Here is a 72089-nt window from a genome sequence, read left to right on the forward strand (position 1 = left end):
GGTAATAGTATTCATTTTCATTATTTATTCATATCTATCTAATATTGAAGTACACTGAAATATAGACTACATAGCCAACGATCTTTAACAATACCCGTTAGAATGTGATACGTGTGATGGGGTATCAATACATGGATTTGTCCATTCATCTGTTCCTATCTCCTACAAAAGCAGTGAACGGGTTTGCATGAGTATAGACAACAACCAAATAGAGGCCGGCATCCCTACTACACAACCCTGAAAACAGCAAAAAGATTGCAAAATATCAGCCCACATTTTGTAACTTAAGATAGTGAGGGGTTCCTTAATAATTCTAAAATTAAATATAAATGTTTTTTCATATTTATTCATATAAAGAAAAAATGTTTTTCGATTAAAATACTTCTTCGCAGTTTCCCCATAATAACCATGTATTTTAATCTTTACGAGACTCTTTATTACCTAATTATTGATGATGTCATTGAGCAGCCCCCCCCCCCCCTTTTTAAGCAGAATGATTAGTTTTCCAAGCATGAAAGATGGATTCTCCATTTTACCAAATGAAGGTAAGCATCTTATCTGCATCGCTATGCGGAAACTAATGTCTTTGGTCAAAACGATTTGGGTTTTCCCATTGATTTTCCTATTATTGTAATAGGGATAGGCATCCATCTCTGCAGATCCTGTTAACTCGCTCAATAAATTTACACTAACCCCACAGTCCTCAGAAACCTTAGTGTACAATCCCCTTATTTTTATATTTCAAATATATTAATTGAATTTCATTTTGGTGGTTTTCATCATGTAAAAACATGGACAAATTATCATAAAAATAGAGAAAAATATAAAAAGACCATGCACGTATATTATTTCATATTTTCGAGCGTGTATGTATTTTGTATTTGTCTTTCTGAATATTATTTTAATTGTATGTGCATCGCAAAGGAATGTACTCTTAATATTATTTATTTTTTTCTCAATACTACTATGGCATCCATATATAAATGAAGAGTTTTTTGGTGACCTTGGTATGGTCCTTAAAATATCGAAAGACTGTTAGAAGTAATCTGTGTCTGTCCTAAGCCTAGTACAAAGTATTTAATGTGGTTAGGACACCTTGTACCTATTTCAAAAATAGTCATTTCTCTACTTTCAAATGTTAAAAATTGTGATATATCCCTGGTAGATCTAAACCATTCGATTTCACAAAAAATACTAAGTAATAATCAGCTTTATATTTTGGACAGGGTTCAGTTTTCTCTACTTTTGTTGCAAAACTGTTCTCTAAGAATTTAGCGGTATTTTTTTAACTGGGTGTAATTCTTTTAAATGCAGATCGAAGCCATGTAAACAAAACAGAGTAAAAATATTGCTGGAAAAAATAAGTTTACATTCCTAATGTGATATGTTCTAATGCATATAATCTTGTAATAGCGTGACCATGAAGATTTTAAATTGCAATATATTATGTTATACTATACTGTTGACTCTTATCAACTCTGTTACAATACAATATTATTTTTTTTAACTAAATAATCTGAATATTTCACGATGTGTATCCATATGTTGTTCTATTTTTGTATTTCCAAGTGTTATCAATTATGTACTGTCTAATGAAGTGTCAGTAAAAATGTAGGCTATACTTTTTGTATTCTGTATAATAAGTATTTAGTAATTTTTTTTAGGTGAGCGAGTGTACAAATAAAAATTCGACTAGATACTCCATGTCGGTTTGGTTGTCACGTGAACGCTATAAGATTTATGGGTAATTGCCAGCGGTGATAAATAGAGGAAGTACATGTATCTAAAAACTTCCTTCACCTCTGATACCTTTTTCATGTGTATGTCAGACTTTAATTTATAGTAATATAAGAAAATTACTTATTTTTAATAGTTCAGAATTGTAACGGGTGAATATATATCTAGAGTATATATCGATGGATTTAAATAAGAAAAATTATAAACAGAGTTATTTAACATTTCAGTTTTTGTTTCCTTGTAGTAAAAAAATAGTTTTGATGTAGATAATTCTAAAAAAAAAATAAACACTACTTAAAAATATAAAAATCCATATACTTCTAGAATATTAATTAAAATGAACTACGGTAAAAGTGTATTATAGTAAAAGTTGTATACATTCATTCGACTTATTCTCATGGTGAATTCACAACCCGTTTAATTAAATTCTTCTGTGTTTGGCGTTTTTGGTCATAAATATCATGAGATAAACAATAAATATGCTCCATCAAATATGACATCAATTATAATTTCATTTTTTTTTATTTTGCAATTTATAATTCATATCAAAACATTTCATATAATTTAATATTTTATTTATCTATGGCATCTTATATATCACTGTCATAATCAGTCGCTTTAAAAACTTGTATAAAAAGGACTGATGAACTTGATTGATAGTTTAATTCAACAATATAAATTACATTAGTCATCGGATGTGTATTCTGTTTAGCCTCCCAATACACACAAGAGGTGATGTGTTGTAAATTGTAAATAATCTGTCAATCTGATCCATTAAATATTCATGTTGTGTCATGGAAAAAACATTAACACAGCAAACGAAATTGAGATAGGATTTTTTTTTCACATAAGTTATTTGATCTGCTTTTATACACATCTAAGATTTCTCTAATCTGATTTCATAAATATCTAAAATTTCTTGAACATTTCATAATAAAATCCTAATATTGTCAACAGTTTGATGGGTACAGACTGTTTATACATAAATATCACCACTACAAGTCGTAATACAATTATCACATTGAAAAAAAGAACAGCACTATGTTTATAATTTTGACTTTAAATCTGTTTTATGGCACAGCAGCTGCGCCTATCCTCTGTCCATATAGGGAGTATGGAGACAAATATGGCCCTACTTGTGGAAGGGGCTGATTGCTAGGCAATGCCGCCGATGGATTCATGAGCGATTTGTATGGGTGATATCTACCCGATCCCATCAAAGAACTAAGTGGACTTAAACTAGTCGGATAACTTCTTCTCAAAGAGTTTGGACTCAATGAGCCGGATTGTAGTGTATGTCCATGTAATCCAGATAGAGAATGAATACCCGGAGGAGGAAGGCCATAACGTTCGTAAGCCGCTGCTAACGACATGTGATCGGAAGATGTCGTATGAGTTCTTAAATGTTGTAATAGTTCCTCTGAAGAACTGAAACGCTTTCCACAATGTTCATTGCCAGACGACACCCAATTACAAACTAAAGGTAGTCCTGAATGAGCAGGTGACGTTAGATGACCCGGTAGGTACAATGATGACAAGGGATATCCACTTAAATTCGATTGTCCTGCTAATAAGCTCGATGAAGAATATGGATTAAACGAAGATCCTTGCAGTCCTAAGCTAAGATTATGGAGTGACTTTTCATGCGCACATTGAGCACATCCTACCGCTGTACAAGTAGCGGACAAGTGAGAGTTCTGAACAGTAAGCTGACAGTGATTACAATAAGGATCCCTGCACACCGGAACTAGAGTTGTGGCACCTGATGGAGTACGCACCCTTGCATAAGATACAAAAGGAGATAAACTTGATGCCATTGCTGCTGATTTTAGAGCAGAAGATTGTGCTGCGTACGCAGCAGATTGAGCTGCAAGTGCCGCTGCAGCTGCAGAAGATGATCCAAACATACTACTATGTGCCGGAAGTGGAAGTGGAAATCCTGGCAGTCCAGATACACTATCATGAGTTAATCCAGAAGCATGTGAATATGATAAAAATGAATTTGATATTGAAGGATAAGCAGAATAACTTGGGTAACTTGAAGGTTTATGTTCATCTTGTTCACGACTTGTACGAGATTCGTATCTAGGTGAAGCTGATGAAACTTGACGTTTTTCGTCCTCGTTATGAGGAGAGTGATGTTGACCAGGACTCTTTGATACGTTAGATCTTGAAAAATGGTGATCTGCGTGAGAGGAAAGAGCACTCGACACTGTTGAAGTAAGTTCTTTTGATCTCGGTAAAGTTTTTAATGATAGAGGAGAGGTCGGTTTTTCTTCTTTTGGTTTTGAAGTAGGAATAAGTGGAGGCATATCCTTATGAGACACCGTACGAAACCCAGGTTTCTCCAAACTATCAATGTCTTTCTCTTTGATCTCATTTAGTTTTGATTTGTCTATATTCACTTTTTCAGAATGTTTTTCGGTATTTGTTTCTTTCTTTAACGGCGGAATAATAGGTTTTGAAGATGTGGCCGTGTCTTTCCCGATACTGCTACATGTCTGTGCAAGAAGAGCAAGAGGGCTTTTCTTGGCATCCAACTGAAAATCAAAAGTGAAATGTTTATTTTTTCAGGTGTGTGATATATACAATTACATAAAGACATTCGTTTCTTACAAAAACAATCAATAAACTGTTGTGAAGTAAGTCGATTTTATACTTAAAGGGCTTCCTGTGTTATAGTAGTAATCCGATAGAGGTTTTAATCTTTAACATGAATTATATAAACCTTAGGAATTAAAAAAATAAGAAAACAATTCTGAATACAAAATCAAATCAAACGACTTACCGTTGTTGGAAGAGGTTGTAAATAATCCGGATGAATGAATTGTGATGATACTGAGGACGTCAACATTGTCAATGTATAAAGTCAACAAACTTTTGTTGTAACAAAAATTATAAATAAATACTATATATCATAAATCCAGAGAAAAAGTATTTTACTTTTTGGTTATAAAAAACACAACTGTTTCAGAGACTAGCCATGGTCTTGTGGACAAGTATGACGTTTCTGTCATTAACATGGACGAGCTAAGCTGACATAACCGCCCATCAAGCAAGATCCTTCTCAACACCTTAGGACTGACTCATTAGATAAAGGGTTTACACCGCCCTTCGGTTGCTCCATACATCACACAAAGTTCTTGTCATTCATAACATGTGGGATTACCCATCTGTCAAGTCCCGTCAAACAACGCGTGATAAATGTCTTTCTATGGCCAATCAGCAATGCGCTAACAAACGATTATCGGTAGAAGTGTATACAAGCAATATGTTCTGTAATCAATCATGTTAATAGTGTGCCTGTCAATCAATTCGCCATTTGTAGGCTCATGTACTTTGTACAAATTAAATAAGCAAATTGCACTTCAAAGAGAATCTGTTTGAGATGATAATGGTGGATCGTTTATTTGACCACCCTCATCAATATTGGCTGAAGAATCTGTCATTGGTCGACATTGATTGTAAAATAATATAAAACACTAATATTAAAGTGGAAAGGAAAAACAAATTTTCTGTGAAACGGTAAAAATAAAATCAAATAGAAGGCAAATGTCAGAAACTTCAAGGTCCAAGTTTTGTCGGTCTTGGTTAATAGCAATGTTTGGTAAAAGGCATAGGAACAAAGCTTTATTTGAAAATATTGTTTTATTTAAAGGGGTTGTAGTTGAAAGTGGTATCTGATGGATATGACTACCGCTCTAAGTGTTGCGATTATTTTATTGTATTATCGGCGGACTAACCACAAACATTACCAAAGATATAATAAACAAGCCACGACAAAAATATAAATTGATGTCTTTAATGTGTAGGTACTTAAAACGAGGGTGTAACACATTCATTGTAATGTCAACATTTATTGTCGCTTTATGAAAAGAAAATTAATGTTTTGAAGGACTACAAACAAGAAAACCATTAATTTTCATAAAGTGACATTTAAACAACTTGACCTCTAATGATTTGCATAAATGATAAATATTTAAGCATAGACAAAGCAACATTAATAACATGGTCCATGAAAACATTCTTTGCATCTTGCCTTTCTTCTTTTAAAAGATAAGTGAGTGATAGCCTATAAAACAACTTTATTTCTGTAATTTATCTTTACGATGTACAATTTAAATTTTCATGCCGTTTTCTTTGTAAAGAGAAGACAAATCACGGCAGGAAAGGGGAAGGTTGTTAGGTGATGACATATAACATTAATTTTACTGACATAATGACGTTTAACAGATGGATTTCTCATGCCTCAATGCCTTTCTTATTTAATGGTCTTCGTTTCTATCTTTTAAACAAGAATCATTGCACACTAATTGTAAAAAAGAATATATACCTTTGCACTTGCATATATCTGTCAATCTGTTGTATTAGCTTGCAAATTTTCGATAAATACATTGTTCTTAGTTAGCGTTAATGCAACGCATCATGCAAAATACATAGGAATGCTCATTGTACTTATACAATAAACTTGTCAAAAATCGTGATTACTATTTTACCACAGTTTGTGGGTGCATTATATCTTCCAGTAAATTCAGTGTTATATTGAAATTTTTCATTACTATATTATTGTTGTTGCTGGGGGAATTATATCGGACCAGTGCAGGGTAATATGAGTAGATAAAGTAGATATATTTACATTAAAATGTATAATGTACCATCTATGTTTTTCAAATTAATATTTCAGATTAAAATATCTGTTGGTATTTTTGGATACACGTTGAAAACAAAGGTTACATAAGCTTTAGCACTCAAAATACAAATCTGGACATTCTTCTTTACTTGTAAATTCTTCCGCTACTGTTTCTTTATAACAGATTAAAATCTGATGAAAAATCAAAGCTTCTTATCAATATGAGTGTGGAAAAAAGTTATTTTCATACAGAATTTATGTGGAATAGTTTCCTCAAAGTCAGTTACAACTTTGATGACATATCAAGGAATAGTTAGTTACACATTTTACGGAATAATTTATAAAATTCAGAATATATTGGTTCTCTTGTATATCCGAGGTCGCGTTAGCGACCGATAATAGATATGAGAAGCAATATATATCCGAGAAAAATTAAATTATCAAGTTACTGTTGTCCTTTATTATAAAATGTTTTTAAAGACCACATCAAATCAAACCTATTTCACTTTCTGTCAATGTTTTTGATCATGTATTAAGAAAGAGTTTTACACTGTCAACACTGGTTATACTTTATCGAAGCTCATTGAATTGTGTCATCAGTGTGATTCAGTTGCAAAATGAAACCCTTTTTTTATTGTAATAAATTAAGTTGACAAACTTGCTATGAAAAACCTGAACTTTTTTGCCTTTCAATATTAAAAAGACACATACAAATCCTTTAGATATTAAATATTATTTACCACAGATTGTATATCTGTAGTGTCGAAGCCTGGTGTCTTTCGGTACATATTTTTTCCTTTATGTTTAGTCGGAAATGTATCATCTATCACCACCATACACCATCATTATCTGCTTGACAGTTGATGGATTCCAACCGTCAAATGTCAAAAGTAAAGTTTTTAAAATAAATCAAATGAAACTAATCCTCTTCCATTTTATGACGGAATTATTTGCACATCATTTTAAAATATTAAATACAAATTAAATGTATCTATTTAATCCGGTTGGATCGGCTAATCAATTTTCTTTTCAATATATCAGCTTCTCGGTGTGAAACGAATTATGATTGACGGGCACCTGTTATGAAGTCATTTTGGAAGCTGTGAAATTCAATAGGTTTTGTGTGTTGTGCGAGTGTCATATCGTGATAAGTATATCAGAATTAAAGTCCCGTCTACTAAGTCCCCACACACGATAGCGCAATGTCTGACAAGTTCAGTGTCGAAAACGAAAATATGGAAGTAACTGCCAGGGATAAAATCCACAAATAGTATTCTTATTTGAAACGCACTCCTTTCAAATAGGGATATTTTTTTACACCTTTCATGCAATTGCAATATCAAAACTGTTTAAATATATTTGCAGGGTGTTAACAAAGTACAAAAGGACCTGCCAACGGCATCGTCTGAATATTTGTAAATATTTAAAAGATGCAAATTTTGTATTGTCATGGTGGTTTATAATACGACTCATAAATAATTTAATGGCTAAATTTATTTAGAATCGAAAAATGGTTACATACACAGTTATAAATGAACATATAAATAGTAACCCTGGAATATGAACTATTCGCCCAACTATGCTGGATTTGTGGTATCATTGAATGCTAATTACAGTAAGCTAACAAATTGTATACTATTACTTTATTGTTAAAAACTCTGAACAAAATCTAACGTTAAATGGATGGCATATTTCTATACTTCATTTTATTGATTCATGAGACTTTGTGAAAATGTGTATCCAATAAAACAATCTATAAATAAAATGTAATAACAGAGTGATTTATCAAATTCTGTTTAGATATCTTCTGATATATAGCTTCTCCAAGGTAACAGTCATGCGTGTTGCGTGGGGCACGAACTTAGAAAGACTTGTATGACATATTGAGACATTTACATGTACAGTTTTACACAGTTTAGTTCCCGTTGGCTTTGATGTCTCGACCGTTGTTATTTTATCCCAACACCTGACAAGAAAGTATTCATTTATCTACCCACAAATCATGACAAAATATAAAGTCATTCACTTGTTAAATTCAAAGGAAAAATTTTTTTTGTACAGGGCTGATATAATCAGGTGTTTGCATTCTGTCAGTGTAGGTTATCTTATTCAAATAATGAAATACATGAAAAACATAGAAGACTTTTGCAACTTTTATATTGTATCGTGTATTAGGGTTAAAGACTTTACATTTACCGACATTTGGAAATGTCTTGGGGATAGACAAGAGTTCGTGTGTTGCCTTATCACCGTATGTAACATATCAACGAATTTTGAACAAGATTAATGCGACGGGGAGCAGAAACTACTGAACCTTCCTGAGCATCTCAGTTCAATCCATTGGGAGAGAGGTGAAGCTCAATTTTTAGTTTTCTATGTAATGTAGAATTCATACTGCTTGTATTCTTTAGGGTTTTCTTTAGGTCATGGTTTTTGTCTTTCTTCGACTCAAGTTTTTTTTTATTACCAAATTGGTATTTTACATTTTACACACACAGGAAACTAGCAAAACACATTTCAGTCATTGCATTTATTTGCGTTTTTACAATTCAATTTAGAATTGATGAGGTATCCTTGCATAATGTGTTTTCTGAGAGCACATTGACTTATTATAAACGGGTTACTTTTTAATATTAGAATATGAAAATTATTCTGCTATATGGTTCGTTATTTCTTGTGTTCCTAATGCTTAGTAATCTATAGCATATACACATTACAAAGTATATGATTAGGATAATCTTCCATTAAAATCTCATTCTTTTTTTATGAAACTGAATTTTTATTTTAGTTGAAATTTGGCATACAATTGCTAATAGTTTTTATTATGCCTGCCGCTCAAGATGCAGTGTAACGAATTTTATGACAAGCCTATCAACTCTGTGTCGTATAAATATGATTTGCATTTCAAATTTTAAAATGATACCATATCATATTGAGATATAAATTGAGATTAGAAGATTTGGTATCAAAGGTTATCATAAACCTAACACAATCCCGCCCATCATGTGCAGGTGTGTCAATGTTTTTGACAAGTTCTCAGTACTGACCAGCATGAAATATGCCACACAGATATTATCAAAACCACAGGATCACTAATGGAAGGAAAACAGATCATCAACAGTCGCTGTTATTTTAAGAACCTCTAAACAAGCTTTCAATACATTTATTTTTAAAATGTTATACTGAAAATCTCGTAGAATGATATTTTTCTAAGCATTTTTATTTCTTTCAAACATTTTTCTGTCCTGAGCAACGAAGTAGTGCATGCATGCAGTTTTTGTTTTTGTTTTGTAAACGTATATATTTATCTGGTACATGGACATGTGTACTTTATTTACTCTGCCAAAAAAGAATGGCATAATGTTGGTTTTTTTTCAAAATTTTATTCTGTATACTTCAAATAGATTTTTTACAGCAGCGCTTTGTTTTACTGAACAAAGAAGTGAAAATGAGTGACATACGTCGATACGATAAATTCGGTCAATTTCCCGTGACGTTCAAGTCAGTATCTATATCTATTGTGACCACCATGCGCAGCTAACACTGTTCTGCATCTCCTCGGCATGGGTCGAATTAAATTTGTGCATTAGGACCTGTGCATTCCTCCGCCATTCATGTTACGACGCTTGACTGAGTTGGTGCAATGGTTAAGGTGGGGTTAAGCATTGGCGGACGCGTCTATCAAGTTCGTCTAAAAGATGCTGTATGGGGTTGAAATCTGGCCATACCGAGGGCCGTGGCATTTCATAAATATTGTTCTGAGTAAGGAAATTCGTGGTAACACTTGTCCCGCTGAAACACTCCCCTCTTACGGTCAATAACATTTAGCATATGTGGCTTTAAACTATCGTCTCTATAAAGTTGAGCCGTTAATTCCCTTGGACACGCACTTGGTTTGTTCTGTGGTTCTAGGACATTGTTGCCTATATCAATTTATGACACTTCAACCGCCAAGTTTGCGAATTTCCTGAACGCGGGCATTTTGTTTTTTTAAATCCATTTTTAATAACTCATTGCTTTAAAATTTAATTATTTCAAATTCATTTATCTATTGTCAATTTTAATTTAAAAAAATAATCGGACCAATGCTTTTCCTTTTTTTTTTTGTAGAGTATAACTCTCCATTTGATACGATTTTCCAGAGCGTGCGTTTTCTATAAGAATGTTCTTGATTGAGAATCGCTGCTTGCTAATTACAAGAAAACTTTGAACCAATAATTCTTAATTTAAAGTTGGAGTCATATCCGCCATCAGGGTTTGGTGACCGTTAGGTAGAGTGTACCACTGATGACAACGAATATGGTTCATTTAAATTTTTTTTCGTAATGTTAATCCCAATCCCCCCCTTTTTTCCTCGTTCGTGACTATTACAGTATGTTACTTATCACTTGATATTCGCTTGTCATGAGCAATATATGTGTCTGCCTTTTCCATTTTAATCAGTAATGTGTTCAATAAAAAGGGAATTCAACATTTTTTTTATTATACAATTTGGTTGTTTATCTGTTTAAAAAAATCGAACTATGAGAAGGAAATCATAAATGTATTAACTATAAAGGTTTTATTTGAAAAAGTACTAATTCCAAAATGTTTTATCTCAATTTGTTAATTATTGCATTGTTCAATTAAAACTTTATTTCTCGGTTAATTTGATAGAAAATATTGCTTATAAAAATTGCTTTAAAATCTAGAAATTTCTTGCATGAAAATTTACACAGACTTTAATTATCAATCTTGAAGGCAATTAAAGTATATGTTTCATGTTCGGCGTGATCAAAATGATAGAGAAATCTCCCAAAAGAACAATCTTTATCACCGAACAGCATATGCGTATGCACGATATATATGTCACACAAATTACAGCAATGCCAAAGACAAAATTTGTTGTAAAACCCAGAAAAAAATGGAAAACTTGATGATATGCATAAACACTATGGACTGCAAAATATAGGAGTATGAAATTATATTTGTACATCCCTTTCAGTTATGTATATTTCAAATTATTGTACATGAGCAAGATACCAAAAGGTTTTTAATCACCTAACACTCAAGGCATGAGTTATTGGATTGAAGTAATCACCTGCTTCCAAATTAAGTATTTGTCTAAAGCCAAACCAAAGTAAAATCCGATGCCATCATAAATCTTTTCTGGTAATAGCAATTTTATGCAAACTTTATGTATCTTTATTTCAAGTGATAAACTTTATATCTTCGTTTGTCAAATAATTAATTATGTTCTGTCAACATCTCGTTTACAGCGTGTCCTTCCTGAAACAATTTTGCATGGTATGTTATTGAAAAATCAATGCCGGTTGATAGATGAAGTGCCAGAATTACGGAAACTAATGAAGTCAAATGATAAATTATAGATGATGATTACACACAACATATGCGTTCATGGAAGTGTGGACACTTTCTGCATCAATCATGATAATGGGCCCTCAAAGGTATCACAACCCTGTCATTATAGTACCCTGAAAGCCCATAAATCACTCCAAATGGTTTCTTTTGCCTGATACACAATGATAAATGCTCTGTCGCTTGCCATGACAGGAGTTATCTTTTCTTTACTCTCTAGATGTGCATCCGGCACGGAATTTACGACATCCTTTCATTTTAGAAAAGTTGTTTTTATGAGGTTACAAAAGCTCGTTTATATTACTCGGATAATGCAGTATCTTGTATAATTACGACGGCTGATAAGCAAGAAGGAATTGGCAGCTCACGATACCATCTTTTCTATCATTAGTGAGATTTGTTTGGAAGATTTATCTTCTGAGGTATATATATTGCTGCATGTCATCCAGATTTATGATTGTCGATTCAAAACACATGGGAGCAATGCAGGGAATGTGTACTGCACTAAATAATCTGTAATGCTGCAAGTTAAATACCACAGGAAAATAGATACGAATGTATATGCATATTTGTCTGTCCATTGGATTTGCGTTTTGATTTATGTTTTTGTTTTTTAATTATTAAAATTCTTAAAATGTACCAAGTCTCGTTAATGGCACATATGCTGCGAGTCATTTTTTAACAACAGCAACGCCAATATATTGTTGTCTATTCCAACCATGTTCTAGCAAATATAAAGAATGCAATACGTCCCATGATACAAATGTCTGTTAAGAATTGCCTCTCCAGAATATTGGTAATACTCAAAAGTGAATCGTATTTCAGTAATATAAGATACATTATACAAAGGATAGTAATGTTCAATTCTCTCGCCTTTACTAGTATGTCCATTTAAAACCAAAGAGTGATATCCATATAATTAATTGGTTCTAGATTATTGCCGATTTCTGCACATTTATGATTGAAATTGTCATAAATAATTACTTTTAACTTGCTAGTCTTTTGCGTAAGCTTTGGAATTGTCTATTAGCAGTGCTAACTCCTACTGTACATTTAACATTGATATAAAAGATATAAAAAATTAGCCTCGCCCAATTTCATACACAGCATGTTCCTGATACAACTAATAGCGATTTTGGCAGTGTTGTGTACAAAATATTGTTTACAAGTGTGTGTGTGTGTGTTACTTGATTCAGATGGTTTTACGATTCACAACATGCTTCTTATCAACTTCACTTTAAGCATTCTCTTTGCAGTCAAAAATCGTTAGTTTACTAACTTTTCATTTGTAGTTGAAATTAATGTTTCGCCGATGGCGTGCGGTGAGTTGAACAAAAGCGACATTAATGGCCTCCGTTCTGCCAGTCCATTCATTTATCTGTCTAAGAAAAGTTATACTTTCAAAAATGATTTGGACAGCCAGCAGATAGATAAAACGAAAGGAGCATCATATCTGACAATATGAGAAGTAGTAAATGCAGTAATCTTAATTAAACTTGTCATATGTGGACTTTTAAAAGCAATAATCTTCATCATTTTCCCTGACAAACTTCTAGTAAACACGCTAATGTTACTGTTCCCATGAACACAATAAATTCTTTGGCGCAGAAAAATGGCGTCATCTTTAGAACTTTGAAGTATCGAAAACCGGTTTTTGTCACAAAAGCTTAAGTTTCATAACTTAAATGTTGCATGACAAAAGAATATTTTTATCCGAAATGGAGTTTTTCAATGAAATGAAACAATAAAAAAAACTTTTAATTTAAAGTGACTGGAAAAACAACTCAACTTTTGGGTTCTGAGTCATTCTAAGCATCGCACGTCATCGGAAAAGTATAAGGTAGAATCTTTAATTCGAGGATTTACAAATGATAGAAATCCCTAGACGTGTGTTATCAGGAATGTAAACTTGTCAATCATCCACAAGGAGTTATCATAGATGAAACTTCATCTCATCATATCAAATAATTTGTACAGTAGTCCCGATAATGAGTGATCAACACGCCATAAGCAAACATAAACATTATCTGCAACAAGGCTCAGTGATGGCATGTACTAAAAGGTGGAGTGGAGTGGAGTGGAGTGGTGGAGTGGAGTGGAGTGGTGGAGTGGAGTGGAGTGGAGTGGTGGAGTGTTGGAGTGGAGTCATGGAGTGAAATACTTAACATATCCAACAATCAATATTTGATTTTTCATCAAAGTTGGACAATATTTTGGGTAGCATTTTATGGCAGCTTAGTTGGAGGTGGGATTATAATGTCTATCGTGTAATTTTCTGTACTGTCCTGAATTGTGGTGTATTTTTAATAAGAAGGGGGAAGCAAAGGCCCAGTAACCTATGCAGTTAAAATTGATTTTGGACGAGCTCACAAAACTTCTATTAAAGTACACATAGTGCTTATGTTAATTTCCAAATTGTGGTAGGTTTAGTTCCTAGTTAAAAAATGTATGTCTTATTCCCGGAAAAATATGTTAGAATCAAACAGAGGCTAAAAAATCATCTTGTGATAAAAATATTAAAATTATTAATATTTTTATTAACAATGGACTATGATATTATAAAATTAAATTGTCAATCAACATTTTCACTTAGATTTTATCTTACATGTTAATTTAATGACTGTACTATTTAAAATAGTTTGTTTCTTCCAATTAAAAATAGATAAGGAAAATGTATCTAGCCATCATCGCCTGTCCATAGAACCCATAAAACTGTCATTACTATAACCTCAGAAACTAAATAACTTAAATAGATGAGAAATGTTGTTGTTTTTGAGTAATTTGATAAAATAAACAGATGTTAAATCAGTACAAACCACACACTATATAGGTTCTGCATATTATGAAAACAAGACTGAAAAGCATAAATAAATTGATATATACTTGTATATATATTTAGATATACCGTAAGATATAAGTATATAAAGAAAACATTTTCAACAAATTTTATTGTAAAATTAAAAATCTATTGTCCTGAACATTTAACGTTGAATTCCTAGCGATTCTAGTAAAAGCAAATGCCCATCTGATAAACTTTGCTTTATTTCGTTATGGATTAAAACATCTTTGAATTCAAACTGAGGATCCTTTTTTCTTGCACAGTCAACATTTAAATGAAAATATGTGTTTTGTAGAGAAACAGATTGTTTCAAGATTTTAGATCTTGGACTTAAATACATTCTATGATCATATCTTTTTAACACTAGATCATTTGGAACATTTCTATGCTTATCTGAAAATGATTGTCCACAGCCGTAACATTTTCTTATTATTCCAGCTATGAAAGTAAGATGGAATGGTTGTTTATTTAAATCAGGTCTTTGAACTTCAGTGTCTTGTCTATACTCATTCACCTCTAATGACTGTTTGTTAGCAGAGCCCTTCCTTTTTTGTGTCGCACTTGATGCCTTTTTTCCTCTTGTTTTAGACAAACCAAAGTTAGATATTTTCGTAACCGTAACCCTGTTCTTTTTTAATTTATATTTTGCTAAGTAGTCCCTCAGGCCGCCACGACTTTCGGCCAAAGCAAGTGTGTGCTCACAAATGGAATATGCATTAAATCTGAAACACACTTTTTCACATTTGATATTCCAACTTTTGAAATTAACTGCCACCTCCTTAGCTTTTTTCGATTTATTATCAGCCACATAGAAAATGTCTGTACAACCAGGGGATTGGATTATGTTGCCTTTTTTTGTTGAAATTTGTGAGGCATCATTAAAAATATCCACGAGAATTCGGTATGGTATATTGTCTATATTACTATCAGATGCTGACATTGACAGTATGTTTTCCTTCTCCCTGGTATCATCCCCGGATACTCTTGAGGTTAATGGAGCCTGTAGCAGTCTGAAAGATATAAATAGGAGAATATTTAAGAATCAAAAGATATCTAAAATTGATAATAAACATTGAAAATTGAAAACAGTTATATCTTTAGTAATAATGCATTCATGGAGTTATTCCTGGACATCTTTAACAATTTTTACATCAAAATTATTTTAAATTTCACATCTTATCTGATATCAGCAGTAGTTTTAGACAGCTGTATAACAAAATAAAATAAACCTACATATTCATTTCATAGAAACCAGCTTTCTGTTTCATTTGTGTAACCAATTGATAAACACGTGAACCTATATTGTTTTTGTTGACTTCTTTCTATATTGTGTCTGCATCTTATAGGTATCCCAGTTATATAACACATATGAAATATTCTCTGAGCTTGAATTTTACTTTACATAATTATGAAGTCTTAATTGTAATTATGGATTCCCCCATTATCAATTGTTTCTTTTTTTACATATTGGATTCTTTGGGGTTTTCATAGCAAAACAAGGAGTTTGAAAGAGGACAGATATCCTTTTGTGTAAAAATTCAAACAAATCAAATATTGGTTGATGATATTTTGCTTTCAGTTAATTTATTTAGGAATCAATTGCAAAATATTACTCACTTTTTAAAAACTGCTTCTCTCTGTGTTGACGTTTTTCTCCAATAAAGATTTTCCTCTATTTTTAAGTGACTGTATTCCGGTTTCAAGGTATATTCCCCCTTACCAATCAGTGCAAGTTTTATTTCATTTTCTTGCTGCTTCACTTTTACTTCCATTTTCTTGGCAAAATCAAATGCATCACATTTCGACGTTAAATCTTCCTTTATTACTTTATTTATACATTCGTTTGGATTCTGTGTGTATGTTTTTGGGGGGAAACCTAGACCACATATACTTCTCAGTTCTGGACTCATGCTGTTTCGTATTGTATCAGCTTTGTATTCAACAAAATATTCCAAAAAATCATTTCCTTTTGTGTGTCTTTCTTTCCAATTTCCAGATAAATTGTTTAAATTGGAAGTGAATTCTTCTGCCGACAATGAGTCAACTAAACCTGGAATTTTAATATCTTCTTCTACATAACCGAATATATCATTAATATATTCTTTCTTTAGTTTCCCGGATATCCCTAATTTCACAAGTTTTCGTTCAATGTTATCAAACATGTGAATGTCACATAATAGATGTTTACTGTTGGGAAAACAAGCCTGAAATGCACTGGATAAGTTTACATCTCCGTCAGTTCCAAACACTTTGAGGTCAATAAGTTTTGGAGACTCTTGTAAAAGAGTAGATGGTAATTTGAAATAACTGTCAAATGTTTTGCGCTGATGAATCAACATAGGACCTATCATTACTGGTTCAGTGTCAAACCTATTCAGTAACATTTGATGTCTGTAAACTGAAACCGTCACGTAATAATTTCCTATATTAAAAGTTGTATCTACTCCTAATACACAAAAATTTTTATTTTGTGTACAAAATTTTCCAATTTCAGTAAGTTGTCTGTCGGATCCCAAAAACATACTAAATTCGGGTGCCGTTCTGACGTCTCTCACAAACTGTGACATATTTTTTTCTTGTTCTTTAGCAAGGTCTGTACATTCTACCACAGGGTCAATGAATTTACAATTGTTATTGTTCACATTATATATTTGTTTTCTATTTCTTGGGATCGAGGAGGACCCTTTCACATGCTCAAGTCCACCTTGTTCGGAAATGATGTTATTGAATATTTCTTTGGGTTTGGTTTTATTCTCTCTAAATTCCTTGATCTTCGCAAAAGTTGAATGAGATGTTCTTTGATATGGATTTTTAGCTTTTGTTGAGTTACCGTGTGGCTCTATCTTAGTGGGCCCTGTAAAACTGTCAAAATAGTACTGGACAAACATTTCATTGAATATCACACCACTTCTAGGATCCTCCATGTGTATGACTATGCGATGCAAATGCTGATTAGATTTATTGACATATTTACGCCTTACAACTTTCATTGTTGTTTCTGTTGTTTTGTCGTCATTAACATATACAAAATCTCCACTCTCTTCTACGTTAATAAATTTGGTTTCTTTGCCTGTTTGGTGCCATACACCCATTCCATCACATAAGCAATTTTTCCAGTGTCCAGTATGTCTAATACTATAAATAAATGAAACATTTTGGTCAATATAGTTAGGAACTGATCTTGCTAGGTACTTTTTGCCTGCAGACTCCAGCAAAATACCAACGATATACCTTGTTTTAACTCCGTCTTTGAAATCTCTAAATACAGGCAGGAGAGGTTCGTCATGGTAAAAAGTTTCTTCTATGTTTGTTGTATATTTCGTTTCAATTTTCCTTTTTGGAGATGCCAAAGATGGCAAGGAAGTTTCGGAAGACGAAGGAGAGGGAGATTCTCTTAAACTAAAGGAAAGCTCCCTTTTAACTTCTGATAATTCTTCATTGTACTCAACATCAGATGATATACTGATGGGACTAGATGTTATCTCAATAACTTCAAACTCTCCCTTTGGCTTTTTCACTTTTATTGGCGAGGACTTAGACTTTGGGGATCGCCTCTTTCTTGGTGTCACTGTTGTAGCAGGTTTATCTACAATATTCCTATAGGTGAACTTTTTATATTCTGGCTTGATAACACTTTCACCACAACAAAAGATATCTGCATCAGTGAAGCTGTCATCTAAAATTGTAAAACAAAATTTTAAAAATAAATTTTATAATGTGTTATTTGCATTTTTTTTAATTTTGGACGAAATAATTCTAAATGGATATTAATTTTTGTGATTGCCAGATTATTTAGATAAGATTTAGTTAACCTACAGAAAGTGGAAGATAAATGTGCAAGGGGGTGGAAACATTCATCTTTCAACAAAAAAGGGCATCTATCCCGGCCTTTCTTTTGGAGTATGGAACCTTGTGGTACAATTTTATAGAGACCCATACACTTATACTCAAGTTATTTACCTGAAACCTAATGTCTTCAGACAATGATGACATCGCCATACTATAAAGAGGCTGCAATTTTTTTGAGGTCATATTAAAACAGTCATTCTCAAATATTAGGAACCCAACTATAAGGACCATATCTGAGTTATTATAATTTATATAATTCAGTGAAGACACAGTTGATACATCATGACATTATATGACCTTAAAAATGAAGAAAACTTATTAATTTTATTTAAATTTAACAGTGATGGTTAAAATATTTTCTTGCTTCTTGATCACTTTTTCAATTACCAATTATCAATCACCAGTAATTTGGTATTCCCTTACCTATTTATTCATATATCATATTGTTCAATCCCAAGAAATAGAATACAAAAGCAATATTAGGTAGTACAGATGTGAAGTTAAAAATATTAACATGTATTCCATTAAACTAGTTAATAAAACAGTGATTCCTATTTCCACACTAAGGCAGTGATAATTTATCAATCTAATGACAGAAAAATAGAAGCAATAAAGATTTCATTCCAAATCCATAAAAAAGCTATAAAACATCTTCTGAACATGTTTCTGCATCTGTTAAATGTCTATTTATTTACTCATGACATATATATGTCTCAATTATTAACAAACTAATCAGTCTTTAAAAACAGACATTTTGTCAATGATCAAGAAATTAAGAAAAAAATAATTATAGAACCCCTCAAATTACCAGGAACAATACAAACTAGTCGATAGTCTATCAAATATATGGGCAGAGGAAATAGAAATATGCAGCAAACAATCATTTCCTTTGAGAAGAGCTTACCAAATTATAAACCCTTGTATGGGATAAATATTCTGATAGTGTTTCATCAAATTATGAAAAGTGGTAAAGGTGGAGTTGCTGATACAAAATGGTTACCCCCTCAAAGGCAATGCCAAAGTTCATGTTCTGGAAAAAGAAACCCTAATAAATGCTCCGCAGGGCGCAGCTTGATACGACCGCAGAGGTCGAACCCTGAACAGTTGGGGCAAGTATGGACACAACATTTAAGCTTGATACAGCTCTGAATTTGGATTGTGATTAAATATTTGACACAGCATAGGTTTCTGACACAGAATGAATGTGGTCGAAGAACTTAAAAATTTTAAATTGGACATTCACCTATTATGGTCCAATATCCAAAATCTAAATACATGGTTAGATTCAGCATATCAAAGAACCCCAAGAATTCAATTTTTGATGAAATCAAACAAAGTTTAATTTTGGACCCTTTTGACCTCAATGTGGACAAAGTTGATAACGGGGCCCAAAAATCAAAAATCTAAATACATGGTTAGATTCAGCATATCAAAGAACCCCATATATTCAATTTTTGTTGAAATCAAACAAAGTTTAATTTTGGACCCCGATTTGGACCAATTTGAAAACAGAACCAAAAATTAAGAATCTAAATACATGGTTAGAATGGGCATATCAAAGAAGCCCAATAATTCAATTTTTGATGAAATCAAACAAAGTTTAATTTTGGACCCTTTGGACCTCAATGTGAACCAATTTAAAAACGGGGCCCAAAATCCAAAAACTTAATACACGGTTAGATTCAGCATATTAAAGAACTCCAAGAATTCAAGAATAAAACCCCATTGAAATTGGTCAAGAAATAAGCAATTTATACGAAGTATCTTCTTTTGCACAATACTGTGCAATTGAATATTTCTTGCTATTGCGCAATACTGTACAATTGACAATTTCTTGCTATTGCGCAATATTGTGCTATTGGATATTTCTTGCTATTGCGCAATACTGTGCAATTGAAGATTTCTTGCTATTGCGCAATACTGTGCAATTGAAGATTTCTTGCTATTGTGCAATACTGTCAATTGAAAATTTCTTGCTTTTGCACAATACTTATTATATAATAATTTACACATCCTGTTTGGTGTGTATCTCCTACCATATCATTATTATTTGCTTTTAAATATAAATCAGAAATAACCAACTTAAAATGGAAAATTTTAAAAGGAAAAAAAGAAAAAAAAGGAAAAAAAAAAATCCCCCCCCAAATTTTTTGAACCCCCTTATGATTCATCACCCCCAAACTCAATCCCAGCCTTCCCTTTGTGGTATGGTACCTTGCAGTACAATTTTAGAGAGATCCATACACTTGAACACAAGTTATTGTCTGGAAACTAGAAAAATGTGTTTTTTGGCCCCTTTTTGGCCCCAAATTCCTAAACGTTTCGGGCAATTACCTCCAAACTCAATTCCAGCTTTCCCTTTGTGATATGGAACCTTGTAGTACAATTTCAGAAATATCCAAACACTTACACACAAGTTATTGTCATGAAACTAGAAAAATGCTTGTTTTTTGCCCCTTTTTTGGCCCCTAATTCCTAAAATTTTGAGGCAATTACCCCCAAAATCAATCCCAGCATTCCCTTTTTGATATGATATGGAACCTTGTGGTACAATGTCAGAGAGATCCATACACTTACACACAAGTTATTGTCTGGAAGTTACAAAAATGCTTATTTTTGGCCCCTTTTTGGCCCCTTATTCCTTTACTGTTGGTACCATAACCCCCAAAATCAATCCCAATCTTCCTTTTGTGGTATTGAACCTTATGGTAAAATTTCATAGAGATCCTTACACTTAAACTAAAGTTATAGTGCGAAAACTAATGTGTCTTCGGACGACGACAACGACGCCGGACGACGACGACAACGACGACGACGACGCCAACGTCATACCAATATACGACCGCAATTTTTTGCGGTCGTATAAAAATGATTTTAATGTAACAAATACAATAGGATGGGTTAGAATCTGAGAGTTTCATTTTATTATGAAAAGGTATATATTGTAGTGGACAGACGGACGGAAAAACGAACGGACAAAGTGACAAACGCATAAATGTATGGACAGGGGTATAATTATTCATAACACGTATGTAAATAAGATGTAGTCCTCTCATTAACGCCACTCGGATATGAAAAGACTACAAAATCAAATATTTCATTGTTTCAATCAAGGTCCCACAGGGGTCATTTACAGTTAAGAATTATAATCAGTGATGACAACATAAGCAACAAACATGAGAATTGGACAGCATATACTGTGATATCTATCATAATAGGCATATTCCAAATATTTGAAATGATAACTTTATAGAGGAGTCATGATGTCAAAAATACTAAATATTAACACTTTTTGTTGTTTTTAATGCCACATGTTTGCATTGTTTTTGTCTATTATTTTTGTAATTTTTATGTTTCTTCTTTAGTAACTATCCTATTGTTTTGATTTTTAACTTATAGAATTCTTATTCTTATGAAGATAGCAATTATAAAAAGAATACATTTTAAATATTCTTGATTTTTTTTTTCTCTTTACTATTTCTATGTTCAGTGCACCTCATGTTCATAATAGCCTATTATACTTTAAGAGGCAGGCTTGAGCAGCCCCGAAATACTAAATTACATGTATACTATGTCTGGAGATTGATGGACAAGCATTGTAAGTAAATTTCATAAAGTATGGGTGCGGCAGACTAAAGTTAGGGAACTGAAACCAGTTTTTGGACGTATGTAGATGGACAAAGATACCTTCCCCTTTTCGTCTTGAGGGATGGGCATCAAAACATTACGCATATGATGAAACAACAAACGTTCAATTCATCATATTTTCACCTTTTTTTATAATTATTGTGTAAAGTTAGTTTGAAAATTTTAAGCCAATCTGATAATTCAATCTTGAGATAATCTCCAGATTCAGAAAAGTGATACTCTTACTGTACACATAAATCCTCTCTCATCCATTAAACCAATGTAAGGCATTTGCTCCTTTGTGCCTCTTGTTTTGTAACAAGTGGGAACACAACCCTAACCTCCATTTAAAGGCAAGTGTATTGCACAAAATTATGTTACAATGACAGATCAATACCATGATAGAAACATAAAAAAACTTACCTTTCTCTTTTTCTTCTGATACTCCTCTGACAGCCTCTGCATAGCTTTTCCTTAGAAAGAATTTTTTGGACATGTTGCTGTTCTGGATTAGAATCTAGCAATGGCTTATGGTCCAGCAAGCCTTTCCATATAGGTTCACATTCTCAGTTGATCACATTTTAAAGATTTATTGTGACACATTTAACCTCTGTTTTGTTTCAAAATATTTTTAATTGTTTTCTGGCATTGCTTGTGATAAAAAGTTTACTGATAAAATACAATTTTATGACCTTTTCCACGTATATTCAATGTCTGTCAACAAATTGTCAGTACAGTTCTAATTTTTGGAGGTGACTTTAAAGTTTAAAAGATTTTCCCATGAAGCTGATGTGAAGCCCAAAATTTTATTGGACAGGTTAAATATTGAAATGTACAAAAAATCATTAATTGATCATTGAATAAAACTATATATTTTATGTCAAACAGACAAATTTTGATTCTTGATTTAATAAAAGAACAGAGTTTCAATGTCACCTGCGTTGCACATATTTTATATTTCCAAAGAGCATAATTCTTTTAAAAAGTAGAACTTGCCCAAGATGTTACAGATATTAACCTATAGTATATATAAGTTTAATAAAAATCTGGCAAGAATTGCACCCGTGACAGCTCTAACAAGACTGGACTGACACACAGACAGACAGACACTTGGACGCCCGGTATTTCCATGCCCCTCTCAATGTGTTCAGCGGGGGGCAAAATAACTTAAATGAACGATACATGTATATTGGCATGCCATATATAGATACATAGATCTTTTACCAAATAAGCAAATTCATATCTTTTTCAGTTGAAACAGACAGAAGCCAAGTGTCGTTTTTCTTGCAAATGACAGTTCTGTTGATGCTGTTTTTTTTTAATATACTAGTAGTTTATAATTTTAACTTTGCTTTGAATGTAAAATTAATTACACCAGAATGTTGTTAACTAAGGTAAAATTGCTGAAACACCCCCTCCTAAATTATAGAAATCTATCATTTAACATAAATCGTGTTTTTTTAATATTGTTTGGAAATATAACCATAAAAAATGCCCATGACACATCCAAGGTGAATTATATTGGTATAATGTTCATGAATGCAGTTGGACGCTGTTGAAACATTTATTCTATGATTTTTATAGTACACATGTATACAAAAATATCTTATAAATTGGTTTAATTTCAAAACTATTGAACCCACAACTCCACTACACTCTATTTCCCAATTCCATGTTTTCACTCTGTGACTCCACTCTGTGACTCCAGCACTCAAACACTCCACCACTCCACTCCACTCCACTCCACTCCACTCCACTCCACTCCACTCCACCTTTTAGTACATGCCCTCAGTGATGGACATAGCCATTTGATCCTGTTCAAAGTCAGATAACACGGGCAGATAATAGGTCGATCCTGACATTAATTACATTAATCTGTCTACAATTTGTCTGCATCACCTGTTAATCATTGGCTCGTTAACCTTGTAGAACTACATTGTGATTAGTCCAGGGATGGGTAGTCGTAAATTAACAGACGAAAATTTAAAAACTGTCGGATTTTTTTATATTTCATGTCTCTTTACAGCTTTTCATAAAAACACGGTATTTCCATTCAGAAGCATTGGTAAAATGAACTTTGCCCGAATGCAGAATAAACTAACACAAATTCAAACATTGAAACTCTGTAAATTCTAAATTTCAGGAAAAAAGTAAAATAACAAAATAACAAAAATACCGAACTCCGAGGAAAATTCTAACTGGAAAGTCCATAAGCAAATAAGCAAATGGCAAAATCAAAAGCTCAAACACATCAAACGAATGGATAACAACCGTCATATTCCTGACTCGGTACAGGCATTTTCTTTTTATAGCTAGATAAAGCTCTCACTTGTATGACAGTCGCATAAAATTCCATTATATTGACAACGATGTGTGAACAAAACAAACAGACATAATAGGTAAAAATGTCAAAAATAGGGGTACAGCAGTCAACATTGTGTTATTATATTAATCACTATAAAAACAAACAAATTTGTCAACAAAGAAAAAAAAAAAGAAAAAAAGAAAGAAAAGAAAACGCGTGCTCCAAATAAAAAAAATATAATTTTGATTGTGCAGGCATTCTCACATATCTACTCTCACAACACAAACCCTTTTTTGCGTATTTTTACAAAGGACTTTTGCATGCAGTTTTAATTAAGTTCTCCCAACCATAGAATATATTTTGAATCCCCAAGTATTCATATTATGTACATAGGTATAGAAACGTATTCAGTTTTTCCCGTCCCGTTGTTAAGTTGCAAATCACACCTACCCAGAAACTTTTGTGTTCCCTGTAAATCACTAATTACTGACAATTAACAAAATGGTTTTATTTTTCGATACCTGATGTAAGTATAAATGTGGTCTGCTTTTGCTTTGACCTAACTTCACAAATATCATAGACATGGCAAAACAATTTTCCTGCCATAATCTATCAATGGTCTTTGATAAGCACCCTCAACGATGGTTGTTTGAATCATAAGAATATTTTAGGTAATTTCAACTAAAAGTTCAAGAACAATTACAGAATGACGCTGTATTCATAAATATTTATTTAAAGTGTCTTTCTTGGGGACCTGGGTTGTGTTTGCAGAATTGAAAATAAGGAGCAAAAATAGCCTTAAATTTTAAAGAATAGAGAATTGGCGGAAACAACTAAACAGAAAAATGACAAACACATAAAGGATACAGAAATGGAGACCCCATCAAAAGTTAAACCCTACTTCATGCCCGCGCTTGTTCTGTAACATAAATATATTTGAAAAAAAAAACACTTTTTTATTCTTAAACCATTTATCTCTGTTATAGAAACAGTTGAAGGACTGATTATATTTATCTACATGAAATGTTTGACCTTTTATACTCTTTTGATTTGATAACAACATATCTGAACAATGTTTTGGGAAATGTAAGACAACAAAAACGGCATCCATCACTTAAGTCAGGTATGTTAGAAGTAATTTTAACTCCAGTCTTAAGAAGATGAAGGAAAAACGCTGAAGACGAAAGTGACATAAATGTAAAATACAAATGATTAGAGTTGACATTACATCATTTATTTCCGACGAGAGAATTGTTAACACAATTAACGCCGTCACGTTCGTTTATTTAAGTGACGATAGTGTTGCAGTCAGGTGGTCCACTGTCCATTAATGGCGTCCATTATAACTGACATCAAACGATCATATCGCTGTTAGAGTGATAACATGCAGCTTTGATGAAAAAAGAAAAGCTTGAAATGTCTAAAAACTAAAGGTAAAACATACATCATAATTAATTTTTCTAACAAGTCAAGAAACAGAAAATATAAAGTCCAAAGCCTAGTTCATATAAAATAAGCAGTGGCTATTCTTCCGGCTAGCAAGACTAAAGTAAAAATGTAGATAAATATAAATGTCTAGATGTTAGACGAAATGTAAATTAATATATGTAATAACAATGATAATTGTAATGATTTTATGGTTCTGGTCCTGCCTGGAATTAAATGTATATGACTTATATAAAATGAAGAAATATATGTAGCTCTATCATGATAACATCTATCTGAACTTTTAATATTTCATTTCAATGTAAATAAAAAGTTTTTCTGTTACAAATCACAATGCATTGTTTTGTGTGTACATGTCATGCTGCCCATCAAGGGCCCTTGATTGGAATAATAAGTAAACATTCGGTATAAAATAAGAAGATGTGGTATGATTGGCAACGAGACAACTATCCACCAGAGACCAAAAGACGTACTGGTAGATGCAACTGTAGGTCGCCGTACGGCCTTTAGGAATGAACAAAACCCATACCACATAGCAAGCTATACAAGACCCCAACATAACAAAATAAAAAACAATATATATATGAAATCCAACGGTCTGATTAATGTACAAAATGAGCAAACGAAAATAAAAAGGATATAACCCTATTTTGCTGTACAACTCTGCAATAGAACGCGCTCGTCCATCTTTAATTTGGCTAACACCTGCATAATCTAGCAAATATTTCTACACGGCTTCGTGAATCTAGTATATTGAGATCTTGGTCGATATCTATCGGACATTTCTATTAAACTACGAATTCATATTACTTGGTTAACTTCAGGCTTGTAATGAAGAAAAAAAAACAACTTCCTATCATTTTATACAATCTAGCTACTATATACACTATAAAAAAACTAGGTAGAACTGTGTTATTGGTCTAAAAGTAATGTCTTATCTTTATCTCTAAAAGTCATTCCAGTAAAGAAAATTCCCAACAAACACATTATTTTACAGAAAAGGCAAAGTCACGGCAAAGCAAATACGAAAATGTGTGTTAATGAGTGGGAATATTAACATTTTTTTCAATATATTTAACAATTTATGATACGAGGGGTTAGGGCATGCCTCCACTGTCTCATCAGTGGCAAAGGATAAAAAGTTTTGTTATGGATACAAAAATGTCCGAAAAAAATTAGGTATTCAGACATTGAGGTAATAGGTCAAGGTCCTCATGACCTTTTCTATGGGCAATCATCATTTGCATTGAAAAGGTCTTGCCGTGACAACAAGAATACATAGGTGGACATACCATGACATACACAAATAATTTATTTGGCCTTCAAATGAAAAATTCAAGGTTATCTTAGGTAATCAAGTAATCTTTCCTATTTCATGAAAAATCACCACGAGTTGCTGCACCCATGTGTCAAATGTCATTAGCATTTGTCTAATAATTAGAAGTTATGTTCCGGAAACGAAAATGTCCCAAAAATTCAAGTATTTTACCTTGAGGTCGATGGTCAAGGTCATATAGAGGTCATGATGATATGCGACACACCGTCTGATGGTTATTATACACCTTCGTGTCAAATATAATAAGCCATGTCAAATGGTTAACTTGAAAGTTAGACCCCGGAAAAAATTGTATTAGAAGCAGAACTAGAACAAGAACCAAAATCAGAATTTCCTTAAAATTTCCAATCTCTCTAGTATATTTATTAGCAGAGAGAAATTAACTCTCATCAGCAATAATATATTGATGATACGTGTAGCAAAACATTCGTTTCCGGGCCCGGCTGTTACTTATATCTAAAGAGTAATGTGGCTATGTTGACATTTTTCAAATTTAAAAGTCTTTAATGTAAGATGTTTGAAAGCCTAAAGCAAATGACAAAATTTAAAAAAAATATACAATCATTTCGCAGATTAATTACTTGTGAACACCTGAAGGATGTTTATGATAGATAATCCTGTTTTCAAGGAACCTGAAACGAGGTCTTATCATTGTTTTGGATTTTGACCTTCTGCAGGCCTAACACGTGGTCTTTCATTGTTTTGAATTGACCTTCTGTTTCAGGCCTAAAACGTGCATGGTCTTATCATTGTTATGGGTTGACCTTCTGTTTCAGGCCTAAAACGTGGTCTTATCATTGTTTTGGGTTGACCTTCTGTTTCAGGCCTAAAACGTGGTCTTATCATTGTTTTGGATTGATCTTTTGTTTCAGGCCTAACAAGTGGTCTTATCATTGTTTTGGATGGACCTTCTGTTTCAGGAAGTAAAAAGAAGAACTATAGAATAGTCAACGATCTCGTTTTTTCGCAATGTACATAAAAGTGATTAAATTTAATTAGATATATTATATGAAATTTCTCTAGAAATTTATATATCAGTCCTCAAGCTCACCCAATTGGACACTGTGCGTTAGGTATTCAACAAGCAGCAAATTTCAAATTCAACTTATAGGCAATTTTCACTAAGATATTCAAGCAACTATCCATATCAGTTATCTTTAGAAAGACCAGGCCAGTTTTATTTAGCAGTCAGTATATTGAATTGGAAAGTAAGTTGAAAAGTTTACTAATCAAAACAGATTATATAAAGATTAATTGAACTGACAGAAATGATCTTCTACAGAATTACTTTCCCATTAATTCCTAATCGAAGTTGATTATCTGGCCAAGTTCGTTACTATCAGCTTACAAATAGCCTTAGACAAGCACTGTCACACATCAACACGTTTAAATTAAAATTGAATTACACATGTCGCATTCAATTTTCGTCCGTTCATCCATTTTCTCGTTGATTTGGCTCTTGTTTAATTTCCTGTGAAAACTGGACAGAGTGTGTTGGAATTAATCTAACAAAACAGTATTATATTGCCAAGAATCTGGAACTGTTATGGGATTCTAGTAGTGTCTTCAAGGGATCTAAAATAAATCAAATTAAAAATTGGAAATTGAGAGCACTCAAAGAGCGAGACAATCCTTAGCTGCAGACACAGAAATACAAAAAGTGCACACGTCATGAGTTAGAATGATACATAAGAACACACTGAATATATATACGTATATTAAATATGTGACAACTTTACGACAGACGTTCACAATCGGATAACCTGTGGTTATACAGGACTTATACCATAATTTATATATGCTTCGTCTCAAATCCCAATATTAGATCTTCAGCGGGATTCGAACCTCTGCATCTGAAACATCGTGGCAACACCGCCTGCACTGTATCCAGCGCCCTAGACCACTCGATGATAATTATTCTTACCATGCCGTCACATCAGATTTTAATTTTATAATATACATTGTACGTCTAAATATGTGACAACTTTACGATTATCATCCTCTAAAATAGACCAAAAAAAAAAACAATATACATCATGTACTGTGTTACAATATAAAAAGAAGCTGTGGTATGATTGCCAATGAGACATTTCTCCACAATATACCAAATGACACAGAAATTAACAACTATAGGTCACCGTACGGAGTTCAACAATGAGCAAAGCCCATACCGCATAGTCAGCTATAAAAGACCCCGAAATGACAAATGTAAACAATTCAAACGAGAAAACTAACGGCTTAATTTATGTACAAAATAATGAACGAAAAACAAATATGAAACACAGCAACAAACGACAACCACTGAATTACAGGTTCCTGACTTGGGACAGGCACATAAACGTTTAAACGTTTTAATAGGCGCCAACCTTCACCCTACCTGAAACAAGAGTGTAACATCACAACATAGAAAGATACACTATAAACTATCAATTGAAATGGCTTAACTCAATCAAAAGACATATTAACAAAAACAATTGAACATACACTGAACGAATAAATTTGATATAGGACACAATGTAAATACAAAATTAATAAAACAAGGGGGTTAGATGTAAAACAATATCAGAAAGACAACCATAACCTTGTCGCCAAATAAAATAACGTATACACAGGTAAATAAAAATAATTTTGTTGTAAGGTAAAAATGGATTACGGAAATAATTTTTACAAAATAAATAATTTTGTTGTTCCTAGTACGAGAACAAAAGTGAAAATTTATCGTCATACTATAAACACTTATCAAAGGTGGTATATATCAAAAATAGTGAGACTAGACATAACACTGAATAAGTAAACATTAAATAACAATAATGCATTAAAAATTGTACCAACAGGTCAAATTAACACGAAAGTACGATTTGAGAGTACTCGCAGTTACTGAAAGCTAGTTAAAAGCCAAAAACAATTAATAATAAAAAATCATGCATCAGAGACTGAAATCAACTAAAACGCATCCCAGGGATTTAGTGTTTTAACGTCATGGACAGTCAAAGAAGATAGCCTAGTTGGTCGAGTGGGCTAGGGCGCTAGACACAGTGTATGCGGTATTAACACGATGTCTCAGATGCAGGGTTCGAATCCCGCTGAGGTAAGAACAACAATTTGCTAACGCAAATTTGCAGATCTAACATTGTTGGGTTAAATTTTAGACGAAGTAGTATATACTAGAACACACCCCGACATCGCTGGGTCGTGACTGAATTAAAGTACCTATGCCTTATTTTTAGCCTGGATTTTCAGTATTCGTATTGTCATCTGATAAAGTCATGCTGATTGTAAATTGCACAGTTTTCTCTGCTTTCACAATCTTTCTGTTTGAAACCGTCCTGGTTTTCTTACTACAATAAACTTACTATAAACTAATTCAATTTTTCAATTAATTACTGTAAATACAGAAATTATTGCGAGGTTTTTATTAATGCGAATATTGCGACTGGTTGATTATTTTGATATATGACGCATATATCCGTATGCAGATTTTCCTGAAATCGCAATAATTAATCTTGCATTTTTGCCCATTCTTCAAAAACCGCAATAATAGATGAACGCATTAATTTCTGAATTTACAAAAGTAAATAGTAGTATTGGGGTGGAAGAAAACAGACTTGTTAAATAGTGTACTATAGTGTAACATAGATATAAAACAACTACTGGAAGAATTCCAGATTCTCCTGATAGAGGAGGGATTTACAGAAGGTAACAGGTAACTACAGGCATTAGACCACAATTATTTTTACCATTGGTTACAATGCATTTTTTTGTAAAAGTCAATTAGAATTAAGAAATTTGCACCGGTTCAATTTGAAACTTGAAATAATTTTAACTGCTTATATATATATATATTCAAAATTCAAAAACTCAAATTTCAAGAGTCTATCCTAAATTGAGGTAAATTGTATGGCTTTCCAAATACCGTTTCGATTCCTAACATCACTGAAGAGACATTAATTGTCGAAATCCGGATATGGTGTACAAAAAATCTTTGCACCTTTTGTTTGCGGCATATCATCTTTTCCGCAAGTTTATTGTTTTCTGTTTAGTATTAAATTTATAATTAAGATCCATTTTTACATCGGTGATCCGTTTATTTGGCAATCGCCAATGGCATGCAGTCAGCAGGGTTTAAGAACATTTGTTGTTCGACCTGTTAGTCAAATGCGTTTTGTTAAAATATATTTATTCACTTTTTTGGTCTTTTGGAAAATGTTGTTTGTGCTGTATTTAGACCCCTCTTACAAGAAATTTGTTTTGCATGCACACGTATAAAAATTGCGGTGTTTATCCAACGCAATCATAGGTTTGAACGTTGTTTTCAATTTAGACTTCTTTATATATATATATATATATATAAAATATACTTGTCCCCGGACAATCCATCTCTGCTTTTTCTTTTGAGAGCCCTATTAACATGCCAATGGTAGGACTTGAATCTTGAATAAATGCAGCAGGCTAATTTCTACCCTACTATCATTTTGGCCAAATCACTACTTTCACTTTCAACAATAAATCTTTCCCACTTCAATATATATGCAGCTGATATGAACACTTAAATAGTAAACTTTTCAAAGAAAAAAGTAATCAGAATACTCCGGAAGAAATACCCCATATAATACTTGGGAACTATATAGACCACGAACAAAGGGAATTAATTGTGGTCTGAAGCATACAACAGTAAAGGAAACTATATGTGACATATACTATTGGTATCGGTATCGGATTCGACCCGGAACTTGTTAATTATTAATAATATTAATTATGTGGAAAACAAAAGGGCCTGGAATGGTGCAATTTATTTTACAACACCTTTGTCCTGTATTAGTTACCCGCGACATCGCGGGTCCGTGACTGAATTAAAGTACCTACGCCTTATTTTCAGCCTGGAATTTTAGTATTTGTATTGTCATTTGATAAAGTCATGCTGATTGTAAGGTGCGCAGTTTTCTCTGCTTTCATAATCTTTCTGTTTGAATCCGTCCTGATTTTCTTACTACAACCGGAAACTACTTGTAGATATATTTTTTTGGTCAATGATTGAATTTAGTAGTGTCAATCCCTGTAGTTCAGGTGTTATTATGACCCATGTATATATATATTATATAGCAAATCCCAAATACACCGTTTGGTGGTGCGCCTGACAGAGGCGGAACGTACAGATTAGGTAACAGGTAACAGGTACTATTGGTATCGGTATCGGATTCGACCCGGAACTTGTTAATTATTGGTAATACTAATTATGTGGAAAACAAAAGAGCCTGGAATGGTGTAGTTATATATCAATTTATGTTTGCGGTGTGCCATTCCGCAAGTTTATTGTTTTCTGTTTGGTATTAAAATCAAAATAATAATAAAGATCCATTTTGTAACATCTTGTGATCCGTTTATTTGGCAATCGCCAATGGCAGTCAGCAGGGTTTAAGAACATCCGTTGTTCGACCTGTTAGTCAAATGCGTTTTGTTTAAATATACTTTTTCACTTTTTGGGTCTTTTGGAAAATATTGTTTGTGCTGTATTTAGTCCCCTCTACCAAGAAATTTGTTTTGCATGCACGCGTATAAAAATTGCGGTTTTTATCCAACGCAATCATAGGTTTGAACGTTGTTTTCAATTTAGTCTTATATATATATAATATGTATATTGTGAAAAACATTTTTACGTTTTACATATTATCAGCAACTGAGTTACAGTTTATCTCAGTATGTGTTTATTACCACTGCAATCAGAAATGTCAGTCAGGAAGGTTGATCATTTCGATCAATCAGTCAGAGTTTTGTAGCTTGACTATACAGGCAAACCGAAGAATCATTCATATTCCATTAACAAGATTTTCTATACCATGCATAATAGGTTGTATTGAAAACTAAACTCTCGGCAACTAGCAGATTAATGTGCTATAATTCTATTGTTTACCTTTTTTCAGAAAATTGAAGAATTGGGTGGAGATCAAGTCTGTCAACAGTACATAGAGAGGTCATTAAAAAGTGTATGATACATAGACACAACTTTTATAGACCTTGATATGATTATTGACATTACATATAATATGCAGTTTGGTAACGTACTCATTATTGAAAAATTAAGTCAGACTGGAGATAAATACATCGACAGTTAACTCAGGCGTTTCGAAAGGGATCGATGTAAACAGTCCACCTTATATATATAACAGGGCATAGGTTTTCGTTTAGTATACATTTTATTCTATAATTTACTTTCATGTCCGATTTTTGTGGACATTCCAGATTGAAATTAATTATTTCATGTATCCCCAAATGGCCTCAACGTAAAAAAAATATGATAGATCCTTTAAATACGTATGTGATCCTAACTGATAGAGAAAAAGTGGTAAATCTAGGTGGTCTTCAAGAGTCATATCAACATGAAAATGGATAAACGGAGAAGAATTGAATGTGACATGTGTAATTCAATTTTAATTTAAACGTGTTGATGTGCGACAGTGCTTGTCTAAAAATATTTTGAAAAAATCATCATTACACGAGACCAAAAAGGAACATCAAGGTCATAGGATATTGAATATTTTTCATTGACCTTGAACTTTGTTATAGTGAGGGTAAGCCAAATGAGTCTCTTTTATTTATATAAAGGCACAATATTGTTATCTTTCGACCGAAAAATGTGACCACACCGAAGGCGGTATAATCTCAACTTACGATTCACTCGAGGGACTTGTTCATCAATTTGAAAAGTGACAAAATTTCAGAAATGATAGTACAAGATACAGAAGTTAATTTGAAACATCATACACATTTGAACTTGAATGTATTTCTCATCAATGGTGCTCGAAATGTTTCGGAAACCGCCGAAAATATCAAAATAATATAAATTACCCGATAATGATACGCATGAAACAACAATAAATTAAAACGAAGAACTAAAACAGGACGACAAACTAAAAAGCATCTGCATTAAGAACTCTTGATATAATTATAAGCCCGTCTTGTGCAAATCGAAATTGTTGCCAATATAAAATGGTGTATGAATATTGCCTTTAATATGACTGTTAAAAAGTCCCATAACTCTGGAACGACAAATCAGATTTTTTTCTAAATAAAAAGCAATCCTGCATTCAGAAATCCCAACAGCAGTGTAAAATTCGTACTAATTTGACCAAAGCATACTATAGCTAGAGCATGACAGGTAAATAATTACCTAAAATCTGACGGTTAACGTACATTGGTCTGGTATGACAAATAAAAAAAAATAAAAATCAAATGGTATCTTTCTTTCACCAATTCCAACAAATGTGTAGAGTTTTCAGTATATGTGAAATATGTTATTTTTATACAAATAAAGTCTGACTAACAGCTCTGGAATGACAAAACTAGAAATCATGAAATTGGGAGCTTACTTTGATTATTTGATTAAAAGAACTTGAGGCCTGCACCTATATATATATATCATTAGCACATGTAACCTTCAAATGATTCAAGTGCAAATTTGTAAACAGCTTTTTTTTCATTGAAAAAATACCTAGGTACAGTATTTCATAAATTTGATATCGTTAAATTCGGATGACATTTTGACATTTTAAACCCAAAAAAATCATAAGTTTATGCAGAAATTATACCAAAAAAACATATAATTTGAAAAAAAAAACGTGTTTATAAATATGAGCAACCGTTAAAGTAACTTTAAGTTTACTATTACAAGTGTTATAACTTCATGTAAGTGTCGGATTAGTTTCCTGACAGAATTTCGAAAGAGTATATCGACAGCTGATAGCATTTTTGATTTAGATTCCCTATAATATCTATATATCTGTCTGAAGCTGTTATGTTGCTCTGTTGATTTTAAAAAGGCGTTTGAGCATGTGTGTGAAAAAGTTTATGGAGAAAGCTAATTACATCTTATATTACAGGCAACTTGTTAAAGTAATGAATAACTTATTACATAGAATTAGTGCATATGTAAAGTAGAACGGAGAACACTCAGAATTTTTTCCTTGTGAAATTTGAGTTATATAGACAGGGTGATAATCTCTCCTCTTTTCTTTTGCCGTATATCTATAAATGACTTTAAGAATTTTCTAAGAGAACAAAATTTCAAAGCTTTAGTATTAATCAGTCAATTAAATAAAGGAAAGCTTAAACAATCTATTAAAACTTTCATTTGCGAAATTTGAACAATATTGTTTGCAGCGTGGAAGTTAAAAGTAAATGTTTCTTTTAAAAACGAAAAGAAAATGCAATCAACAAACAATAATTTATTTTCAAATTGTTTGACGAAAGTCTTGAAGTTAACGACTTATATTCTTATCTATATGTAGGCCTCTTTTTTAACTAGAATGCATCGGTGTTCACACAGACCAAAAACAAACTATAACAACAGGAACTTGCAAAATTAAGCTCTTTTACACACCAGTTCTACCCATAATTATATACGGATGTTAAATCTAGTGTTTTGATAACCCGAATAATTCAGTCCCTCCCCGTGATCGACTCTCCCAACGTTGAGCAGCGGAATATAACGATTGAATTATTCGGATTAGTGTTTTGAAAATCTAGAAAAACTATATATCTTCCAAGAAAATAGTGTGGATACGTTCCAATATATCTACAATTATATAATGTATGGCGAGTTAGGCCTATTCTCTTTATAGATTTAGACGTAAAGGTCAGGGCTTTTTTCCTTTCTGTATAGGTTCTTGTATAAACTCATGATAGCAAGAAGGTAATGAAAATATATTTTATAAATTGGAAATATGATGTTTCGAGAGTGAACAAATCTTCATATCTTCCTACGTGTTTAGAGGGAAATATAATGCTCCCGAGGGGAATAATACAATCAATTTATATATGTATACGAATATACAAATCAACGGTAAACATATATTTGAAATTTTTATAGCCAAAAATAACCCAGAGCAAGGTTGATGTTGAAAATCAGGGAATAATTAAAAAAAAGTTGTTCCCACCATTCAGACGAAAAAATGGAATATAAGTAGAAATACCCTATGCCATTGACATCTCGCTAGCTATTATGCAATTTATATATGACGTCATTTTTTAAGGTATTCTTTTATATTTGTAGGTATTTTTTCGTATCAACATATTATTTTATCAAAAATCTAAAAAAAAACACCTAATATTTACTTGTAACTGAAAATTTAATGAAATTGTTTATCATTTGAACATAATAGACAGCCCGGGTATGTATGCTGATATGGGCTGCTGACTTCCGGTTGTCACCCATGCAAATTATAGCATATTTTCGTTAAGTATGTAATAAATTCATATACGTCACTTTATTCCTGTAACCAACATACTTAACTTCAAAGGATTTTCCGTCTAACTGCGTGTAACGTTTATTGTTATTTTGATTCATATTGGATTCTTTTATCAGATTTCAGAGCGCGTTTATGACCCAGGAGTGAAATTTACGGCTAGAGATACATGGTCGTATTCCTAGAAATTAGAATTACTTTGGACATATCCTACATAAATGTCAAGACAGCACAAGTATTGGAACATATCGTCTGCTACTAAAACACGCACGGTAATTTGATGAAAAGAGGCGCCGTCTGGTGAATCAGTATAAAACATTTTTCTCTTTAATTCATAAAGGCATTGAAATTGATGAATCAAATGCTTGACTGTATAATTTTTAACTCTATTTAATTTTTGGCTCTTGGCGTTCCTGAAAAATTATAATAAAGAAATAAGCAAAAACTGGGGACTAATGCATATATAAATTTATATATTAACACACAAAATCATAGATCGATTCACTGCTGAAGGACTTTTAATCTCCTAGGGTATAAAACGCCTATATCAGTGGTCAATTATTTGGCATTAGTCGCGTTAGCACTAACATTCCGGCAACTGTAGATTCGAGCTCAATCCTCCAATCATGGGGGCACAATTCCAGGAAATCTACTCAGAATTAGAGTTTCAATATGATAATCTATCTATATATACTAAAACATGAGAACAAAGACAATTTTTCTCAAAATAGAAATTTCCAAGAGCCGCGACTCCCATTAAAATTGTCAGTCTTCATGATTCTTCCAACCCAATGATATGCTGTTATTATAAACCGTGTGTATCTATATATATCCTCCGGGTGCGGGATTTTCTCGCTGTGTTGAAGACCCATTGGTGGCCTTGGGCTGTTTTCTGCTCTTTGATCGGGTTGTTGTCTCTTTGACCCATTCCCCGTTTCCATTCTCAATTTTATTTATCAAAGTTCATCAAGAATTGTAAGATTGAGGAACACTTACAAGCCATTTTTTCACATAATTTATATTTTAAAAGCAGTGATGTTCATATTTTTTCTATAGTCTGACCTTCAAAATGGCTATTTGTAGCATAAACCTTTCATATAAATTTTGTAAACATCCGCTACGAACTATTATAATGAGCGCACTTATAGAAAGCAATTTTCATGAAATGGATATTTTCGAGAGGAAAATTCCCCCTATAAGTTTTTTTTTTATCTTAAATTGCTACAAACCTTTCATATAAACTTTCTCAAAATTCATCAGGAACTGTAAGGATGAGATCATTATAATATAACAAATGCTATTTTTTTCAAGGAAATATATCCAGCATATTTTCGATCGGTACTTAATCGTAATATTGTTGATATAAGCATCTCATATATACTCTTTTACACTTTATTTATAGAAATGTAAGGATTAAAGTGCCTCCAAGGGCGGACGGATAATAAAGGCAAAACTTCAACCTTGGTGTACTCGTTCTGTAATTAAATGAAGGACCGCCATAAGGAATTAACTGACTAGCGGGAGATTCAAATGACTTATTGTTCATTTAGTAATAAACAAATTTACTACGAGGGTCTACAATCAGGGTATAGTAAACAACTTTAAGGAAAAATTTTATAGCTGATATACATCTATTTTATTCTGTTTTGTAAATGATTATTATTAGCTGCAATTCCGTTCTATTTTCCTTATTCACAACATCACGGAATGTGAATTATAAACGGATTTGTAACTGAAATGAGCAACACGAATGTTACCACTAGTAAAGCAGGACCTGCATACTCTCCTGACAAGAATGGTACCACTAGTAGAGCAGGACCTGCATACTCTCTTGAAAGGAATGGTACCACTAGTAGAGCAGATCCTGCATACTCTCCTGACAAGAATGGTACCACTAGTAGAGCAGGACCTGCATATTCTCTTGACAAGAATGTTACCACTAGTAGAGCATATCCTGCATACTCTCCTGACAAGAATGGTACCACTAGTAGAGCAGGACCTGCATATTCTCCTGACAAGAATGGTATCACTAGTAGAGCAGGACCTACATACTCTCCTGACAAGAATGGTACCACAAGCAGGAGCAGGACCTGCATACTCTCTTGACAAGAATGGTACCACTAGTAGAGCAGATCCTGCATACTCTCCTGACAAGAATGGTACCACTAGTAGAGCAGGTCCTGCATACTCTCTTGACAAGAATGGTACCACCAGTAAAGCAGATCCTGCATACTCTCCTGACAAGAATGGTACCACTAGTAGAGCAGGACCTGCATACTCTCTTGACAAGAATGGTACCACTAGTAGAGCAGGACCTGCATATTCTCCTGACAAGAATGGTACCACTAGAAGGGCAGGACCTACATACTCTCCTGACAAGAATGGTACCACTAGTAGAGCAGGACCTGCATATTCCCCTGACAAGAATGGTACCACTAGTAGAGCAGGACCTGCATACTCTCTTGACAAGAATGGTACCACTAGTAGAGCAGATCCTGCATACTCTCCTGACAAGAATGGTACCACTAGTAGAGCAGGACCTGCATACTCTCTTGACAAGAATGGTACCACTAGTAGAGCAGATCCTGTATACTCTCTTGACAAGAATGGTATCACTAGTAGAGCAGATCCTGCATACTCTCTTGACAAGAATGGTACCACTAGTAGAGCAGGACTTGCATATTCTCTTGACAAGAATGGTACCACTAGTAGAGCAGATCCTGCATACTCTCTTGACAAGAATGGTACCACTAGTAGAGCAGATCTTGCATACTCTCTTGACAAGAATGGTACCACTAGTAGAGCAGATCCTGCATAATCTCTTGACAAGAATGTTACCACTAGTAGAGCAGGACCTGCATACTCTCTTGACAAGAATGTTACCACTAGAAGAGCATATCCTGCATACTCTCCTGACAAAAATGGTACCACTAGTAGAGCAGGACCTGTATATTCTCCTGACAAGAATGGTACCACTAGTAGAGCATGACCTACATACTCTCCTGACAAGAATGGTACCACTAGTAGAGCAGGACCTGCATACTCTCTTGACAAGAATGGTACCACTAGTAGAGCAGATCCTGCATACTCTCCTGACAAGAATGGTACCACTAGTAGAGCAGGTCCTGCATACTCTCTTGACAAGAATGGTACCACTAGTAAAGCAGATCCTGCATACTCTCCTGACAAGAATGGTACCACTAGTAGAGCAGGACCTGAATACTCCCTTGACAAGAATGGTACCACTAGTAGAGCAGGACCTGCATATTCTCCGGACAAGAATGGTACCACTAGTAGAGCAGGACCTACATACTCTCCTGACAAGAATGGTACCACTAGTAGAGCAGGACCTGCATACTCTCTTGACAAGAATGGTACCACTAGTAGAGAAGATCCTGCATACTCTCCTGACAAGAATGGTACCACTAGTAGAGAAGTTCCTGCATTCTCTCTTGACAAGAATGGTACCACTAGTAAAGCAGATCCTGCATACTCTCCTGACAAGAATGGTACCACTAGTAGAGAAGGACCTGCATACTCTCTTGACAAGAATGGTACCACTAGTAGAGCATATCCTGCATACTCTCCTGACAAGAATGGTACCACTAGTAGAGCAGGACCTGCATATTCTCCTGACAAGAATGGTACCATTAGTAGAGCAGGACCTTCATACTCTCCTGACAAGAATGGTACCACTACAAGAGCAGATCCTGCATACTCTCTTGACAAGAATGGTACCACTAGTACAGCAGGTCCTGCATATTCTCCTGACAAGAATGGTACCACTAGTAGAGCAGGACCTGCATATTCTCCTGACAAGAATGGTACCACTAGAAGGGCAGGACCTAAATACTCTCCTGACAAGAATGGTACCACTAGTAGAGCAGGACCTGCATACTCTCTTGACAAGAATGGTACCACTAGTAGAGCAGATCCTGCATACTCTCCTGACAAGAATGGTACCACTAGTAGAGCAGGACCTGCATACTCTCTTGACAAGAATGGTACCACTAGTAGAGCAGATCCTGCATACTCTCTTGACAAGAATGGTATCACTAGTAGAGCAGATCCTGCATACTCTCTTGACAAGAATGGTACCACTAGTAGAGCAGATCCTGCATACTCTCCTGACAAGAATGGTACCACTAGTAGAGCAGGTCCTGCATTCTCTCTTGACAAGAATGGTACCACTAGTAAAGCAGATCCTGCATACTCTCATGACAAGAATGGTACCACTAGTAGAGCAGGACCTGCATACTCTCTTGACAAGAATGGTACCACTAGTAGAGCATATCCTGCATATTCTCCTGACAAGAATGGTACCACTACAAGAGCAGATCCTGCATACTCTCCTGACAAGAATGGTACCACTAGTACAGCAGGTCCTGCATACTCTCTTGACAAGAATGGTACCACTACAAGAGCAGATCCTGCATACTCTCCTGACAAGAATGGTACCACTAGTAGAGCAGGACCTGCATACTCTCTTGACAAGAATGGTACCACTAGTAGAGCAGGACCTACATACTCTCCTGACAAGAATGGTACCACTAGTAGAGCAGGACCTGCATACTCTCTTGACAAGAATGGTACCACTAGTAGAGCAGATCCTGCATACTCTCCTGACAAGAATGGTACCACTAGTAGAGCAGGACCTGCATACTCTCTTGACAAGAATGGTACCACTAGTAGAGCAGATCCTGCATACTCTCCTGACAAGAATGGTACCACTAGTAGAGCAGGACCTGCATACTCTCTTGACAAGAATGGTACCACTAGTAGAGCAGATCCTGCATACTCTCTTGACAAGAATGGTACCACTAGTAGAGCAGATCCTGCATACTCTCTTGACAAAAATGGTACCAGTAGTAGAGCAGGACCTGCATATTCTCTTGACAAGAATGGTACCACTAGTAGAGCAGGACCTGCATATTCTCTTGACAATAATGGTACCACTAGTAGAGCAGATCCTGCATACTCTCTTGACAAGAATGGTACAACTAGTAGAGCAGATCTTGCATACTATCTTGACAAGAATGGTACCACTAGTAGAGCAGATCCTGCATAATCTCTTGACAAGAATGTTACCACTAGTAGAGCAGGACCTGCATACTCTCTTGACAAGAATGGTACCACTAGTAGAGCAGGAACTGCATATTCTCTTGATTTTAACCACGGTTTTTGGTGAGGTTCCTGTTACCCAATGTTTCATTTTCCGTAAATAATGATTTGTTGTGGGTTTTTTTTGTATCTGTTTCTGCTTGTTATTGTGTTATTTGTTTGTTTTTTGTACCTTCACCCCTTTTTGTGATGAGAAAAAAAAATAATAACAAAAATTAACATTTTGCAGTGCAGTCAGATATTGTCTAGTATGTGACAAGAAACTATACTATATATAGGGAAGTTTTTGATAAATAAACTCCCAGTGGAGCCTCTCGAATTGTGTCTGATGTTGTGCAGTAAATGTCGTTTATCTTGACAGGCACTGTCGTAACAGATAATAGACAACGTTTTAAGAAGAAAGAGTAATTAAATCTGGGAATATTTGATGATATCATTTGTCACATATAATTGTAGCCAACAGTAAGCAGCAGAGTTATTCGTTGTAATTAATTTCGCCCTATCTCAGTCAAAAGTGGTCCTTTAACGGAATATTTCATCAATCAGTAAGGAATTATAGGAACAGATGTAGTACATCAATTCAAAATTATACTTCAGAATAAAAAAAAAAAAATGAATGTAATAAATGTAATATTAAGGTCTGTGAATAAGTTCAATAATAAAATTGTATAATAATAATTATATTTTTAAAGCTTTATTTGTTCTTTTTCATTTTACACTGGAGTTTTTATGTTAAAAAAGATTGTTGGCATATTCATTTTTTTTGGAGAACCCCAAATTATATTGTTGATGTATGGTATTGTGTTGCAGTGACTCTGTACACGATAGAAGATTGATAGGAAAGTAGATTGAAGAAAATTGTAACGTACTGTATTTTCACATATTGCATCATTAATCATTTGCAGGTTGAAATCTGTCATTTAGTCAAATAGAACACATTTCTGGTCGTCAAGGGACGGTTCCGTATAAAAAGATTTATCTCATCTACTCTATTGATGTCTTTTGTTCACGCGATTTCTCTTTTGTCGTCTGTTTAATGGTGATCGCTTCTGTCAAAGAGAATAAATTGAACAAAGCGTTTCGGAAATACAAAGAAATATCAAAATGTTATCTTTTTTAAAAGTCGTTAAGGGACAAACTTAAACCTTCAATAATTTGAAGCTAATACAGTTTCCATGAAATGTTTCGTCAAAATTTGCTTGAATCATACAATGCAAGAGAATTAATTTTACAAAATGAAAATCAGTCGACACGTTAAAACTTAATGAAATCGAAAATCTGGAAAAATTCAATTTGAAGAAATATGTAGTTTCTGCTTCAATTTGACATTTCATTTCATATTTCGAAAAAACGCTCGTTTCATACTGATGCATCTTGTCATTATTCCCATTATGCACTTTAACTTTCTGCATCAACGTGTTAGTAAGGAAATTGAAAATGACATTTAATGGCAGAAATCAACACAATCTAATTGATGATAGTATTAAGCTTGTCATATTAAATCAGTTCTATCTAGGAGGCTGAGTGCAGGGAGCTCCAAGGATGGTTTGGTTTATATCAAATCCTGCAATCATTTGGGCATGTTGACAGCCTAGCTTTATCGCTTTGATGTTATGTATTGCCTGCTGTTTAATGAGGTTCTGTTAATTCCCAACCCATCAAACGATCATGGCGTGCATTTATCAGACTTCAAAAACAATTATCTTCAGAATGCTTCAATCAGCGGTAAATCTCCCTGCTTTGAAAAACTGTGTTGATGAGTTGTAAGATGTTATAGTTTACATTGCCTTACCGTTTGTTACATATAGTGTGATTAATTTATCTCCTATGTCGCACTGGGTCACTTTTATCATATTTTTTATTGTGGAATTTCTGACAGACAGGTGCTCGTAATTAAATAAATTTTGTCAGATTTGTTTTATATTCATGAATGTTATTAAATATCTTATAGTGTTCGTTTTTAACACGTCTTTTATTTGACGAAAGCAGGTGCACAGTTATTAAAACCATTACTACCGTGAAAGTTTCTTTAGAAAAAATAACCATTTACAATTACGTTACACGTTTGATCGCCTTGAAACAAAATTGAGCATGTGGCGAACGCCGCACTTTATATAATATTAATGTTTACATATTGTTTGATCGATGGGCACAATTGATCTAGGTAATCAATGTTTCATTTCTTTGTAGTTTTAATTTGATGGCGGCGATTTTTAGATGGCTTTCCGTCAGTAATCAAATAAATGAATGATAAATAACGATGGCAAAATGAAGATAAATGCTGTGAAAGTTGCCGTAATGATCCGGATGCGCAATATATATTCATCTGGATTAAATCTATCCAAGATGAATCAAAGTGGGTACTTTAAAAAGTCATTTTTCATCCTTTAAAATGATTAAGGTACTTAGATGTGTCAGTGAAGGCGATATTAAGGGTTGAAGAGATCGATTAGCTCGTTAATCATACAGTTCCAGACATCATTCCCTCAACATTACTGTTCAGTCCGCTTTATAACTTATAAATAGGACAAGATCAGAATATCTTAATCTTTTTTAATCTAATTAAAATGATTTCTTTTTCTTACTGTGGAAAAAATGCATTGTTTGTTTCGCTTCTACATGTATTTTAAATTTAAAAGGCAGAATTTGACTCGGTAAACTAAATTTTTTACCGCAACTATGTGTATTTTCTTCTCATGATTTTTTGTCAGATACCTCGTTTGCGATTTATTCCACGACATGAGAACACACTTCATTAAATGTTTTTGACGACAGTTAAGTGGTCAGCCTTTGTTATTTGATAGTACCTACATTTTTCACCTTGTGTGTTTTCCACTTCAGGCGCATCCTCAATGTTTGAATGATTGACAGGTTTATAATTGATTTGACAGATTTGTAACGATGGCGATTATTGGTCCATTACAACAAACCATCAAACATGATATAAAGGTGTGTATGAGCTGCCAATCATCTAGACCACCTCGCACGTCTAATTATTTGATGGCGGATTTGATTGACATGTCGGCAGTGCGTATTTCATTACTGTGAAAGGTTTCCGACCAGGACTTCCTATTGATGTTCTGTTGATAATGATGAACATGTTTATACCACAAAGAAATGATTAATTATTTTACATATACAGGGCGTTAAATCACAAAGAATATTTTATTTTCATCATATTCATTCCCTCTTTTTACAGCAATTAGAGCATGTTTGATGTTTAAAAATGTATGTGCTTGCATCACACTAACAACATGTTCACCTCTTCTATGCATTAATGATAGCGAATATTTTATTCGTTACTAACATTGCTCTTATTTCTAAATTTATTCTTACGTATGTATTAAACAACATGATAAAATTAATGGAGATCCATTTTAACAAAAACGATAAACGAAAACAAAATAATTGTAGACTAATATTTATAAAAGATGGCTATACAAATAGAAGACTCCATACTATTTGGTATATTGACAGTCACGTAACTATTGATATAAGTATGTAGTGGTTCTATTATCGTTTGCATTTTTCTATATTTTTCATCTATAATATATCAAAGAAATAAAAACAAAAATTCAAGTAGTTCTTTTTGATTTTTTTTCTTTCAGTGAAGCAACAGTTTTATCATGAATTATTGTTTTGTACTGCTTTATTGTGTCATTGAACTGTGTTTAGTTTTTCGCTTGACCAATATGCAGACGACATTCTGCACGAGGCACGCTGATATGTCTTTTATTATCGATCGATCGCATTGATGATTTTTCATTTATTACAAGTAGTTCGACGCATATGGGTGTACTATGCAAAACAAGTTATGTTTTACGAGTCTTATTATTCAGTATTATAATATCAAAGCTAGAAGTGTAAACTGACTCACTCACAGCCACTTGAATTCGAACTAAAAATCATAATGCAGGTCGCGCGTGTTGTTTGCAGACGAATCTTGAACGTTACATCCGGACATTGATTAACCGTGACATATTTGAAGATATGCATTCCCGAGGCTATTATGTTGGTCATTTGTTCCGCATTAACACTAATGGTGCAAGCTCATCAATCTTTATTAAGGTGATAAGACAACGCGCCATGATGAAGATAAATGATCATGTTTATGTGCAGATACAATTACCCCTAGCCGTCCAATGACAAATGTTTTCACGATGTATCAGCACCATTGCATAGTCAACATTCCCAGTAACGTCTACATCTGGAGTTCATCAATCCTCTGATGTTATATATGAAATAAAAACAAAACAAACCAACAACGTACATCAAAAAATGGCTTTGAAGCTTCATATGACCATAGGAGTAATATTAGCTTGATATAACCTCTTTGATATGGCTTACACAATGATAATTAGTCTGCATGACACCCCCTTCCACAAAGAAAGAAAAGAAAAGACCAAGTCGTTCAAATAATCTACTTTTGTAAAATTACCATATTTAATTTCTTCTTTTATATCACAAAGATGATTTTATTTTGTAAAATATAATTAGCAATAAAAGTATACAATCATTCCGATCAACGAATGATATCCATAGGAACCAGTTCTCTGTAAAAACTTTTAAATATCAGATCCTGGTCATGTACAGATACATTATGAGTATATAATGAGCGAAATATGAAATTACTTTAAGATGGAAATGACAGAAGATTTATAAAGAACAAAATGCACGTGGTTATTGTGGACAATTGATTTAATTCCAGGAAACTGTCATTATAAAGCATATGGCACAATAGAACAGACTCGATTGTGTAGGGCTTTCTGAATTTAATTAGGAAAATTCATAAATATAACCAGTCCTAATGGCATCGAGTGATAATAACAGGGCATTTTCCCTAATGTACCATCTTTATCACTGGAGACATTTTCTTTTAAGAACTAGTATGAAATTATAGCCTTGTCATCGTCGTAAAAACACAGAAATAAATCATACCGACATGATCCGGTATTGTACAATCCTTGTAATTGTCTAACGGTGTGATTTATCACATATTTATCAGTTTTCCTCGCTTATTATTTCAGTTTTAATTAAGTTTATATTTATACCATACCCGCTTTGAAATCCTACACTAGAAATTTATGATAGATCGGTTTCGTTTATTAAATGGGTTTCGATCAATTTTTATACACAGATATTACATTTATCAAAATTTATTACTTTCAGTATGATAAATGTATTCTCACAATAAATGTTCATATGGATATAAATTATTTAGTTTTCCTTAACTTTCATAACACTTCCTCTCTTTAATGGTTAGTAAAGCTATCTTGTGAATTTATTTTTCTTATAATAAAGTGTCAAATACAAAGTAGATGTTAAATATGTATACATATCATTACTTTCCATTTTATTAAAACTTTTTACATTTCAAAATTGCAAATCTTTTCATTTCAGCTAGTAATAAAAGAAAAAAGTGCCGACCTCAGTGTTTTGACAATTTGTAAAAATGAAAAACTATCGACAGACTAGTCGGGGCGGGTTGGTATGACCATGTTTGTCAAATGAGCAATTCAGAATCCTTGGGAGCTTTCAGTTTTAAGTAAAATAAAATTAGCTTAACCTTCTGCTTCTTCAGCTTTAGATTTAGGTTATACGTAGTTTTGGTCTATCCCAAGATATTTATCCTCTGAAGATGTTATTTTTCTGATTTCAGGTTCTTACGTTTCCGCTTCAGACAGAAATAATAGGAACTCTAGTAGATAAAGATACAATAAAGAAAATGTAAAACACCCGGTACCTAATGTTATCCTGTATTTTTCTGTTTTCTTATTTGTGTCGTCATTTCAAACAAGAATATTCAGCAGGACCATCACAGCGTTTTTCTTCTTCTAGAATTGTGAAGTTCTTTGGATATCTACGTGCTTTTATATGCACATCTCTCTTTTGTTCACGAAGTATACGTAGCATTGGTTTTGTGGTTTTCCGTGCAATTCAAATCTCTGTCATTTGCTTTTTTTACAAGAAACAGTGACCACGTCATTTTTTGAATTTCTGGGTGTTCTAAACCCTAAATCAAAACCATTGATGATGAAATAAACTCTTTTCGAGTTTAATCATTTTAAACTGATTCTATAGAGAAAATCTATTTTCCTAGTAACAGACATTACTATATACTATTATTGCTTTTTTTGAGAAATAAGGACAGAACACATGGTTTAAACCTTTGTATAAGATAGCCAAAATTGTATTTTTCTTTTGGACTTGATATTCATCGGACTGTGTCGTATATCTCAGAAAATATCGATATTCAAGCTTATTCCCTAATGAAATATCTAGCTGGTGTGAACACAGAACTGGAATTACATAACTGTATTAAGCAATTTTAAAAGCTGTCATCTTTGGTTGAATTCCCCTTTAAGAGACTTATTTTTCAGTTACAAACTTCTAAATATTATCTATAATATAGTCAAACAATTATTTAAAACAAATTTCTTAAAAGCTAATGAGCTAACACCAAAATCTCGTTTAACACAAAAAAGCTCGTCAAAGATACCAGGATTTTAAATTGGTACGCCAGACGCGCGTTTGGACTTCACAAGACTCATCATAATTAAAACAGTTGGAAGGTAAATCAAATCTGAAGTTGAAAATCATTGAATACCTAAAATTCAGAAAAGTTGTGCCAAAAACAGCTAAAGCAACCTATGCCTGAGGTTAGACAAATCCTAGTGTTTCGAATTATTCAACATTTTATAACAGTAATTTTACAGAAAACAAACATATCAACGAAATTTCATGTCAACAATAAAGTGCTGACTAATTGGTTGTGATCCCATCGTGGACGAAACGCCTACCAGCAGTGGTATCGACGAGTGTTTACTAGTGTTAAAACTCATCAAAGATGCCAAGCTTATCATTTGGTACGTCAGACGAGCATTTCGTCTACATTAGACTCAACAATGGCGCTCGAATCAAAACAGATGGGAGGTCAAACCAAATACGAAGTTGGAGATCATTAAAAACAGAAAATTCAAACATTACGCCAATCACGGATAAAGCAAACAATACCTTGGGGTAGAACAACCTTTGTGTTGCGAATATTCAACATTTTACAACAGTAAACCTACAGAACATGAACATATCAAGGAAATTTCAAGTCAACACTAAAGTGCGGAATACTGGGCCGATGAAACTTTAGGGTACAAAACTTCTAGCATCAGTGGCATCGATCCAGTGGTTATCTAGACTCATAAAAATAGCAGGCTTATAACTTGGTAAAAGCATTTCGTCTACATAAGACTCATCAGTGGTGATGGAATTAAAACAATTGGAAGGCCAAATCAAATACGTTAGGGTCAAATTCGAGTTTGCTACTAGAGCTGATCAGAGCTCACTATGTTACAATAATTCAATGACATTGTTCAATGAATAATGTGCTTCAATAACAAACCGTTTTAAAATAACATGGAAAAGAAGGTTTCTTGTGAATTCATTTTTTAAGATGCAAATACAACGCATATCAACGGTCCATTTTATAAGAACTTTCTATCAAATTAAACTTTTCCGTGTTTGTCAATTTAAAAAAAAAAATCTGGTAAAGAGTAAAAATGAAAAAGCTGCTAGGAGCTCAATGCGCATTATGTAAGAGGAATTCTTTCGCATTAACTTGTTCAATTGATAAAGTGCCTCAATGAGTGACCTCTTTAAAATATCACGAAAACAACACAATTCTCAACCATAAAAACTTGGAAGACAAGGATGTATAAATACTTGGGGTACTATTTTAAATGAATTCGGGATTGTTCTTCACAATATTATTATTATTTTCATTGGATTAAAGTTTGCGTTATATTCTATAAAAAATTTAATGTCAATAAATATCCTTTAGGGTAAAATTTGTGTGCACACGATAAATAATTACCTCATAAAGACTCCATCCTTCTCACCCCTACCATCATCTATGTTATTGAAAATGTTTGGTTTTGATGTAATTCGAAAGTATTATTTATGTGTTGACTTAAAATTTTGCGCTGATAGTTTGCTATTTTTTTTCCTGCTATATGACACCACAAAAAACTGAGTAAGCATTTCACCAGACTTCATGTGATTTTCTAACTTTTTTTTTCATGAGCTATGTTTTAATTGACGTAGCATAATAGCTTTCAATTTTCATCTTAAAGATGGATGAAAGGAGTGGGTCATATATAACCACATGACCAGAAAGCTTATATTAGTTTGAATTTGATATCAGTGTCTCCAGTATAGTTGATAAATCACTTTTACTGTAAGTATCAGTGAAACTAGTCTTAAATCATCATTTTTATGGGTAATTTCTATGCAATAGATCTCAGACTTTTGAACAAACATCTATTTTGTCATACAAAATTGGATTCTATATGGAAAAATTATACAGAAAATAGCGTATTATTGTTTTTGTTAGTAATTTCCATCCATAAGTAGTCTCAGAACACAATAAATCTCAGAGAACAGGATCCGATAATGACTACTGTTTTGTTTTTCAAATGATGGCAGAAATAATATTGATATTCTTACGTTGTCTAATTGACAAGTTAAAGCCGTGTAATATTTAACAATTGTCATTACGTTATTAGAAAGCTAGCATAATTGATATAAATGGTTCATAGGTCAACAACATTGATTTCTCTTTGACAGCTGTTTTATAACGTGTAATAAATCATTCACCATATTAAAAAGGGCATTCATTTTGTTTTTTTTCACAATTTTCCTTAAATAATGCCAAGAAAAATTGAGCGAATCAAAGTTACGTAAATAGACAACAAAATACCAAACTCCAAGGTAAATTAAACAAGTATTTTGTGAGTATTGCATGGCAATATAGTCCCCTACCAGTTAAAAATTCATTGTATTGGAACAAAATTCTAACTTGATCTATAACTTGTCATGTTGTAAACTATATAACAAATATCAAGTCAATATGTTCAAGCATGACAAAAAAAGTGTTGAAAACTGATTATTTAAGTGAATTTTCTAAATCCAAGGACCATAACTCTGCACAAAGTCATCAGACCGAAACAAAATGTGAACTTGATCTGTAACTTGTCATGATAAAACAATACATCAAATATCAAATCAATATCTTCAAGCATGAAGAAAAAAAGTGTGGAAAACTGATTTGCCGGACTGACGGGTGGACAGACAGACAGACAAACAGACAGACGACCGGAGTGCAAACCTTAAGTCCCCTTCGACTTCGTCGGTAGGGGACTAAAAAGGGAAAGTCCATAAAAACTGACAAAATCAAACGTTACCAACCAACGCAACGATTGGAAAACAACTGTCATAATCCTGAATTGGAACCGACATAAGTTCCTATGAATATATACTTACAATATTCAAACAGACAACTATCGACAATGATCTTCACAATTTCTTTTATTTTGGTGGTTTATTACTTCGTTAAAATGAATGAATGAGATTCTTGAACTGAGACGCTTCAACTTTGTATGTGAATATCAGACGGATGCTAATAAATATGTTTCAACAGTTTCTGTTCTGGTGGTTAATTGAAGATATTGGATAATGTCTGTTGAGTAACAAATTACAAAAATATTAGACAGTACAACAGATTTTCAATGAAAAAATGAAACAAAGCGATTTTTTTAGCTCACATATCCTTAACATTTACAGCTTATCAAAACATGCAACTCTCTCTTTACGAGCATGCTAAATCGTCAGTTTGGTTTTGAAAAAAGAAAACAAAAGTGTTGCATCTAGCTTATTTTTTCCGATTTTTCCTCAAATACAATAATGTCTACGAAATATACAGTTATCATCTTCACACCCTAGACATGCGAGTATAAGCAGCCTCACAACAAACTTATAACCCAGTCATATCAACATAAAGAAGATCTGAATAAGCTCCTTCGAGGAAATTGAAATTATCGGCCGTCAAAGTATGTACCTTTATATACCTATCTTATAATGGTCTGTTTTAGCATCTTGCATTCAAGCATACATCCTTAAGCATTGGTTTTGACAGTACTAGCATTTGTTTTTATTTTGAGTACTTATGATCCTACATCCTGTTACTACTGTTTACTAATAATTTGTCATTGCACAAGGTCGTACGTTTCTTAGACTTTTAATGATGTCTTTATACTAAAACCGTTGGATGTGTACCGATTGATACATTAGTCTGCATGGACATGATTTGTTTTTATTTTGTTATTTGCTTTGAAATAGTTTTCAGTGTAAAATGTATCAAAAAAATCCGAAGTATATTCAAAAAGCGGAAATCCATCAAACCTTTCAAAAACCAAGCGTTCGACTATATCAATCAAACGTTTGACTATATCAACCAAAAGCATGACTGGAAATGAACTGTCATGTTCCTTACTTTGAACTGGCATTAAAGGTGGGTTAAACCTAGTTTTATAGCTCGCTAAACCTGAGAGTACTCTTATATCAGCGATTTGGGTCTATTGTTTTTATGTTTCTTGTTTTTATGCTTCATACCGATCTATTGAGATAAGCTATTTACAACTGATATTTACAGTTTGTTCTTATATTGTACTGGAATACTACTGCCCCAAGTTAGGAAAAGAATTGAGCGCTCAGAAACATGTTTAACCCCTTCACATTCTTTGTATGCCTGTTCCAAGTCTGAAACCTGTAATTCAGTGTTTCTCGTTTCTCGTATTTTATATAGATTAGACCGTTGGTTTTCCCGTTTGAATGGTTTTACACTAGTAATTTTTGGGGCCCTTTTTAGCTTGCTGTTCGGTGTGAGCCAAGGCTCCGTGTTGAAGACCGTACTTTGACCTTTAATGGTTAATTTTTAAATTTTACTTGGATGGAGAGTTGTCTCATTGGCACTCATACCACATCTTTTTATATCTATTTATCATTGGTTCATGTCTGTCATACAGGTTTTTCATAAACTGTTCTGTTATGAATTAGCCCTGTAGTTTTCTCGTGTTACTGTTCGATTATTTTTACCTATAAATATAAATGGTTTATTTGATGGATATCATGCAATTCATACATATGCATCATCATGATATAAAACTACAGTATTTTATTAAATTGATTTTAAAGACACTGTTACAGTAGATTTTGATACCCTAAGTTAAACCTCATTTCTGTTGTTTCAGATCTTAACACTACAAAGGTTTTTTTTTTGTAGTTTGAACAGCGTCCTGGTATTATTAACCATCAACCTCTATCCAGGATATCTAGATACAATCGAAATGCCTAATCATAGGTAAAGTGGTGTTATTTGCATAGAACATGAATTTCTTTTTGAAAATAAAAAGTCGCAAACAGAAAAAGTCATCTTCGTGTTGTTCCATTGAAACCAAAGAAAACAAAGTATCTTTGAAATAGTAAGTTTGTGCTAATAAAATTCTTTATTTGCTTTTTTTCAAACCTTGTAAAACTATGGTTTAGGGATTGTATTGCTTTATCCCGATTTGTCCTAAAATATCACCCAGAGGACATTCAGAAAAAACATCTGACTTTTAAAAGTGATTATGAGATTGTTTTATAGTCGATGCTTGATTTACTTTACCTCAAAATGAATGCGTCACTTAGTAACAGGGTATGGTAAAGGAGTTGTTCTCTGACCTCACTTCAAAAAGTCGTTTGATATACCATTTTGTAAATATTATCCGAAATATAACTCATCAGTCACATCAAAGGAATACCTCTGACAGGTAAAACCATAAGTAAATATACTTAACACATTTTATATTGTAAAAGTCATGGTGATGATCTCACCCCATATTGTTATATTGACAGTTCTGTCAATTTTCCTCATTGATTTTAGCTTTAGTTTGACAGGCCAGAGCAGATACTTAATTTATTATATCTATCATGACAAGGAATCATTACATTTTATTTAGTCTATACAGATCATAGTATTCTAGTCATAAATAATTCCTCTTTGTCATATTAACTCGTCTAGAAACAATGTAAAAACATACAAAAGCCTCTTCCACTTAATTCAGTTGCATAATTTTTTATTGTTGTTATGGTACCATGTATGTCCTTTGGATCATTTGGGAAATAAATAAAAAAAAACTCAATTTTAAACAAACAAAACATAAAGTCTAAAGAACTTAATAATTTAATCTTATGAATGACACCTTAAACAAGTATAAGCAAAAAAATGTACGATATAATGGACAGAAATCGGGTTAAAAATATGTATTTACAATATAACAACAATAAATAAATTAATTAATTTCAGTTAAGCGGGGTATTAGAAAATACAATTTAGATTAAAAAAATGTCCGTGTTTGTCATCATGCACCAGCCGCAATTATAAAGAGCTGCAATTAATCCTCGATGATTAGTTATTATATTTTGTAAATCTCATGCAACTTTTACATTAATCAACTCTGCAGATAAAACTACCAACGATTTTATTTGACAGATAAGGTTTGTTTATGCAACTTTTACTGACCTTTCGGAAAGTCTCGTCTGTCTTAGGACGCAGGAAATGACGTTGATAAACGCTGCCATTCTTATACTGTCATGAAAGCTGTTAATTTTCAACAACATTTTATGTTCTGAAACCATTTGCAAGTAAAATATAATTATGACTCAAAAGTTCAACCCCCTTAAGTTCTTTGTTTTCTGTATTCCTAACACGTTTTTGTTACAAATATGAATTATCGTTGCATTTTGATAAATGTTCAACTGTCGAGATACGAATTTTCTTATTATTTTGTTTATCATAAACCATGACACAAAAATAAATTGTTTCAAAAGAAGTTGAAAAAGGCAATACAAAACGATATAAAATGAAAATACTTGTTCAAACAATTGTCCAAGATTTTTAATAGAGAAATGTTGAAACCTTGGGTGTAAGTGTATATGTTCACGGTATAAAGTAAAAAAGAAAACATTCGAACTGAAATGATATTATCTTATAAAACTCTTTAATATTGCACTTTTTATAAAAAAAAATCCTAAAAGTTGTTTATCATTCTTTTCCAAAATAATTCACTGCGTTTATCACTTTTATTTCATTATTCTATTTTTTTTATTACCGACAATACTGATTCTATGGAGACTAGAAGGTCTGTATCATGTCAAGATTTTTTCATGAAATATAACATGATAGAGAACTCCAAACTAGAATCTATGACAAATAGATGAATTATAATTTCTTGCGGTGAACTTTACATTTGTTAATGATAGCATATCACTTGACCAAGTCTATATTTCTTACTCATGTCAGTCGATTCCACATGCCATGCATAGTTCTTCTTATTATGCATAGCGATTCATAAACAGAAAGAAATCTTAACTCAAAAGTTACTTTAACAAGGCATGAGTGTGAACGACCGAAATTATCATTTTATAAAATTTGAGGTCATCGTCACGAAATGTTTGATCGATGCAGTGTCAGTTTGGTCATCCTGCTAGAGACATGTTAGCACTACGATAGATACTACATGAGTGTTATCCATCTGAAATAATCAATTTTTTTTTGTTATGTTACTTTAGGATTGTGTATACAAAGCACAGGATGCTTTGATACTGTCGACACACCTGGTCACACCTAAAGCTATGCGATACCAATTATTGTTACTCCCATGTTTGCCTTTTTATACATGAGCTTATGTTTTAAATGACTTATCTCAACCTTCATATTTTTACCGGAAGTTCCCATAGAAGTGGCTTATAAGCTAGTTTATGGTCAACTATACAACATGTACCAATTTCGGTACCAGGTGACGTTAAAGCTTGAAAGTATAAATTTATATAACATTTCAAACATTCACTAGATTTATCAGATTAAACTTCAATTTAAAGTTGAAAAATTAAACTAATTTAAGACATCAAATTAAACTAGTTGTTGTTTATGATTCACATTAACCGTTGTTACCACAGAAAATTACGTTTCTGTCAATCAATCAAAACGAGGCTAAATTGATGTAACGTAGTGAATACTACAATACAGCTGATTGATCCCGATAATGGAGTTCCAAGGGACATTTCTTCCAGTATCTAAATTGAATCAGTCCGGTCTCTGACTTTGTAGATGGGAATTTTGATCTTTAGGGCAAATTCGTGTCAATTTTTACATCGATTTCGCGATTTGGTGTCCAGTTTATTAAAATGATTTATGTGTATAGCTTTAGCCGAAACCATTTGATTTCTGCCTGATCACATTTGTTTAACTCTTCCAGACTTATTATTGACTGAAGCACTTAATCATTATGATCAGAACATACACCATCATGTGTCTAATCTTTCTATACAGAACGGTGCTTATGAAATGTAGAAAATACATCAAAATTGTAGTTTCATTTCGATTTACAATAACACACAAATCATGTCTTGTTTTCATGGGTACATATATCAATTTTTTACTACAGACCTTAGAATTGACACTGTATATAATAATATGAATGATACCATCCGTAAACATTTTAAGGGGAAATATACTCTAAAATCTAACCATGTTTAGGAAAATGTTAACGTGCTATGCACATTTAATTTTATTATGTCGCCAATCATGTTTAGAATTACAACATGTAGTGCCCAACATGCTTAGAGCCAAGACATGTAATGACTTTTGCGAAAATACGATGTGATTGCAAACGCCCATGTTTCGCTCCTGCAAATCAGTGCACAACATAGGAAGAAGGAATTAAGAACGGTCCGGAAGAGCAGATTCAAAACACTAATTTGATAGGAGCATTAATATGATTATGACTTCTTTAAATAGAACTGTTTCATCGCGAACGTTATTACCTTAACTTGCTGCTAAAAGATTTGTTTAAGTGTTAAGAAATTTCACACCAGCTCCTCCACCTTTTTAAAGGAATAAAAAAAATATTGTAGTAACGTCTGTGACTGAAATAATATATTTTTTTATAGTTAAAAAATCGAGAAATACCATCTCAATACGTGATTCTCAAAATGTCATCCCCCTTTATTGTCTTTTAATCTGGTTTCTCGCCTGACCCTATCCAATATCTTCAATTGTATTATAAAAGGAATATATTTCGTTTTAGTTAAACGTTGTCTCTGCATTTAAGTTAACTATTTTTTATGAACAATATTAGAGTAGTCATAATGCATAGACATTTCTGTAAAACATGAGAACGATAACTTTCAGTATATAGAAATGACAGGTAGAGACATTATTGGTTGTTTGGATCTAGCTGGTGAAAAAGTGAATTACAGTACATTAGCCAATGCAATACGACAAAATGCAGTGGTTTTACAGCAAAGATACAGAGCAAGAAAATCAAATGGTGATTTGATACAAGATTATGGAAGCTATGTTTTGCAACAATAAGATGTGCAATGAATAAATAACATGTTTACAATTTAAACACATATAACATAAAGATGTCATCAGACTAAACACTTAAAGAACAAGCATGTCTAGACTATAAGCGCTTTGCTAAAGATGTTTAGATAGTAAACATGTTTAGCCACTTATCATGTAACCAATTCATCAACATTAAAAGAGAGGCAGAAGGAACATTCAAACTCATAAGTCGATAACAAACTGACAACCCCATGGCAAAAAACGAAAAACGACCAGAAGACAAACAATAGTATACATAACACAACATATCAAAACTAAAGACTAAGCAACAAGATCCCCATAAAAAAAACCGAGGTGATCTCAAGTACTCAAGTTGGGGGAGCAGATCCTGCTCCACATGTGACAATCATCGTATTGCTCATGCATGTAGGTACAAACTTGGTGATAAGTCGGTGATGTCAAATTCGAGGAAAGGGTACGGTTCATCTGTGAAACATATTCCACAACGGTCAACCAACTTATAATGGCGTCCGAAACATTTTCGAATGGACGACATCAACTTCACCACTTGAAATCTTTAATTAGATAGCTATCAAGGAAATTATGATAGGAAATACAAGCTCCGGAATATCGTATTAACTAGGGGATATACACTTCATATAGGTGCTGCTGGAATGTTGCTACATAGAAATGGAAAAATCACAATTGGGAAGCTGAAATCATCTCTTTTGTTGTAAAGTTTTGTTCTCAACCTACCCTCATTGTCAATTGCTAAATATAATTTAAGATATGAGACAGACTTAACTGTATCTGTTTTCTCCTTTATTTCAAATTCGATGGGATAGATGCATTCAACACAGTCACCATACTTTGATTTATATAGTGAGAGGACATCATCATTATAGCAGAACGTGCAGTTAAAGGATAATGCTAGCCTCTATTCATTCTTCCTTAGTAGCTCCTGTATGAAGTCTGCTTCATATGAATATAGGAATAAATCGAAAAGGAGAGGAGAATAGTTGGTTCCCATTGTATTGCCGATTGTTTTTTTTTTGTTTTTTTTTTTTTTAAAAACACATCCTCTAAACTTTACCAATATGGTGTTAATCACGAAATCAACCATCTTGGTCATGTCAGTCTCAGAGCATTTTTGTTTGAATCAGAGTGTTTTTTTTTACTAAGTAATATATGTTTAGAAAAATATTTTGGTCCTAAACACAATTTTAACAACGAAGTTTCATCAAATGTGCATGCGGCCATCCCCGAATTTATCTGAGCAATGTACAAAAATAGGAAGAAAGAGAAAACAAATTTAAAATCCTTGATTTATTCATTCTTTAACAAAAAATTGTATCTTGTATCAGGTAAACTGTTACTGTATGTGCAATGATGAGGAAGCTGAGTCTGATTTGTTCGCATCATGTAGTGATTTTCGACTACTAACACTTGATTTATATTCATAGACGACTAAGGTGAAGCGCTATCTGGATTACTAACAACAAACATCAAACGAGAATTGAAACAAATGCATGCGCAGTAGTTACAAAAAATCATTTAAATCTTTATTTACAAAACTATGTATGCATATATGTACATTAATTAGGCTCTAAATACTTGACATTTCAAAAGGATGGCTGTTTAGACACTGAATTTTGTGTTTGTTCATCTTAGACTATGTGATATAACTATTCAAAGCGTATCTATACTTAATGATTATCATTTGAAAGTAAAGGCGTTGCTCAAATTCAAATTGAACTGTTCGCTATTTCGAGGCCACAACATGTATCCCTATTTGTACTTTCCACTTTACAAAAGGAATTAAGATGTTTTGGTGAGAGTACTTGTACCTTCAGGGAACAGTGAAAACAACTGTTTGAATTATGGAGCGGAATTCTTTCAGTTCACAAATATAGACTAAGATACCTTTTGGTTTGGAAACAAATACAAGTGTGTGAGTTGTATCCCTTTTTTATTATTCCAGGTAGATAAACAAAAATGACAAGGGAAACAACCTATGCTTATTTTGTTATTAATTTCAATGTTTGATAATGACATTAAAGTGCAATAGTATAGCTGATATAAAAGGAACGAGACCAAACGTTAATTTAATATGCAAGTGATTCAAGCAAGAACAAATATTCTGATGATTATAGCTTAATGCCTGATATGGGTACAAGCATTTAGTAGGATTCTGTTTATTAAAGGAAGAATGTGACATTATGAATGACAAGGCACTTAAAGTCATCATCAATCTGATGAAAATTTAATCAAGTTCCATTCTTTACAGCTATAGGGACAATATTTATGGAAATCAATCATTACAGTCCTATTGGACAGAATTTCATAAGGTCCGGAAAATTGTCTTCCAACACAAAACGTAATTGATCATTTCTGGCAAGTAAACAATGAAAGTTATGACACGTTAATTCTTACATGATTTATATGGGTTAGAATGAAGTAATTATATTGAGCTTGGAATTCTTGCTTAGAAACTTCGGGGATTTTTCTTTAGACTTGTACAAATCTCCATGTAGTGATTTGAAAAATGTTGTGGCATTTTCCCTAAATTAACATTTAAAGGTGTGTTAGTGAACATTTTCATCAATGTAATAATTAATATGCTAAATTTGATTTTGGTAATACAGTAAAAAATTATAGAAGAAGTTAACTGTAAAGTTTATCAATTATAGCAGCACATGGTTATTTCATTATTTGAGCACATCTTATCTTTATCACTCATTAAACAGGTATTTTGACCAATATATGTGGCTTTTCTGATAATGTGCATTTCGAAAGTTATTGAATTTAAACTTTATTTCATCTTAGTTCTAAAGTTATTAATCCGTATATAAGAAATGTAAATTAAAATATTTACGTGAAAAGCTAAGTTATGACAAACTGGAATTTAACAATTACAACATGGAACCATAAGATATGAAAATAACTTAATCTGAAAAGTAAAATATCAAAAACACCGAACTCCAAGGAAAACTCAAAACGGAAAGTCCTTTATCAAATGGCAAAATAAAAAGCTCAAACACATCAAACGAATGGAAAACAATTGTCATATTCCTGACATGGTACAGGCATTTCCTCATGTAGAAAATGGTGGATAAATCCTGGTTTTATAGCTAGTTAAACCTCTTACATGTATGACAGTCGCATCGAATTCATTATATTGACAAAAATGTGTGAGCAAAACAAACAGACCTAATAGGTAAACCTTGTCAAAATTGTGTTATAATCTTATTCACTATGAAACAAATAACTATTTCAACAAATAAAAACAAAATGGCATATAGACGCTCTATAGACAAAGTACATAAGCAAAAATGAAAGACAAAAAATTACCATAAGCGAGACTATATAAAATAATACTCATTCCAGATACCAACCTTATAAAAGAGAGGCGAAAGATACCCAAGGAAAATTCAAACTCATTTATCGAATATAAACTGACAACGCCATGACAAAAAGAAAACGACCTAAAGACAAACAACAGTATACAAATCGCAACATGGGAAGTAGATACTGCTCCAAATGTGGCACCCGTCGTGTTGTTCGTATAAGTACAAATCCGGTGATAAGTCTAATTCGGTATGTCACATTGGGGGAAAAGGAGGACAGGATTGTGGTTACGACGATTGGAATATATCCGTCGTCATCTGTGAAACAGACATTCCATAACGGTCAACCAACTCGCGATTGTGTCCGTATAAATAAAGGCAACAGTAGTATACCGCTGTTCGAAACTCATAAATCGATAGAGATAAAAACAAATCCGGATTACAAACTAAAACTGAGGGAAACGCATCAAATATAAGAGGAGAACAACGACACAACAAAAACACAACATTAAAATGTAACACACACAGAAACGAACTATAATTATAATTAAGTATACGTAAGATTCGCGTTTCTTCTACAAAAGACTCACAACGCATTCAGAATCAAACCAGTTGGAAGGCAAAACCATTTATGAACGTGAAGAACATAGAAAATAGTAAACTAGTAGAAAATGAAATTATCAATGGTATATATGTCACACAGGAGTGCTGACTACATTGTTGGTGATACACTTGAGGACAAAACGTCTACCAGCAGTGGCATCAACCTAGTACAATTTGTTTTAAATACTCACCAATGAACAATGCAGGATTATATTTTAGTTCGCCAGACGCGATTGGTTTACACAAGACTCATCAGTGGCGAAACAAAACAGTTGAAAGGCCAAATCATTTACAAAGTTGAAGAGCATTGACAACACAAATTCCCTTACAGATGGTGCTAAATCTTTCTAAGGCCGTCTATGCCTAGGGGTAGAAAAAACAGTATAATTAATCTTATTTGGGACAAACATATAAGGTGTATCCAATTTGCATGCACTTTCACAACTAGATTACTTTATTACCCATTTTCGGGATTTTTTCAAAATACTATATCCAGACAGAGATGCAAAGTTATGCTTTATTTTATCAATCTTTTATGTTTCCGTGTAATTCATTTTTAATGAAATCATAAAAGAAAATGTATCTGCAACATTCTAAGATTTGCACTTATAAAAAAATAGTTGTATATATTTAAGAAATTATATATTTTAACTATTTATCTCTAATTCAAAAGATTCATCATATCTCTTTATTGAACAGCGGTATACTGATGTTGCCTTTATTTGGTCCGTACTATACTTTTAGTGAAAATAAGTATATATACTACGTATATATTTGCATACTAATATAGGCATACAGATGTTTTATGTAATGGTAAATGTTTTAAAGTAGAAAAAAGTAAAATAACAAATATACGGAACTCCAAGGAAAATTCAAAACTGAAAGTCCATTATCAAATGGCAAAATCAAAAGCTCAATCACATCAAACGAATGGAAAATAACTGTCATATTCCTGACTTGGTACAGGCATTTCCTTATGTAGAAAATGGTGGATTCAACTGGTTTAATAGCTAGCTAAACTTCTCACTTGTATGAAAGTCGCTTGAAATTCCATTATATTGACACAGTGTGTGAACAAAACGAACAGACATAATAGGTAAAAATGTAAAAAACAGGGGTACAGCAGTCAACATTGTGTTATAATCTTCATCACTATAAAATACAAAAAACTATTTCAACAATGAGCCTCATTGTAACAACAATTTAACGCTTGAATGCATGGTCTAATGTGATATTTGAAAGAACTGTGGTAATGGTACCCGGTACACTGTTGGTATCATATTGTCAAGGTAATACATGTGTCTTAGTGTTGTACCTTTTGTATATTTTTTGTGACATCTGGTTCTCCCGAATAAATTGTTTATTTTTTCTATATTTTATTCATGAGGTCGAAAAAAATCCCAAGTCAGAATTCTCGCCAGTAGTTGTCGTATGTTATATCTTAAAGATTTTCGTATTTTATGAAATTAAGTGGTTGATGACAATTCCTTGATTTTTTCTATTATATTTATTCAACCTTTTATAGGGACGAGTTAGAGCTTCACATATTCTATAGTCACCTGTTTATTTTTAAAGATTGTATGCTGCCCTCTAGCAGTCTTTTGATTATTTTTTGTCGTTGGGTTGCTGTTTCATTGTTATACACTTTGATGAAGCAGAAAATTGGCCTTACTATCCTGCAGCAATATTCACATTAATGTAAAAGTCCTTAAGAGATACTTGTTCCTATATAAATATGTTAATGTTTTGGTTAGTATGAGAATGTGGTGTTGAATGCGGATTTCTCTCTTGTGAAATATGTACAATATGCTCAAAGCAATTTAAACTCGGAGGGATTTAACGCTTACCTGTTCATTGTTGTGGTCTGTGTGTTAAACTTTAAATATATTTGGTTTTTTGTGTCGTTTGGCTGCTGTATCATTACCATATGACCAACACATCTCCTTTCTTTTCTTTAAATACTTTTGAATGAAAAACAAAAACGAAAATCATTTGTTATTTCCAAAAGAGAAGCCTTTACATGATTACAAACGTATATTTGATGTTATAGTTGAACATATAACAAAATCAGCATTATCGATATGGATCGTGATTACTAGTACTTGAATATTTAAATATCATAAACTTTTTTAAGGAATAAACATGCCTGACGAATGTCTTAAACAAAGGATGTTATTATTAATTGTATTGCACATTTGACAGTGTAAGTGACATGTCAAATTATGTCGGGTCTATCCGAGTCGTGTAATTAGATTTTTGTGTTTGCTAAATGGAGTCTGTAGGACTGAGGTCATCCATTTCTGCTCCATCTTTGATGTTACAATGTCTTTTTCCATGAACCAATATGTGTAATGAACGAATCTATCACCTAAATTGAAATATTCTTTGATTTTTTCTTGACAATTGATTACTGTGACCAAAAGCCTACCGACCTTTTCGAACACCTCGTTTGTCTACTGCGTCAAATATGACGTTGACAAACGGTTTCATTATTCTGAGTGTCACCAGTGTTGTAAATTAAAATGTTTCGGGAAATACTGCTATATGATAAATTGGATATGAACAATTATCACTGGCTAAATATCCTCATTCATTTCATATTTCAAATACCTAAATATAAAGCCAGATACTTCTCTCTTCCCCTCCCTTTCAATAATGCTAACCGTGTTTATTTTTTTGTGAATTCAGGTAAGTTTTTTTTCTTCGTTGAAAGATCTTTTGCATGGACAATAAATAAAGAACTTTTTATCAACTCAAAAGTTATAAAATTAATCAATAATATCTAAACTTGAGTCCATAAAGTGTCAAATTTCATGACTTATTTGAATATCTGTAGAAATAGGTCCAATATCTGAAGAAAACACAACATTAACTTAAGCAGCTGATAAAAAGCAATATGCATCACGGGAAAGTGTTAAGTAAACGAGAACTTTGGTATACCCACGTAGAGGTTTGATAAATTGTGTCCTTATTACTTCCCCCGATAAGCAAACCTGGGTATTAGGGATCTTTGAACAAGGATACAAAGATATTATCTCTGAATTGGTTATAAATCTTTAATGTCAAACTTCAAAGGAAATGGCTTTTAAACTTTGATAGGAAAGGGTACACAGTGATAAACTGAAACAAAATAAATTGCCTAATTAAGTGTGAAAGATAGCGTTTAATGACGTCATTGTCTGCCCAGTACTATTATATGTTTGTTGTTACTTTCTAAATTAACAAGATTGTAATTGGTAATATAATAATAACTTTTGATAAATTATTTTTTGGAATACATTTATCCTAGCCTATCATTATTTCATACTAAGCAACAGTTTGAAACATTTTGTATGCGGAAGGCGTTTATATATTTCACGTAAGAGCTTTTAAATAGGCGGAGCGAATGTTTTATAGATTTCAAGCAGTTTGTATGTATGATATCAAAATTTACTGATTTGATCCTTTGATGTGAAATGAAAAACGCCTTTTGCTTTAATTCTATTCTTTTTGATTCAAGTGTTAAACTCATCACGACCACCGGGTATGCTTATCGCGTAAACAGTTTTTCTTAAACATTACACTATTTTATGATGCAGTAAAAGAAAATTTTACTTTGATAAGAGATGTATGTTTATGCTTTATTTATACTAGAAATATTTTCAATTTGACCACGAATAATGGTTAAAAGATGCTCAGAAGTAGCTCTGATTCAATCGCTTTGTTATAAAAAAAAGCTTCTATATTTTTAGTCGATAGTTGTGTCAATTTTGTTTATAATATTTGTGTATACCCTGTATCCGTTTTATTTTGAAGAAATTCGTTATGGTATAATTTTTGGTATTTTCTGATATACATATCTCCATGAGAAAATAAAAATAATTTTCAATTAAAAAAAACCTGTAATTCTTTTTTTTTTTACAATATATTGGTTATAGAACACCAAATAAGCAAAGAATTTCCCTATTATGGATATTTTTTTTACTTGATATTCGTGGTTGTATGTGAAAGATGTTTTATACAAGAAAAGACAAAAATGTGTATTATCCGTGGTCACCTAAAAAATAGGAAATCCCCCTTTTTACATATCAAACGGGCGACATAAAAGTGACGTTATGGTTAATATATTCATATAACCGTGCAGGCTTAATGCTTTATGCGCATCAAATGCGGTATATATGGTTTTGATTCAGCACTGTGTGTCTTTCTATCCGTGACTGATACCCCGATCATATATTCAACTTCCAACCATCACATCGTATCACAAAGTAATGAATAATGTATAAATCAAACTAGGATGACATTTTATGGGTAGTTTATTATATACAGAACAAAAAATAGGGATTTAAAGTGGTCATACTATTAAGATGAAGATCAAATTTATTCGTCTACCCTGTCAAGAGAAGACCACACATTTGCTAGATGTTTATCATCAATCATGTATTTTTCAAAAAATAAATTATAAATGCTAACATGGTGGGGCATTATAATAGTAAATCCCATCAAAACGTTCACATGAAGCCTTATGAATATTAATATTTCAATTATGCGTTTGTGGTATTCAAATATACATATATGTAATCGATGTATAATGTGTCCAATTCCAAATACATGAGTGAAAATCTAAAAATACCGTATTCAACAAACCCGTTTGAATTTATTCCTCCATGTAATATAGAATATAGTAAGTTAATCCGTGTCCAGCATTTATTTCTTAAACCTTTTGATAGGTAGTATTTAAAAACTTTACGATTATTGTATATTTAAAAAAATACTTTGAGTCTACTTATCCTTTTTTAATTTTTTTTCCATGAAACAGCGTTATTATTTGTGCATTGTTGTTAGACACAACATCCATCCTAAATTCCTCAGTATGTCCGATGAAAACCAGGAAGGTGTTGACTTAAATAAGTAAATGAATAAATCTTCCTGAGATTCTCAAATAGTAAGTAACAAAGTATACATAAGATATTATATCTACATACACACATATATAATATCTTATAAAATATAAGTCCATTTAGTGGACTGTTGTTTGTCTTTTCGTCGTTTTAATTTTTTTGCCCATGGTATTGTAGACATTTCTTCGAATTTTTTATCCTCCCATTTGTGTCCTCTGCCTCTTTTTCATGTAAAAAAATCAACTAAAGTAAATTTACCTCATATTTGAATTATTAAGTAGCTATTTTACCATACAATGCAGATATATGTTCTTGCTGCATTCAGAAAATACCCTTGTGTACCCTACTCTTTATCGTGTTACGTTGTGCTAGAGCATTTGTTAACTTCTGATAATCCTATTTTGATGCGTAACTTTTGATAAAACGTCAATGTTTACGAATTAATATTTTATATATTGTGATGACGGTATGATACCCGTTTTAACAAATTAGTTTTATTGAGCAGTACAAACTCATGATGCATGCAGTACGCATACACGTTCGATCGGAATAAGACGTGATATCATATGACTCGCGTAGGCAGAGTGCCACGCTCACTATACACGGTAAAAACTATACACCTTTGCAGCAACTCTTTGAAGGTCCGTATAAGTGGCCTATTGCTAGGCAAATTGTCTGCTCCTATCCATGCAGCAACCCCTTTTTCAAGTGGAAGTTTATATTTTTCTTCCTTTATCCCGGCCGGCACACTTTTCAGAGCTTATGTCTGAATTGATTGTTGGCTTGTTCTCGTCATCAATAGAAAACATCGGTGGAAGTTAGGCAAGCAACAATCAGTCAGTCTTAATTTTCAAAATACTAACGTGTTGTCCGTTACAGTGCAGTTAAATGCAGTCGTAAGCTGTTATCTTTATTTGAGAACTGTCTGGACTCTATCCTTAAGGAAGTTGTATATTCCGTTACTCAGGGTAAATCCATTTGATTGTAAACGATGTAAAGTGAAATGCGCCATTGGGTGTAAAATCGAGAAAGGTTCTCTAGATTCATAGTGTTTCAGAATTTTAGCAGGGAGTTATGCCAGAAAAATTTACATCTTAATATTAAATTTTAGTGTTATTAATGCAACCCTGACAAGGGATGAAAAAAGACACGATATCTCCTATGAGCAAAAATGAACATCATAATAGTAATTGATGTAGAAATCAGGATACTCCAGTATAATGTTATTGGTTTTTGGGGTTCAAAGGGGTCCAGAATAACATGTTATAACAAATGATTGTTTCACAATAAAGTAGCAATGCTTTTTAAATTTTGACGTGATGTAATAAAGGACGAGCAGATCGCCCTGATTCTGTATTTTCTTCAGTTGCAAAGTAAAAGTGTTGTATGTATAACGACTGATATTAATTTGCTCCTTTATGTATTTGTTCTATGTTTATTCTATGGTACTTATAATTACCTAATTACTTTTGCCTCAAAATTGGCAATTTTTAATAGCTCCTTGGCGAGTTTTATGCCCTAACAATTCAGTGATAGTGATATAGTTTTACACTTTTGAAAACCAACAGTTGTCTGAACTTTGTATTATGCCTGTCTGGATATTGAACCAATGTGTTTGATTTTTATAGACTAAGTTCAAGTTTCGTTTTGAAATGATAATCTTTGACGAGTCTTGGAGTTTGACAGAAGGCTCGGCTATTTGTGTCGTCCCGACACGTCTGGAAGTCATATGCACAAATCAGGGATGTTATATTAATATAGATTTCCTTGATGCAGCCAAATGGCAAATGAAAATTGTACAGACTTTATAATTCATGTGTGATTAGAATGTGAAATTATGTGAAATAAGTTGGATTGTAAAAATGAAAATGTCTAATTGTGCCATTGACATTTGAAGTAAAGAGTATATGGTTTGTTTGACCACAGTTTTTTAACAAGTTTTCCGAATTAAATGAACATGACGTACTGGTATTTTCATTCCGTGCAGTTGTGGGATAACGTACATGAATTATAAACCTTCATGATTAGGAGTAACCCTGGTTTTCTGCATTACAGAATATGCATTATTCTACTTCCTGATGTGGGGTGACCATGGCTATCAGCATTACAGAATATACATTATTCTACTTCCTGATGTGGGGTAACCCTGGTTTTCTGCATTACAGAAAATGCATTACTAGTAATCTAATTCCTGATGTGGGATAACCTTGGTTCTTTAGATTTATACAGAAGATGAATCATTATATTTTCTGCTGTGGATAATCCTGGCTCTCTGCATTACAGATGCAAAGGTCATATATCCTTATTGTCACAGCTTATTCCCGTTTAAAAATAATTTAGATTTTTTTACTTCTAATAAACTATAATATATCTATAAAAAGGGGGTCTATATCAAGGTTACACTTATACGCAGTGTACTTTCTTCTCACCATATAAATAACTCATCATAGATACCAGGTTTAAAATTGTGTACGCCAGACGAAGTTGAAGAGAATTGAGAACCAAAAATTCGAAAGCTTTTGCAAAATACAGCTAATGTAATCTATTACTTGGGTTGAAAAAATCAAAATTTTGAAAATAATTGATTAATAAATATGACAATATCAATGATAAGTCATGTCAATACAGAAGTGCTGTTTAGTGGGCTGATGAATCCCTCAGGAAAGAAACCTCTACCAGCAGTGGAATCGATCTAGTGTTTGGGAATAAACTCATCATACATACCAGGCTAAATATTTTGTACGCCAGACGCGTGTTTCGTCTACACAAGACTTAACAGTGACGCTCGAATCGAAAATTTTTAAAAGGCCCAAATAAAGTGTGAAGTTCAAGAGCAATAAGAATCCAATATTAAGAAAGGTTACCAAATACAGTTTTGTGAACAGTTAATTTATAATAATGACCATATCAATGATGATTCATGTCAACCCAGAAGGGCTGACTTACTGAACTGGTGAAATCCTCGGGTAAAGCAACAGTGAAGCGGACTAGTAATAGTCTTATGAAAGAAAAGCATATTTTGACAGAAGTTGGTGACTTTATAAAACAATCTTTAGAATTGCGAAAATGAGGTCCATGTCCATCAAAGGTTACATTACCATTTATAACTATGTTTTTTTATGTTTATACTTGTAATTCTTCACTATCTGTATTAGATATGTTTGTATTTGTGTTTGCTTGACCCATATGGGTGTATTTTGCAAATAAAATTATTATTGTATCCTTAATCCGAAAAAAAAATTATGTGATACTTACACTTTCAGTCATGTATTACGATGAGAGAATTTTAAAGGTTTATTAATTCTGTTATGTTCCGGAAAAAAAGACTAGTAAATTTGTTCTACCAATTCTCTATTTTTGACGTCTTATAGACGGATTCTTAAACAAGAAATACGACGAATGACACTAGTTCGGCTCATGTTGTGCATATTTCGTTTTCCGTATAGTATCTAATGTTTTGTATATACTTTTTTTTTCTTTGTTGGCATAGCTGTTTGGTTTAGAGTGATTAATATTATAACATAATGTTGACTGCTGTACCCCAATTTTTTACATTTTTACCTTTTATGTCTATTTGTTTTGCTCACACGTTGTTAATATAATGGAATTATATGCAACTGTCATACAAGTGAAAGGTTTAGCTAGCTATTAAACCATGTTTAATCTACCATTTTCTATATAAGGAAATGACTGTACCAAGTCAGGAATATGACAGTTGTTTTCCATTCGTTTTATGTGCTTGAGCTTTTAATTTTGCCATATGATAAGGGACTTGAAGTTATTTTACTTTTTTCATTGTTACACATATTACATATTACACATGTAGGGTCTGTTCTACGACTCTCTTTTTTAGTGCGCCCTTGATATCATATTTACACTACAGTGTTTTTCATTTACGATTAAGACGGTAACTACAAAAAAAAGTAAAATAACAAAAATACCGAACTCCAAGGAAAATTCAAAACGGAAAGTCCCTTATCCAATGGAAAAATCAAAAACTCAAACACATCAAACGAATGGAAAAGAAATGTCATATTCCTGACTTGGCACAGGATTTTCTTTATGTAGAAAACGATGGATTTAAAAGAGGGACGAAAGATACTAAAGGGACATTCAAACTCATAGATCGAAAACAAACTGACATGGCAAAAATTAGAAAGACAAATAGACAAATAATAGTACAGATGACACAACATAGAAAACTAAAGACTAAGCAACACGAACCCCACCAAAAACTGGGGGTGATCTCAGGTGCTCCAGAAGGGTAAGCAGATCTTTTAACTTGGTTTTAAAAATGAAAAACCTCCGGGAAAAAGTTACCCTTCCGGTGCACCTGAGATCACCCCCAGTTTTTGGTGGGGTTCGTGTTGCTTAGTCTGGTTTTCCATGTTGTGTCATCTGTACTATTATTTGTCTGTTTGTCTTTTTATTTTTGGCCATGGCGTTGTCAGTTTGTTTTCGATCTATGAGTTTGACTGTCCCTCTGGTATCTTTCGTCCCTCTTCTTTAATAGTGATAATGTTGACATTTTAAGGATATGCTCATTTATGTTAGCAAAAATGTTCTGAGTCACATTTTTATAAGGTTTGAACTAAAAACTGGTGAAATGATTCAAAATTGATCATATAAGCCATGTATGATTGATTATACCCAATATTCTAATACACTAGTGGCAAAAAATACTCAATCTTGTCAAAATTGCAAATCTTATTTTCACTTTTGATAAATCTCTTGTATACAAAATGCTGTTATGAACTGTTTTAAGTGGGAAATGATTTATAGCATTTTGATACGATATCGACAGTTGTGTATGCTCATTTGCACCGACTCCATTTATTTGTCAACGAAAATTCATACGTCCTCAAGCTTAAATATAAACGTATATCGACATTGTCATTCATTTCTTTTATGTATCCGTCAAATTCTCTGGATTACATTTCTCATACAGAAGATTACTCCTTATAAAAATTAGGAATTGGCTATTTTGAAAATAATTTCAGCATTTCATAGAGAAAATTGTATTTGTTAGTTGTGAGTGATTTATGAGGACCCAAATACATTGTTCACTAGAATGCTTTTATTATAAATTTGTTTCTTTTGAGGTCCCAATCATTAGACGATTGATGTGAATATCAGAAGTGATATTTCCATAGCCAATATGACCTGAAGTTATTATCTTGTATTTTATAGTCTTCTGGGATGAAAAGGTGCACTGATCTTCACTAAAATTATTGCCATTTATCTTAATATTTCTCTGTATAGATATATGATTTTTATACCATGGAGAGCCATTTCTTTTTATGGATGCAAAATATAAATTTGTTATAAATGTTTTATATTTCTTCAAAGATTTTTATGATTCGTTAAAATGTCCGCTTTTTCATTTGAAACTTCTTGGTTTTTGTAATTAAAACGATTAAACTGAAACTCGGTAGCTTCCATAAGTTTTATTTGACAATTTCTATTTTCACGTCAAATAAATGTAGAACTTTTCTCATAGAAGTTAAAATGAAATGATGGTAAAGTTTGAAATAAAAAATGAAAATAGAATGCAGATCAACGAGAAGGACAAAATGGGTGTTGCGCTCTCATTTTTTTCTTGGTCCAAAACCATTAAAAAGTCTGACAATTCTGGATGCAAGGTCACATCGGACATCTATAGATAAAATATGGGGCACCACAAGGACAAACCATTCATCCTTTTCAAAATGACAGTTTGTTTGCCTTTTTTCGAGAAGGAACAAAATAGGCATGCAGTATGAAAATCTGATTTGAAATTTTTATCTCACTTTATTCACAGGTATTGATAATAAGCTTTGGACGTGAAAACAAAAACTACCTACATATAGATGCACCCATGCAAAATGCATTTATGTTCAATGTGTTGAAGACAAGTTTTATTTTAAGATATGTATGTATGACGTTTTATGTTGTCTGAAGGTCAAGAGTGGTTTAAATGTAAGCATAGCTTCTGTCCCTGTATATGTGGCTTGTTTAGTCTTTAACGACACTCTAAATCCTTTGATGTGACAACTGGATTGACAATTTTGATATCATTTATCTTAAATATTTGATTTATTAGACAACTCACGAAGGACTGCAAATGTTTAATTTGTTTAAACACTTAAAATTCTATCTTGCTTTGGGAAAGTTGATATGGTTCTCCATGGCGATTTATTCAACTGAAATATTTAGATTGACTGGGAGAGAAAAAGAACAAAAATAGACTAATTTATTTTCCCGAGTGTAGCTTTGTTTGAAAAAGCCATTTAAATCTACAGGAATTTTAATTGTTGTAAAAGTTTTCGTCTAAAGATTATGTGTATTAAAAAAAAACAAGACGTTCTGCTATGTCATTTTAAAATTGTGAAATCATATACAAAAACTAAATCAGAAGTGCAATACTTTCTGTGTGATGAAGAAGGTTGTTATATGCATACTTACAGTCAGGAGCCTGTTGTTCAGTGGTTGTTGTTTGTTGGTGTGGTTCATAGGTGTTTCTCTTTTCTCGTTTTTTAAAAAGATTAGTTCGTTGGTTTTCCTGTTTGA

At 32.9% G+C, this 72089-nt stretch overlaps 2 protein-coding genes across 2 annotated transcripts; both read right to left on the reverse strand.

Moving 5' to 3' along the window:
• Window positions 1-2215: 2215 nt before the first annotated feature.
• On the reverse strand, window positions 2216-4890 carry LOC127707577 (zinc finger protein Noc-like). The gene is made up of 2 exons (XM_052212173.1): window positions 4526-4890; window positions 2216-4277 (listed from the first exon to the last, which is right to left on the reverse strand). The coding sequence occupies exons 1-2, from the start codon at window positions 4589-4591 to the stop codon at window positions 2808-2810; spliced, it is 1536 nt and encodes a 511-aa protein (XP_052068133.1). The 5' UTR covers window positions 4592-4890; the 3' UTR covers window positions 2216-2807.
• A 9675-nt stretch (window positions 4891-14565) lies between these two features.
• LOC127709552 (uncharacterized) lies at window positions 14566-16651 on the reverse strand. The gene is made up of 3 exons (XM_052215158.1): window positions 16182-16651; window positions 15489-15574; window positions 14566-14579 (listed from the first exon to the last, which is right to left on the reverse strand). The coding sequence occupies exons 1-3, from the start codon at window positions 16472-16474 to the stop codon at window positions 14566-14568; spliced, it is 393 nt and encodes a 130-aa protein (XP_052071118.1). The 5' UTR covers window positions 16475-16651.
• Window positions 16652-72089: the final 55438 nt, after the last annotated feature.

Source organism: Mytilus californianus, unplaced genomic scaffold, assembly GCF_021869535.1.
Source record: "Mytilus californianus isolate M0D057914Y unplaced genomic scaffold, xbMytCali1.0.p SCAF_7, whole genome shotgun sequence".
NCBI classification, from domain to species: Eukaryota; Metazoa; Mollusca; class Bivalvia; order Mytilida; family Mytilidae; genus Mytilus; species Mytilus californianus.

Excerpts from the sequence above, each read along its gene's own strand:
- LOC127707577 (XM_052212173.1), bottom strand. The coding sequence starts at position 4,591 with ATGTTGACGTCCTCAGTATCATCACAATTCATTCATCCGGATTATTTA. Across the intron at positions 4,278-4,525 it reads TACAACCTCTTCCAACAACG|TTGGATGCCAAGAAAAGCCC; the intron begins GTAAGTCGTTTG and ends TTTGATTTTCAG.
- LOC127709552 (XM_052215158.1), bottom strand. The coding sequence starts at position 16,474 with ATGAGTCCAGAACTGAGAAGTATATGTGGTCTAGGTTTCCCCCCAAAA. Across the intron at positions 15,575-16,181 it reads AGAGAAGCAGTTTTTAAAAA|ACTGCTACAGGCTCCATTAA; the intron begins GTGAGTAATATT and ends TATATCTTTCAG.